The sequence below is a fragment of the Bidens hawaiensis genome, unplaced genomic scaffold (genome assembly GCF_021521415.1).
Source record: "Bidens hawaiensis isolate Kalapana, Puna unplaced genomic scaffold, B.hawaiensis_p1.1 tig00001206_1, whole genome shotgun sequence".
NCBI classification, from domain to species: domain Eukaryota; kingdom Viridiplantae; phylum Streptophyta; class Magnoliopsida; order Asterales; family Asteraceae; genus Bidens; species Bidens hawaiensis.
The window spans coordinates 330,766-402,854 of NW_027491069.1; the positions used below are offsets into that span (position 1 = coordinate 330,766).

General features: G+C 37.2%; 2 protein-coding genes and 1 non-coding gene across 3 annotated transcripts; 2 read left to right on the forward strand and 1 right to left on the reverse strand.

Moving 5' to 3' along the window:
• The first annotated feature begins 2,569 nt into the window (after window positions 1–2,569).
• Window positions 2,570–2,643, forward strand: TRNAI-UAU (transfer RNA isoleucine (anticodon UAU)). Its single transcript has one exon. It is a non-coding gene; the product is annotated as a tRNA-Ile (tRNA).
• A 22,671-nt stretch (window positions 2,644–25,314) lies between these two features.
• Window positions 25,315–25,862, forward strand: LOC143564324 (18.2 kDa class I heat shock protein-like). Its single transcript, XM_077051636.1, has one exon. It carries the CDS (start codon window positions 25,372–25,374, stop codon window positions 25,843–25,845), a length of 474 nt encoding a protein of 157 aa, XP_076907751.1. The 5' UTR covers window positions 25,315–25,371; the 3' UTR covers window positions 25,846–25,862.
• Window positions 25,863–27,376: 1,514 nt separating this feature from the next.
• On the reverse strand, window positions 27,377–28,971 carry LOC143564332 (uncharacterized). The gene is made up of 2 exons (XM_077051643.1): window positions 28,013–28,971; window positions 27,377–27,458 (listed from the first exon to the last, which is right to left on the reverse strand). The coding sequence occupies exons 1-2, from the start codon at window positions 28,805–28,807 to the stop codon at window positions 27,393–27,395; spliced, it is 861 nt and encodes a 286-aa protein (XP_076907758.1). The 5' UTR covers window positions 28,808–28,971; the 3' UTR covers window positions 27,377–27,392.
• Between the last annotated feature and the right edge of the window lie 43,118 nt (window positions 28,972–72,089).

Below are 72,089 nucleotides of genomic sequence, written 5' to 3' on the forward strand. Positions count from 1 at the left end.
CAGACATACAACTATAAAATCGGACAAAGGATGCTTCTGAAGAACAGAGGTCTGGAAGCAGAAGACAGTTAATCGGAATAGAATGAAAGAAAGAAAAGAGCTCTGAATAAACAACAAGGAAGATGAAGGATTCAAACTCTAAGGGCTTGCTTTTATAGGCCCAGGAGAGAGAAAATTTGGTACTGATCGGACTTCACGCGCCCCCACTCGCAGGTGTAAGCCAACGCGAGCGCGACACGTGTCCCTGACACTGTGTGAGGGGACACGAAAAGAAACGATACAGGTGCTGCCATAGTTCACGCGCCACCACTCGCAGGTACGGACCAACGCGAGCGCGACACGTGTTCCTGACACTATGTGAGGGGACATGAAAGGCAATTGTAGCACCTCGAGCACACGAAAGGTCTGACACGTCTCCATCATTGACGCATGTCAGCAACAACCAACCACGTACAGGGACGATTCGTTTTCAACCAAAAGGATAGAATTTCGCGCACCGATGAGTAACAAGAAGAAAAGACAAACCATATTAAAGGAGCAAACTATCAAGTCTAATATCTATCTTACCTCGCTCGCGCGAGACAAGACACACATTAGACTGGGGGGCTTGAAGAGGTATGTACCCGCCTCAACACCGAGCGAGGCGGGTCAACCCACAAGATATAGACAAGAGGCTTGAAATCAAGACATTATGAAGGCACAAAGCCAAAACCTATGCGCATGGCGCATATAACATATGCTCACGCATATCACATATGCTCATGCATCACATGCTCAGGCATCACATATGCTCACGCATCACATATGCTCACGCGTATCACATGCTCACGCATATCACATCTGCGCATGGCGCATCCGCGCGTGGCGCATATCACATGCTTGTGCATATCACATCTGCGCATGAAACATCTGCGCGTGAGAATAAAGAGAAGACCTCGCGCATCCTCAGGATAGGCGCGTATCACACATGCACATACTCAACCTCGTCCTTATCCAAATCAGGATTAGGGCAACCTTGATTGTGCACGTCAGACAACCTTCCAGAAGGTATCTTTTTAAGGAATAAGAATATGCTGATGTTGACAGCTGCCAATGAAAGGTGGACAACTCAGCAAAACCCATGTGCAACCACGTGATTATAACCAATGAAGAAGCACCAGGTGTCCCAAGGACACGTGGCGCAAAGCAATTGGAGGAGGCCAACAAGGCCCTAACTGGGTCTGAGCCCAATCAGTGGAAACCCTAGCACTATAAATACCACATCAACTCCACAAGGAGAGACACACTCAATTACAGAGTATTCAGCTATATCAAGCAATACACTTCAATTTCCTTACTCTCATATTATTATCTTCTCTTACAAATTCTTATTCTCACACCGGAGGGTTACCCCAAAGAGGACCCCTCTGTCCCTTTCTGAGGGGTAAGTTTACGGTGCTGTTCATTTTGTAGGTGGAAGAACCCAGATCCCAGAGAACCATCGGTGAAATAGCATAATCACACCCGAGGAAAGTAGATCGTCTACCAGTGAGTCGATCCACGTTTCTTCAAATGGTAAATGACACCATTTAGAGATCAATACCCAAGTTTATTCTGCAATGGTAAATGGTTTATGGATTCCAATACCACACGACAATTATACACCTGCACACCTGTTTTGCTAATGTTTTTCTTGTTGTAACTTTGATAACAGCCCGCCAAACGAAGAACTAATTATGATTGTATTACTTTAAAAAAAAAATATCAACAACTTATCATTGTATTACTACATTTCAAATGTTATATTGAAAAATCACCTAATGAAACAAATGATATGATTTTCGGGAGCTGCTTTGTTTTGTTATCTTCTTTCATGTTTTCTATGGGACAAGTGTGCTACATAAAAGTGCAATATTTTAAAACAACCGTCGTATGCAATACAAAAAAAAAATGATCGTATAACAATACATGGCAAAAACTTCTAAAAGCCGTTACATTAGGTTTCAATTACACCACTTACATCAAAATATTCATACCAATAAATTTCTCAACTTATTTTCAAAAGAAACAGAAAATAGCTTTTCTTGTATCTTGCCAAAGCTTGTGTAGTTGCCCACTATTTAAAACAGTTTCACTACTTCACCACCACTGCCATCGTCATCACCACCACCACCACCACCTTCCTCTGCTTTGAGCCGCCACCACAGGTGGTGGTCCTTATGCTGAACTCCGTTTGAGCTTCATGTATGCGACAATCATAAAACTAGAATATGTGAATAAAAAGAGTCTAAAAGTGACCATGAACTGTTTGGACATAAAAAATAAGCCTTTTGAGTTAATGGTAGAGCATATGTGAGGCATATTCTTTGAGCATTAACTTTTGAATATACTGCTTTTTAATATATTGTTATAATATATTCAATGTGTAAAGGCATAAATCATAATAGATATTGTTTCTGAAAAATTGTATAATTAAAAAAATGACATCATTGTGTAATCGTTTCATGATATTCAGGAAATTATTATACTTTTATCCTGGAAATATGGAGTTGGTTAATAATATTAAATTGACATTTTAAATGTTATCAATGGTCTCGTAGCTCAGTTGGTTAGAATGTTGGTCTTATGAGCCGAAGGTCGTGGGTTCGAGCCCCGCCGAGACCAAGCTTTCGATTTTCAAATAATTAATTTATTTTTACTTTAACATGAAATTATAGGTGTTTTAGAGTTAATTTATTGGAGAAGTCAATAAAAATGGACGTTTATATGCTACTATGTATAACGTTTATGTTTTTACATAACCGAGTTTAACTATCAAGTAAAAATATTGCTTAATGCAATATAGAGTTATTATGTCTAGAATAAAACTAACAAAAATCATAGTTTAAGTCTCAGGAGGAAGAGTAAGGAGTTTGTCGTTCGATCTAAGAAATCATGGATTTGTTCAGATGCTTAAAAGAATACAAAGTTATCCTTATGCATCCCTTCCTTTAACATCAACTTTAAATTTTTGCAATTGATTTATGAACATATGTAACATGTCTATAACTTTTGGGGATATCTAGCTTAATAAAGCCAAAAGATTAGAATTAAGTTCAGTGCCAAATGTAATGTCACCACAACCATTAATTAAGTCGTACTTGGTTAGACATGTTACAATACGGTCTAATAAAAAATGGCGTACGCCAACCGGTTTCACGACCAACATGAGGGAGGTAAATCACGTGTCTCATAGTAAAACAGATGGTGCCAGGATTTGATACCCAGACCTCCATAATAGATTTCCACCTCCTTACAGTAAGAAGGTCTAATAATGATGAAAATATTATCTTTTTGGGTGACATAACCTTTTTGGTTTCATGTGATATCCCTATGATTTCTATTAAAGCTTGTGATTCCACCACAGGCCCACAGCCGTCGTCTGAAACATGAGCTAATGTCACCTTGAATGGACTACATTGATTTATGCAAAACGCCCACCACCACTATTGTAATGTAACATTCTGAACAAAAACGTAGTTGGTAGAAGATAACTTTGCGGTTACTAAGAACGTAGTTGTGTGATATTGAACAAAAAAGAAAAAAAACGAAGAACTTCCGGGAGAATACAAATCTAATGTAATCGTCATTGGTCAACGTATTTGAAGTCAAGCATTAAGTTAGTGGCCACTTTAAAACTGTTAAGAAAAAAATAAATAAAAATTACATGTGTTATGTTCTCAAAGTGCTAAACAACAAATTGGTGGACAAGCATTAAAAGCATGACAAATTATCTAAAGTTTTAAAAATTTCATAATATAATATTAAATGGAGACATGAGTTGGTAATACCAGGCCAATTGATTTTAATAAAAAACAATCAAACCAAAAACCAATGCACCATAAACAATCTAGATTAATAAACCATAATAAGTAAGCAAAACACTAATCTTTATTACAAAATCTTTTAGTTTATTTCATTAACTTGTACATTTATTTTGGACTACGATTATAATCACACATCATTCATTATTCACATTCCATAATGCAACATAAAAACAATCATGTTATGGTTAAGCTCAAGCAGCAGCGTTGGTTGGTTTAATATCCTCACCAGCAGCAGCAGCAGAGGGCCCTTGGCCCATCATATGAATATCAATAATCTTGGATTGCTTCTTCACCTGAGCCAACTTGGGCACCTTGATCTTCAACACACCGTCTTCAAGGTGCGCCATTATCTTGCGTTCGCCGGCAGCCTGAACTGCCTCCAGAACTTGCCACTCGTCCTCTCCGCCCGGTGCCACTTAATGTCACCCCTCACCTTCACCTGCTTCCCCCGCTGACTCGCAACAGGCGGTTGTCTTCGACCTCGATCTTGATGTCCTCTCTCTTCATCCCGGGGACGTCCAGGGAGATGCCCCGAGGTCCTTTGCGATGCTGAGTGGGTTTTGTTCGAGGATCTTGAACGGGTCTTCGGTCATCATGTCCCATAGAGGCCTGTTAATGTAAGGGACTAGAGCGTCTGTTTTTGTGGGAGTTAACCCAATCATCATCAACGCCATCGTTGTTGTTAGCATTAAGAAAGTGGTTCTTTGTGGCTTCGATATCCCCATTTTTGCTGTTCGGAAATCGGTGAACAAGAGAATGCGTTTGTTTATGCAGGTAAAGGTAATTATTCGTGTATGAATTGAATGAATCTGGGGGTTATATGTATATATATAATATGTGAGTTGTGTGAAGCTAGGAAGCTAGAAATTTCTGGGGGTTCATTTTCACATTGAGATTAATCCATACATGCAAGTTTCTTAGATTCAATTCAACGGTTGAGCATTGCAGGATAGGTAGGTGTTACCCTTTGAACCTTCCTTTGTGAAGCATACTTAGTCTCCTAGCGGTGTGTAGACACGATGTCTTTGAACATACCCCCATTTATGTAGACGACAATACACTTCACACAACACTCTCCCTGGTCTGGCCAACCCCTCACTGTCGTGTCCTACTATGGTCCTGGAACACTTGCCTGGTTCTGCGAGAGCTCTAGGATTTTTGCCCCAAAATCTATTTGGGACCCTAGTTCTCTCTCACATAGGTGATTCTCGTTGGAATCATTAAAAGTAATGGGTTTGTTGATTTCCACAAATCATTAACCTTTATTATGCTTATCCTTACAACATGTGTCACTGATTGGAATGGACTAGGATGCGCGCGCACGCAACGCCCTTTAGTTTGGTTTGGGGTACTCCCCCACAGTGACCACCCTTGGTTTCATGATTAAGTTGTCCTATTGAACCTAGATCTTGGGATCTCCAGTCAACTAAGTTAGGTTTCCCTCATGTCCCCTTTTCCCATGGGCTTTAGTCCCATTCCTTTTGACGACTTGTTAACTAACTCTTTGCTTAAGCCTTTGGTTAACGGGTCTGCAATGTTATCTTTTGACTTCACATAGTCAATCCTGATAACGCCCGTTGTGAGTAGTTGTCATACCGTGTTATGTCTACGTTGAATATGCCTTGATTTGCCGTTGTACATCACGCTATGGGCTCTACCAATCGATGATTGACTGTCACAATGTATGCAAATAGCCGACAAAGGTTTTGGCCATATTGGAATATCTTCCATAAATTAACGTAGCCTGATGTGCTTGAAGTAGTTTAATATTTATTAACTAAATTAACTAAAAATAAACACTAAGTAATACTCTAGACTCTCTAAAACTCGACTAAACTACTAACCGGCAAGTGAACCGATCGACTCTAGTAAAGCTAAGTAAGTCCGGATATCAAATCAACGAGACTCTTTAAATTACGTTTATTAGCTAATTAGACTCGACTACACACAGCTTATTAATTTATATTTTGTTTGGGGGGTTTTATTTAAAATACTAATTTAATACTATAATTAAAAACTAGTTAAGAAAACAAGTAATTTAAATGAAAGCAAAAGTTTGTTATAAATAAGATGGTGATGAGAAAACTACCTAGGCTAGAATACCTAAATTTCAGTTATGACTTAACCCAGGAAAATATTTAGTTATGGACTGGGATCGTAAAATAGACACTTAAAAGAAAACCCGAACATGACCCCTGACCCTTCTCAAGAAGACACCTATGGGTGTTTCTAATAAATTTTAACGCATACCAGTATTAAAAATCAAGTTCCCTTACGGTCACCTAATTAATTATGATCTAGTTCCTTTATAATGAAATCCTACCTTACAGCGCGGAAATCAAAGGCAATTTAAAATATTTAATTGATTTAATAGACAATAATAAATAATCAACCCTAGATGGACTCCTTACGAAGAACTAAATCTAGCAAGATTAAATAATAAAGATCTATTAATAACCTATCACTTTACAGATTTTAGGTTAGCAGCACACTTAGGTTTATTTGACAATATTATTCCTATGATCTTATCATGAAATCAACCATAAAATAATCAAAACACGAAGTAATTGACCTAATAGCAATCCTATCATATGACAAATAATAATCAAGGAAAACTATGGAACAAAACTCATCAAACAATCCTAAGCATCCATATGCATCAATTTAATATAAATAAATCTTTTACTAAAACATAAAAACCATAACAATAAATAATCCCAAGTCAAATCAAAACATCAAAGTAGGTTTATCAAGCCTAGGCAGTCAAAGGGTTTAGCCAACAACCATACTCAAGACCAAAAGATAATAAATAGGTTCAAATAATAAATTCATGACGAAAATAATAAATTCAAACCGACTAATAAGAATCCTTGGATGAATAAGTGTTGAACCCGGACACTATTTGCTTGAACCACCAGGTGACTTGTTGATTTAGAATCTTTTATATACGAAATCCAATTTGCATCACCGTATCCTTCAATCACAGCTGGATCTCGATTATAATGGAGTCCATAGTCTCTTGTATATCTTAAGTATCTTAGAACCCGTGTTATACTTTTCCAATGTTCCACACTCGGATTACTAGTTAGCCTACTCACGGCATAAGCTAGATCGGGTCGTGTACATGTCATAAGATACATTAGACCACCAATAATTCTTGAGTACTCTAACTGAGCAACACCATCGCCTCTATTTTTAGATAGATGGGGGGTCGTATCAATTGGAGTTGGCACGAAACGCGTGTCATCCTTATTGAATTTCTTAAGAATTTTATCCACATAGTGAGATTGACTCAAGATAAGACCATTTTGGGTTCTAGTAATTTGAACCCCAAGAATCACGTCCGCGAGACCCAAGTCTATCATGTCAAACCTCGCTTTCAACATATCTTTTGTAGATTTAATCATAGTATCATTACTTCCAATGATAAGCATATCATCTACATAAAGACATAAAATCACATAACCTCCTGGCGTGTCCTTCACATAGACACATTTGGCACACTCATTTATTTTGAAACCATTGTCAAGCATGACATGATCAAACTTTAAGTGCCATTGTTTTGGAGCTTGCTTCAAACCATACAATGATTTGACTAGTTTACATACTTTGCCCTCTTTCCCTGGAGCGGAGAAACCCTCGGGTTGCTCCATGTAAATCTCTTCATCTAAATCGCCATTTAGAAATGAGGTTTTTACATCCATTTGGTAAATTTCCAAATTTCGTAAGGCCGCGATTGCAAGAACCAACCTTATTGAAGTTATTCGCGTGACCGGCGAGTAAGTATCAAAATAGTCTAGACCTTATTTTTGTCTATACCCTTTGATCACTAACCTGGCCTTGTATTTATCAATACTTTCATTGGCTTTCATCTTCCTTTTGAATATCCAATGATATCCAAGGGGTTTACAACCCGGCGGAAGATCTACTAACTCCCAAGTATGATTTTGTAATATAGAATCTATCTCGTTCTTAATTGCTTTTTTCCATTGAGGTGATTCCGCGGAGGTAACCGCCTTGCAGTAGGTATTGGGCTCGCCCTCAACCATGTAGCTCACGAAATCAGGACCGAAGGATTTTTCAATGCTTGGTCTTTTGCTTCGTCTAAGCTCACCTTCCTCAATTTCGGGTCATTCATGTCTCTCATCATGAACAGTATCATCAATCGCTCTTGATGTACTTGCTTCATCAACCGCTCTTGATGAAATCGCATGTGTAATCCTTAAACAGGGAAACGCATTTTCGAAAAAATCGTTGGTCCTCTACTCAACAATAGTGCCTTCATGTACATTGGGATTCTTGGACTTATGTACAAGAAACCTATGCACATTACTATGGTGTGCATATCCAATGAATATACAATCCACGGCTTTAGGTCCTATCGTTAGTGCCTTTGGTGGCGGAACCGTCACTTTGGCAAGGCACCCCCACACTCGAATGTATTTGTATGAAGGTTTTTTACCTTTCCATAACTCATACAGAGTCACGTCCGTTTTCTTGCGGGGTATCTTATTCAAGATATAATTGGCCGAGAGAATAGCCTCCCCCCCCCACAAGTCATAGCTCATGCCCGAGCTAATCAACATGGCATTCATCATCTCTTTTAATGTACGGTTCTTTCGTTCCGCAATGCCATTTGATTGTGGAGAATAAGGTGGGGTACACTCATGTATTATGCCACTTTTTGCGCATATTTCCGCAAATGGTGAAACATATTCACCACCCCTATCAATTTGCAAAGTTTTTATTCTCCGCTTTTGTTGATTTTCAACCTCATCTTTATACAAGATAAACTTGTCTATTGCTTCATCCTTACTTTTAAGTAAGTATACATAGCAATGCCGAGTACTATCATCAATGAACGTGATGAAATACTTATTTCCTCCTCTTGTGGGAGCGGCTTTTAAATCGCACACATCGGTGTGGATTAAATCAAGGGGTTCGGTTATTCGTTTAACCGATTTGAAAGGCTTTCTCGTTAGTTTGGATTCAACACATGTTTCGCATTTATATTTTGAATCGATTTTAAAACATGGAATGCTATTTAATTTAATTAAATGTCGAATTGAATTAAAATTTACATGTCCTAGTCTACCATGCCAAACACAAGAATTAGAATTTGAAGACTCAATCATGTAAATAGAAGTTGCAATTTTATTCATAGAATTTTTGACAACAATTACATTCAATGTGAACATAGCATTGTCGGCATAACCCTTGCCGACAAACATTCCATTTTTCGATAAAATAAATTTATCTGATTCAATCACCAAGCGAAATCCGTGCTTGTTGAGCATCCATCCCGAGACAAGATTCTTGCGAATCTCGGGAACATAGAGAACTTTGGTCAACGTGAGCTCCTTGCCAGAAGTCCACTTCAAGACCACATCGCCTTCCCCCATGATGTCCACAGTCGCTTTATTCCCCATGTAAAGCTTCTGGTCACCCGCCGCCTCTTTGAAATTCTTAAAGAGTTGTTTGTCGCCGCAAACATGGTGGGTTGTGCTTGTGTCAACGTACCACCCTTTGGGAGCGTCTCCCACAACGTTGACTTCCTTGATGAAAGCCACTTCCTCGGTAATAATCGCCACGAGAGGAGTGCCATCCTCGTCCACCAAATGCGCGTGCTCGCGCTTTGGTTTCTTGCACTGGTTCGCCCGGTGCCCCATCTCGTTACAGTTGTAACATGGTCCTTGGAAAGGTGGAGGCTTCTTTTTCACAGCCCCTTTCTTCACGCCAAGGTCCACTTTCGCTTTCCCTTTGTTACCTTTGCCTTTGCCCTTGTTTCCCCCTTTGGAGGATTGACCGTACTCGACTAAGTTAGCCTTGGCGGAAACATCCACTAGGCTACCTTTTTGAGCTCTCTTATTGTCTTCTTCTATCCGAAGTCGAACAATAAGATCATCAATGGTCATCTCCTTTCGCCTGTGTTTAAGATAATTCTTAAACTCAACCCAACTAGGAGGCAATTTTTCAATCATCGTTGCCACTTGAAATGTCTCACTAAGTGTCATTCCCTCAACAAAGATGTCGTGAAGTATAACTTGCAACTCTTGGACTTGACTAATTACAGTCTTAGAGTCAACCATTTTATAGTCCAAGAAACGGGCGACAACAAATTTCTTTGTTCCCGCATCCTCTGTTTTGTACTTTTTGTCTAAAGACTCCCATAATTCTTTGGCAGACTTTATTGAAGAGTACACGTTATACAACGCGTCAACTGAACCGTTTAACACATAGTTTCGACATAAGAATGCTGAATGCTTCCACGTATCTACCGCACTCAAAGTTTGAGCGTCGGTCTCCCCCTCCGCGTTAGTGGCTAGGGGAGCGGATTCTGCAAAGAACCTCGCAAGGTTTAAGGTGGTCAAATAGAAGAACATCTTCTGTTGCCACCGTTTAAAGTGCAAACCCGAGAAGCGTGATTAGCCATGGTAGTCGCTCCTACCATAACGGACAAAGGCGTACCGGTAACCTTGCTCGATGACGGTGATGCCATTTTTTATGAAAAATAAACTATGCTAAGTTAGTTTTTCGGAAATATTAATAGTGGTCGTTCCCACTAAATTAAAGTTACGCAAAACTTTTTAATCCGAACTCTCGAATTAACCCACCGAAGGTGTTCTAAGTCCAATTTTGAAGGGACCAAACAATGGGTTTTTCCAAGAGCTTAGCGTAAAAAAAATCCGAATTGTAACCGGTTTCCGTTTCTACAAAGTCGCTCCTTTGAATTCAAACGGAAAAAAATGTTTTTTAAAAACACAACCGCGTGAAATAAAAATAGTTTGAGTCACACGAGAATGTTTTGAATACACAAACGGTAATTTTTAAAAAAATTGTTTTAAGATTGTAGGAATTCGTTCGTGTATAAAAATAAAACACTTTAATAAAATGATTACAATACAATGAATCAAACCTATCTAGAAAAGTAAGTAAATTACAATACGAATTACACCGGAAAAATCAAAATTACAATACAATTGAAATAAAATAATGCAAGAAAGGTGTAGAAGAAGAATGGTGTCATGGTCTTTGTGGCGAGGATCGTGTTTTACGCGGGGCCCTTAAAACAAATTCCGGGTCTCTCCCCATTTTGTTTCCCAGGGTACAACGGCCTAAGCAATATGTACTGCCCGGGGAGGGCTCTAGCACCCGAATAGTACCTTAAAGAAAATGATGAAGATGATCAAGAATGTTGGAATTTTTTAGAGAGAAAGTTGGAGAAAACACAAGAGAGAATGTGTTATTTTTTGTTTTTTGTGTATCTACAACCAAGGAGCTCCCTTGTTATTTATACTAGTAGAAAGTTGAAACCATTCAACCATCATTAACCAAAACTTTAATTTTTTGACCAAATTAAAGGACATTTTAATGGCTTTGACTAATTGACTAACAACCTTGAATAAAATAATTCAAAGTTTAAACATATATATTTTTTTTTCACAAAAATTCTCCAACAAGAAATTAAATTGAGAGCTCGTTTAATTTTTAACGAACTTGTTTATTTTCTTTCATATTTCATTTCCAAAACCCTCAACTCCTGAAGTCATTTTACAAGGACCTGGACCTGAAGACCTCAACGGTTAACTGGGTTGTTATGAATTTGGACTTGGGTTTAACAATTGGGCTGGTAAATATTTATCCTAGACCTATAGATTCATGTGCTCTTATGACTTAAGATATGTGTAGTGGATGACCTACATTTAAATGTAATGGTTTGATTTGTAGCTCAATATTGTCACATCACATCATATATATATAACACATATTAATAAAATATTATTATTTCTAAATCAAAATCAGCGACAAGAATTTTTTGCATCCCTCCCCTCCAATTAGCTCGGGGGGGGGGGGGGGGTTCATGGTGACAAAGGGGCGATATTGCCCCCAATATCGCCACACTACACTTGGTCTTATGTATGAAGCTTGAAGTTAAATTATCTAAACTTCTAAAAAAAGCAATAAACATGTTTATTAAGGCAAAATTACCAAAAAAAAGCCATTTTCAAATTTAGCCGATACATATATGCTAACTAGGCAAAGTTTAGCCTGCAAATGCATTTCCTTAGTCGTGTGTCATATAGGCTAAGAAAAAACACACCAGCTTACCCGACTTTTCTCTCGTCTTTAGTGGCAGATTTTTTTTCCCTATGAGCTCACCTTTTTTCTTTGGTTGTAATATTTCTCATAAGCAAACGCTAAAATTTCTAGCTAGGTCAAATTTCTCATAACAAAACGTTAAAATTTTCAAAATAAAAATGGGGTTGCAACTTGCAAGGATTCGACCTTTTGACCTCTAGACCTACAAACGAAGGAATTTACCACTACAACATTATTAAACTTAATTCACAGTAACAACACTTAGGCATTCACTTACAAATGGATTCTTTGCCTCATTCTAAAATTTTCAAAATCAATAGGGTCCCATGAATTTGATCCATGCAAGATGGGTCCGCTCTTAGAGCATTCCCAACCCATCCTCTCAAATTATACGAGGAGAGTTTGTAAATTATAGGGTGGGGATGTGAGTGTAAATTATAGGGTTGAGAGAAAAAATGTAGTGGTTTTTTGTAAATTTAGGGAAAAGGTAGTGATTTTTTGTAAATTATAGGGTGGAGAGAGAAAACTGTAATAATAAATGTATAAAAAAGTAATATTTAATTGAACATGAGTGAGAAATGTAGTTTTTTAAGTGTAATTATAGATATGGGGATAAGACACGGGCTAGGAATGCTCTTATGATTAACCAAATTTGAAATTGTACTACGGTGTTATAGACTAACTAAAAGATCATGTATATTTTAAAAAAAAAGATAGTCAAATATGTCCAGGGCCATATCTGAGAATTTATATAACTCGGCTGAGCCAAAATTAAAAAGCTCATAGTCCCTAACGAGTGACGAAATAAATAAGCTTATCTTTTAACGGCATTAAATATATTAAAATATAGTAATAAATCAAATACGGTAATAACTAACAGCTAACCGATGATTCGTGAAACTCTCATAGCATTCTTCACCAAATGGATTATGAATAAAAAATTTTTTAGCCCGATAATTTTAAGATGATCAAATATTAGAAATAACTAGGATAGAGCCCGTGTAACACACGGGTGGTTAAAAAATAAAACAAAATGGAATGTTGTGAATCTATAACAATTAAGAAAAAGAAAAGGCTAACATCAATTCATCATTGTTTACTTGGTAAGCTACAAGCATTTTGATAGCAAAGTAATGAGTTCAATTCCTACCAACAACATATTTTTCATGTTGAGGAAATTGTAAAAGAGGAAATTTATACACTTGACAGCTTATGTGGAATGTTTAATTAAATGACATATGAAAACATTGTCTTGCTTTAATAATATAGGTAGAATAATTCAAATTATTTCAAATCCCAAATCTGTAACTTATGATCCTATTTTTGAATAGTTTTGAATAGGTTTATTCAGCCTTTAATGTAGCTGATTTGTAGCTTGTAACTGATTTTATTTTTGTGTATTTATACTCTTCTATTGTTAGTGTCAATGTCATCTTTGGTTGATCTTTTTATATGATATCAGCCAGGTCTTCCCTTCTCCACTTTTAATTCCAACAACATTATAATATGTCTGAAATATTATAATATCTCTAGCCAGTTTTTGCTTTTCTAGCCACCCTACTCCAGTTCTAAAGTTTTAATTTTCTGACCACCACAATACACCTTCAAAATGTCAGCACAAAGCAACAATGACTCATCCACCATTTCTCAACTCCCCCTCACCTTCCCCTCTCATCTTCCCACATACTTGAGAACACATTCGGCCTTTGTAGCTCACACTCAAAACTCCCCAAAACAATGGCATAACATAAACCCAACACCAGCTCGTCCTTTTATAGGGAAGTGTCAATTTTCTTTCAAACAAGGGCATTCCTTGACATCATATTATGTATTCAAGAAACAATTCCCTCTAAGTTACACTCCCACCACTTCCACGACATGGATCAACAAAAGCACAAAGAACTTCGCACAACCAGTAGTTAAATTATCTCCAATTAAGACCCAATAAGTAGGCATTACATTAGTAGTAGAAGGGAATCGAGAAGTCTTGATTCGACCATTAAAATAAAATTTTTCTTTTCATTTAGGATTCAAAGATTTTTGATTTCCAATCTTTTACAAAATCCCCATAACGAATGTTTAGAATCACCCAAGTATACAGTCCCCTTATTCTGTTATGGCTAGGTAAAATTAGGTAGAGTTATATCAGCATAACAGAATAAGAGATTCCGATTTGTTTGCTGATGAGGTAGCATCCGAATTTAAACTGGGAAAAAGGATTTGCAGTCCCCCGCCTTACCACTCGTCCATACTGCCAAAACGATACACAATAGGAGAAATTTTTACCTTTTCTGTTGGATTACTCAATTTTAGTTTATTGTACTTGCATCCCCTTTTGAATCCTTTTTCTTTTTGATTGTCCCTTCGATTTATTGTATAGTATCTCAAAACATACAATGCCAAAAAGTTTTCCCATTCACTTTTCTATTGAAAAATAAAATGTATATTTTCACTTAAAAAACCAAAATTTATGACAAACATGATATTAGTTGACTAAGAATTTGTCAATGATTCTTGGATTTGAATCTAAAATTTGGTTTGCCAAATGACATAAGAAAATACAAACTGATAGCTCACTTGATGGTAGCTTTAACAAGTTCATTCAACCATACTTGGCTTTTTGATAGTGGTGCATCTCACCACATCACTAACGACTTAAACACACTCTCACTTCATACACCTTACAACGGTACCGATGAACTTGTCATCGACAATGGTTCTTCCTTAACTGCCACTTAGGTCGGTTCTTTAAGGATTAATTTTCATAATACTTCTGTTATCTTAACCAACGTCCTTGCGTTCCTTCCATATCAAGAAACATTATCTCTATTTCACAATTATGTATTGATAATAACATATTATTTCAATTTTTTTCTTCCAGCTTTCTTATCGAGGACTCCCGCTCCAATAAAAATTTACTCCAGGGAATGACTACATGTGATATCTATGAACTTCGTTCTATATCACCACCATATGTTTTTCATATCTAACAAAATAAGTTCACTTCATGGCATCATCGTCTTGAACATCCACATTCTCAAGTTTTACAATTTTTAGCATCTACTGTCACACTCCGACTAGGGGGCTAGACGTGACGATTGAATACCAACCAAAACACAATGGAAATAACTTAACAAATGTATATTAAGACACTAGGTTAAGGTTACAATCAAATGTCAAATACAACTACAAAGCTAGAATTCAACTACAATCTAATTAGGTGATAAGCTCTATTATCCATCATGGCTTCTTCAAATTAATCTCTATAGTTTGACATAAGTCTTCTAAAAAGGGTCTTCTATATTCAAACAAGCTCATATCTAATTCTCTATATTTTCACATCTTGAGAAGAGGTACCTGAACACATGCTTAAAAATAATTGGGTCAACAAAAAAATTGGTGAGTTAATGAGTTTAAGTTATGAAAACATGTATTTAAGAATGATCTAAATAGTATGATGCACATTAAGCAAGTTGACAATCAAACCGGTATTCACGACCTGTGAACATCTAAAATATATAACCCCTACCCCTTATTGTTATGGGTCAACTTTACTTATGTCTGCCAACGTAAGATACACAGCCGTCCCGATATATGTCACAAGATAACCATTATATCATTCAGCGGGAGGTCGTCCATGATATGGGCCCATTGTATGCGGGGGTCTTCCCCAGAGAGTACTACACATATATCCCCTGGCTCCTAAGGGAATTAATGATTGTGCTAAAAAGTCGGAGATTGTTTTTTGCAGCTAAATTGGTTTTGATTAATAATACGCCAGTAATTTCAAAAACATATAGAAGCATGTATCCAGCCAAAAATTTAAGAAAAAGGGTAGTGCATGAACTCACCTGCGTCTGTTTGAAGATAAATATATAAATGAAATCTTGTATGCTATGTTGAAACGGCTCCAAATAATAGACATCCCTAAATCCATGTAGCATGTCACAAAAAGTGATACGTGTCATAGAAAATATGCATGTGACCTAAGTAGATTAAGGTTACGTATACTTTCGTTATTTGACGTTATTAGAGATTATGGCCGCATGTAGCGATATATGAATGGATAAATTTCTTTATTAAGTTATGGATTTTAATATATGAATGGATAAATTTCTTTATTAAGTTATGGATTTTAATGTTATAAGTTACAAGTTTACTTATGGATACTTACTAATATTCTATAGAAGTAAGCCGTATATATTTTACCTATATTCAATCGGCATTCCAAAAGTTTTGTTAAAAGATATAAAATTATAAAATCTTGGCTTTCATACACATTACAAAAATAATTTTAGCTATGTGATAACATTTATAGGTTAGATAAGTATTATCTTAATGAGTTGATCGAAAAAACTTTGGACTTTTTACTTGGTATGGTTACTTGATTATTTTAAACAACAACAACAACAATAATAATAATAATAATATTATTATTATTATTATGTATTGTTTACTTATAATAGGCATGAAACTAGTACAATCAAACAGTTCGTATCTAAATAATCTTTCTCTTTGTTCCATTAGTTTTGCTAGTAACATAATGGTATAGCATTTATAGTAATATCAGTTCCAAAAATTTGGTCGAAGTGTTAATTTATATCATCTAGTAAAAGTGTCAGAAGATAATAATAATAATAATATAACAAGCTAAAGGACATTATTTCATTATTTATATTCATGGAAGATCATTATCATCAACATAAATGATCTTAAATTATCTTGTATTAGAAAATATAGTATTGCTGATATTATAAGTTTAAACTACCTTGTGATGCAAACTAGGATTTCTAGTTATCTGTTTTATCGGTTTCTGTAAATAAGTAACGTTTAATATGTAAACACGTATTTAGTATTTTTAGTAAAATATGTATGGTTTTCACATTTAATGCTTTATATACGTACAAAATATCGGTTTTACGGGTTTAATGGTGGGTAAAACGGGTTTTCTAGCAAAGGACCATTATATACAAATTAGAGTGATTAGCTTACTGGAAATTCAGTGTTTATAATGTTTTGGTGGTTATGGATATCATCCATCCTATATGATGTGTACAATTCAATAATACACGTATTTAATGAATGCTTTCAGTTAGGATTCGTGTACCTTAGAGTTTGAGCTGAGACTGCATGATCTTTAGGAGCTTCAAATAGGTCAACAAAGGCTGTAAATTTCAGGGGTTTTGCAGAGACACGGATTAAGTGCAAAAGTTTACAGAAAACACAAAGATAGCATGTGAATTTAGATGATTGAGGTTGTGTTTTCGAGTTACCTTTGTTTGGAATCGATCAAAGGACTTAACGAGGGGCTAGAATATGATTATTCTTAGGTTTCAAAGGTTGTTATCTTCTGTGAAAACAGTTCACGAATGATCAGAACTTAAATCAAAGAAACAATCAAGAAAACTTGCAATACGTGACTAGGAATTGTGTTACCTAACGGTATGATGAAAGGATGATCTTGATGGGTCCAGATAGGGCTGTTGAAATAACCGAAAATAAATAATAATAATAATAAATATATATTGTTAATATATAAATCAATAACAATAATAATAGATTTATGCATATTAGAACTTATGTAGTATATGTATTAGTTTAAAATATCAGTAACAATAATAATTACTAAATAATAATAAAGCAATTTTATGTGTTAACTGAGCACACTTCACATCATATACGTAATGCAAGTCTATAGTTTCTAAAATACTACTACTAGCATTGCAGTGTAATAAGAAGAAATGATTAGGAAATTGAAATTAGTAAATAAGTATAAAAATAATGATAATAAATAAAACTATTTTATATTGATGCAAATAACAATATGCATTGGAAGTGTTCTATCCTTCACCACACATTTGACCAGATCAAGAATTTGATATTATCTCTTCCACAATTTAAATTATTATCTCTGTAGGAGTAAATTATTACATATATACATGACCATTTTTCACCGTTTTCTTCACGCAAACGTCTTTCAAAGCATAGACCATGATGATGATCATCATTCCTTGAGACCATGTTTCAAAAAAAAAAAAAAACTATTGCACCCTACTTCAGAAGATATTTTTGATTCCTCAAACATCATTTTAATAACCCACGTTGGCTCACCCTTAACCAAACAAAAGTCATCTAGACCCAACCATATCTATCATATTTCAGGCAACTTTTTAATCATCTCAGACCAACCTCTTAAATCACGCGTAATCCAAAACCAACACTACTAATCTTCTTCACTCCATGCACACCAATCTCTTGAAAGTCCACACGTTCCCTCCCTACCACTAAACAAGTTTTCTGAAGATTTAACAAGAGTTTTCTACGACATCCTTTATGGCGTAAAACCACCAGCCGCAAGTATAGTAGACCGAAAGGCACCCCGCCACAGCCATTCGTTTTCCGTTGACCGTAACCCACCGCCAAACCAGCTACTATGACCACCGACCATCTCCTACTCTTTCCCACGATGGAACATCATAACGGCCATCCTCACCGTCGCCGTCATGGTTCGTCACCCACCACCGTAGCTACCACCACCACCGCAATCGCACGTCACCTTCGTCAGCCGACTCCACTCCACTGCAAACCATTGGTTTTGCAGGTAACTTTCGTCAATTTGGATATGTAAATAACTTAGATGTATGTGTGCATGTATACTGGAAACAATGGGATCCTTAACTGATTCTTTAAACCTAATTTTAGTAAAAAGGAACTAGTATATTCCTATTTAACAAATGGGTTTAGTTAAGAAAATAAAACACAACTCTACTGGTATGACTTCGTTTTACAGTTAAAACTTAAAAGGGTCACGGGTTCCACCACCCGGTATTTATGCTTCTTGGTTTCACCTCTTATTAAAGCTTTATATTCAAATCATTTTATATTACGAAGACATGATATTAAACATGGATGTCACTAAATTACAACTATAAAACATATTAACGTCAACAACAATAATGCTAACTAGTTAAGCACTGCCGCACTTGTATAAGTATAAATATATCTACAATTTAGTTAACATACATAAGTAATGAAATCTATTAAGAAAAGATAATCGACATTTATACTCAAGACTTAAAATATGCTTACGAGTAAGATAAAATTCAAATCTAATTATTCGATTAATGGATATAAACACGTACAAGACCTTATGAGCTACATGACTACGATGTAGGTTGATTAAACGTAACACATACCACTTATCAGCATAAGACAAACTTAATCAGCATAAGACAAACTTAATCAGCAAACAAGGTACGGATTCCTTACCTCATCCTTTGTTATCTATGTCGATTGTTATAAATCCTTTTGACTAACACCTGGAACTCTTAACGTCTTTGACTCTCCGTTTGTTTCATGTTTCTTATGATTATTTGTTTCACTACAACAAGACCTTTGAAACCTATATGTTCACGGAAGGTAACATGAATTTCGAACATCCTAGGAAATGAAACTTTGATAATGTATTCGGGTGTGGTGGATACGCTGCGGTACATCCTATATATAAACACTCGGCTATATTATCAGGGTATCGTTAACCAGGATGTTCGGGTTTCATGCTACGCTTTGTTTTCAAATCTGTTATATGCCGAGCAGTAATATAATAACCGCCCGCTCATTCATATTCAGATTATATATCTTGTTATTGATATTTAATTTGCCCTTGTTAGCATGCGATATAATTATGACTATGTTGTACTCATTATCGCGTGTGCCGATATCAAGATATGATTATATGTTTGAATTGACGCTTTGAGAGCGTGCTTAAGATATGTTATTGAAGTATCATTTCAGTTGTATTCTGTTACTCGAGCATGTTCCTACTTGTGGGGGTGACCACTGGCACGACATTGTGGCATCAATGGCATGGCACCGGCCGTGACGGTGAGCCTAAATCACGGCGTCTCTTAAGGGCAGGTGTGGCCCATAGCTATTAGGATGCGTATGGATCGATTCTAGGTTACATGGATATGTATGGTATGTTAGTGAATGGTTGAGTGTATGCCAACACCGCCATCGCACTATTGGGTGCATAGTTCTGTAGTGCTATGTAGCCCCATTAGTAAGTTATATGTTTCGGCTTTGGGTAGCATCCACATGATACGATTTATTCTATTGGCTTTCTTTACCTTGTATCGTATCATTTTATGTTATGATATATCTTAATTTATTTGTACTTATTGTAACTTGATCCTTTTTTTTCCGTACTGGGCATTCGGCTTATTCCGTAAATTTTTCCCTCGCACAGGTTCACAGGTTACTTTGGGCGGGATGGAGAGAGTGAAACAAACTTAGGATGCTTATGAAGATTTCTATCTAGTGGAATTATGTCTTCTGTCTCTGTATACCTCTGTACATCGTGACTCGTCAACCCATTCCGGGTTGGGGTGTTACAGCTCTTGTAGCCTGTAGGTCGAAAATGGAAGCTTAAGGAGTTGTAATATCTTGTGAAATAAGTTAGGATGATTAGGAAACAATTGAACACATAGAGGAGTATAATAATCATACAAGAATGAAATGTAAATGATACCTGTTTGAAAATGTGTTTGGGAATCCTTCTTAGGGCTTGATTTGCAGGGAAAATAAAATGGTCAGGAGGTTCTTGAAATGAATTCAAGGCTTATTTAGAGTGATTATTTATTGAAAATTTAAACTGATGCTGACAGGAATGAAAGTTACACAAGAAAGGATCCTTATTGTTTCTACCACGTATGGGATGGATGAACACTATGTGACTCTTCCTGGAACTAATTGAGGGCTTCTAGTAATTGGTTGGGCGCTTCGATCGCTGGAAAAAAAAGAATATGGAGGTTTTTGTGAGGATGAAATAGAAAACTAGAAAGATGGTGTTTTTGTGAGGCCAAGTGCCATGTAAGCACTCAAAAACACTCATAAAAACACCATCTATTGGCGATGGTCTAAGTTGTAAGTCATATGCGCGTGTTCGTGTGCACATGTACCTAATTGATTATGTGATGATAAATTTATGGATCAACTAATGCTTATATACATACTTATATGTATTCATCATATAACTAGTAATTTATATGACATACTAGATTAGTGAATTATATTTTGTTAAATATATAGTCGAGTTTTTGAATGAATATATGTTTGATGGGTCTTGTTAGTTTGAGTCGAACCAGTATTCTGTAGGTTTGTCAAGCCCATTTGGCTTAGTCTAGAACCGGTTCGCAGCCCTTGATGGATCATGCTTTGTGTTTTATATTCTTTAGTGTACGTTGTGTATCTATATATGTATAGTATGCGAAATTGAATTTGAATAATAAAAAATGGCCTTAAAATTAGGGTTGTTACATCTACTGTTCCTTCTATTAAAAACTCAAAAAATAGTTGCAATAGTTGTTGCATTAATAGAAGTCGTAAACTTCCATTACATGTTTCATCTCTTTCATCTACCCAATCATTACAATTGATTTTTTTGGATGTTTGGACATCTTCCATAACATCTTTTGACGGCTACAAATAATATATTATATTTGTAGATCATTTTTCTAAATATATTTGGATTTATCCGTTAAAGCAAAAAATCCGACTCTCGCACCACTTTCATTAGATTTCAACGTCTTGTTGAAAACTACTTTCAATTAAAACTTAAACAACTATTCTCCGAAATGAAGGAGAATACATCAAATTCACTTCTCATCTTTCTTATTGTGGCATTTCTCACTTAGCATCTCCATCACACACACCCGAACATAATGGGTACGCCGAAATGCGCCATCGTCATATAGTCGAAACGGGATTTGCCTTACTCTCTCATGCCAAAATCCCATTAAATTTTTGGCCCTTTGCTTTCACTACCACCACCTATCTAATAAATTGTCTCCCCACCCCTACATGAAAAACTATCTCTCCTTATTATTGCCTATTTAAAAAAAATTCCCAACTATGACAAACTAACAAATTTTGATGTCTAGCCTACCCTTGGCTACGACCATATTCACCACACAAACTTAACACAGGATCCATTCTTTGCATCTTCATTGGCTACTCTTCCTCTCAAAGTGATTACCATCTCCTTAATCCCCTAACCAACAAAATCCATACTTGTCGACACGTACACTTTGTTGAAACCGAATTCCCATACACCACTCTAACTCACACCGACACACAACCAACTCCAATTCCTGATTCTTGGCTTCATATACAATTACTCCCCTCTTCTCAATCACCACCTCATTCTCCTTCAACCACTGACACCACAACTCCTCCCATCGAAACTTACACTCACAAATCCACCTAACATAATAATCCCACACAACCTGCCTTCTTTAAATACCAACGGGTCCAACCATCTAACACCAACTCTTCTACACAGCACCAAACCAACCTTTACCATCGACTAAACCCAACACCACTTAACATGATCAAGCCCAAATCAACCACTCCCAACCACACCACCACCCACCTCTACACGCACCACCACTCAAACAAACTCTCAAATTATAGACCACCTATCCCTTAAACCCACCACCAGAAAACAAGGAATCCAAACTCAAAATATCTTACTTGTTCTCTCTCAACCCTTTCCAAAACCTACTACCATCAGTCAAGCACTAAAACAACCTCAATGGCGCAAAGCCATAAAAGACGAACATAATGCCCTTCTTCGTAACAATACTTGGTCTCATGTTTCTCCAGATTCCATGCCTAATATAATTGGTTGCAAATGGGTTTACCGTACCAAATTCAAACCTAATGGGTCTGTTGATCTCCTTAAAGCACGTCTTGTTGCAAAAGGTTTTAATCAACATCTCGGCCTTGACTACAAAGAAACTTTTAGTCCGGTTGTTAAACCGCCTTCGCTCCGTTTTATACTTGCCCTTGCTGCTTCCATAGTTGGTGCCTATGCCAATTAGATATCAATAATGCCTTTCTACAAGGAAAACTCACCCATCCCTTCCATATGTCCCAACCTCCCGGATTTGTTAATCCATCATTTCTAAATCACGTTTGCAAACTACATAAATCCATTTATGGACTTCGACGTCATGCTTCTCATGCTTGGTATGATGAACTCAAATCCTTTCTTCTCTTGAATAAATTCAAACCTATCAAACCCGACCATTCTCTATTTATCAATCACTTATATACTAATCCAATCTATATTCTAGTCTATGTCAATGATATCATCATTACGTGGTCCAAATTCTTCCCTCATCAACTCCTTTATCTCAACTCTTGCTAATTGTTTCTCCTTAAAGGATTTAGGCAATCTATCTTACTTCCTTGGTGTTGAAGTTATTCACCAATCTAATGGTTTATTCTTTCCCAATCTAAATACATCCATGATATTCTCCTTAAGGATAGCATGAGTGATTACTGTTTAACCACCACCAACATCACCCCTCTAGCTACAACTACTGATTACCGCTCATTTATGTGGGCACTACAATATTTGGCATTAACCAGACCCAATGTTTCCTACACCGTAAACAAACTATCACAATATATGAATAACCCTACCGACATGCATTAGGCTGCCCTCAAACGGTTACTACGATATCTACATGGTACAATCCACCATGGCCTTCTTATCCAACGTGACTCCCAATTACAGCTTCACGCCTTCACCGACACTAATTTGGTTGGTGACAAACAAACTTATAGGAGTACCACAGGTTGTATTGTTTATCTTGGATCAAACCCGATAGCTTGGAGCTCAAAACAACAACCCACCTTAGCTCGTTCCTCCACCGAAGTCGAATTTAGAGCTGGTGCATCAACAATAGCCGGAGTTCAATAGATCATCAATCTATTGCATGAACTCGGCTTTAAATCCACAGCCACTCCTACCATTTATTATGATAATCTAAGTGTTACTCATTACTCCGCAAACCTAGTTTTTCATTCACGAATGAAACATTTAGCAATGGATTTCCACTTTGTTCGTGAAAAAGTACAAGGCTCTATACGGGTTACCCACACCAAAGGTGATGATCAACTAGCGGATGCTCTAACCAAGCCTTTACTAAAAGACCGCTCCTGAAATCTTCTATCCAAGATTGGACTTATTTCAAGATCATCCATCGTGCGAGGGCATATTAGCAATAGTAATATCCCTCCAAAGAAATAGTTCAATTTATTTCAAATCCCAAATCTATAACTTATGATCCTATATTTTGAATAGGTTTATGCAATCTTTAATGTAGCTGATTTGTAGCTTGTAACTAATTTCATTTTCTTGTATTTATACCCTTCTATTGTTAATATCAATATCATCTTTGGTATATATATATGTAAAAAAATTGTGGCCCCTAAAAAAAGTGCATCGGCCAAGGGTGCGGTCGCAACCTTAAGAGCCGACCCTGACTTGGTAATTTTTTCGTTTGTTGTAGCTCACGATCAACTTTTGTAAGCATTCAATTTCTTTAAAAATAAAAACTTTTTTTCATTTTTTCAAACAACCATTTACTTTGACATTCAAGTTTTTAATAATATGATTATTTTTCTAATAACTAATTTAGCTTGTAATACTCTTTAAATGAGTATAATACAAGCAAAAAAATAAAATAAAATATATTTAGTATTTTTAAAACATTATCTAATTTAAAAATTAAAAAACATGACTAAACATATTAAAATATTTAAATCTCATAAAAATTTTGTTTTTCTATAACTATTTTTCTATAATAATAATGCATTTATTTATAAGATTCTATAACTTTAAAATACGCACTCTTTAATATGTGTGCTAAGACTACGCATTTTTCGTCATTTCCTTTTTCCAACTGTTGAATTAGGGTTTTGTCAACTAAATATTGTATTAGGGTCTTGTATCTTAAGGTTAAACCCATCTTCAGGCAGTCACAAAACATGATTTAAACGTAATCTTAAATATGTTATGTTATGCTTACAGAACTAAGGGGTTGTTTGGTGTTTTCAAAATTAGTCAGAGGTAAAGTATGTTTGATTTATTAAAAAAGCAAGTATTAATGGTTAAGTTTTAAGAATATATTAAAAACGATCCACAAAACTTAACTGGTCAAGTCTTTTACTGATTCAACACAACATTATCAAATAATCTAACTTAATTATAAAATATTGTTTTAAATAAATATTTAAAAATCCATTATTATTGAAAGAGTTTCTATAAAGTAGAAGGATTGAGAAGGCGTGAGGACGTAAGAGTATAATAAATAACGAAGTTCAAAAGTCTAGAAGATTGCAACAAAGTAAAGTTAAAATAATATATAACAATATCTCTTCAACACAAAGGCCCACAATGTGCCAGAAACCTCTAGCATGAAGTGTCTCCACAACCCCAGAAGCATCTTCCTTCACCTATAAATAACAGCATCATCCAACACTTGCTTCCATCATCAAATCAACAAATCTCATTCATTCTAAGCTACATTTACAGTTATCAATCAAGCATCTTTACATAGACAAATAGACAATCATGTCGATCATTCCAAGCTTCTTCGGTGGCCGTCGAACAAACGTCTTTGATCCCTTCTCCTTGGACACATGGGATCCCTTCTTCAACACCTCCTTTTCCGATAATATTCCATCTTCCGCCCGCGAAACCTCGGCTTTCTCGAACGCACAGATCGACTGGAAAGAGACGCCAGAAGCTCATGTATTCAAGGCAGATCTTCCAGGGCTGAAGAAAGAAGAGGTGAAGGTGGAGTTGGAGGAGGATAGAGTATTGAAGATAAGTGGAGAGAGGAGCAGGGAGAAGGAGGAGAAGAATGACAGGTGGCACCGCGTGGAGAGGAGCTCCGGCAAGTTCCTCAGGCGGTTCAGGTTGCCGGAGAACGCAAAGGTTGAAGAGGTGAAAGCGAAGATGGAGAATGGAGTGCTGACTGTGACTGTGCCTAAGCATGAGGTTAAGAAGCCGGAAGTGAAGGCCATTGACATCTCAGCTAACTAGTCATCTCATATACTGGTTTTGGATAATAAAAAAAATGTATGTGATCGTGTGGAAGATCAAATATGTGTGTCGAAGAACCTGTGTTTTGAGAAAATGTAATTTCTTTTTCAAGTAATAAAAGTTGTGTGTATTGAGTTATTATTATTATTATTATTAAATGACCAGCTCATGCAACTTTTAAAATTACCCATACATCCAAATAAAAAGAAAGGCTTCATATACAAGTTAAGAAACTTCGTGTATAATCTTATAAATCAACTCAGCCACGTGTATAACCTAGAAAAGCATTAAACCTGAACCTGCCGACACAATTTGTTATAAACAAAGTAATTATAACAAAGTAAAACACAAAATTTCTTAAAGTTGTATGTCACTTGCACGTTTAAACTTTTCATGATCATGACTTTAGGTTCTTTCTAGGTTTCATATTCAGTTTCACTTATTTCTCGAAATGCTTCTTCAAATCATATTGGATCAACTTCAACAAATAGTGCGAATTTGGCTGCATCTTTATAGTCAAGCCTTTGTGCATTCTCTGGTTCTCATATAGTCACATACCTTTACCTTATCAAAGTTTCGAAGTCTCACTTTTATTAGAAGATGCAGAAGTAGAAGATGTATATGAAACTAATGAATCTCGGGTGGAGAACTGGAGATGTGTTGGAAAATAATCTAGGTTAATTTGGTCTTCTAGATCATTTCTTAAAATTAACCAAATGTAATGAAAAGCCCTTAAGCATGAGCTGAATTTATGCATGAGCTGAATTTATGACGTGGCATGGGCTGCAATTAGGTTGTCCTTTATGTAGGGTCAACGTTGCCTCTTCACGCCATCAGCACATAGGAAACAGGTTTCAAAACTCCTTTTCATAACGCCCCACTACAATATATATATATATATATATATATATGAGAGAGAAAAAAGATGTAGCCCAACCTCATCCTCAATGTTGCCCCTTCTTCACAACACCACCCCCTCCAAATCGCCGCCACCGTCACAGGTGTTCCCCAAATCGTCCCCCACAAAGCTTAAGTGGATGGTCTTATTATTTATTATGGCATAAATTCAAGTCAAAGTCTACTCTGCATGGATTTTTTTAGTATCAGGTGGCCCGCTAATTAATCTAACATTCAGCCCATAAAGTGATACAAAGTCTACTTAATTTTGCATGGATTTTTTCAGTATAACATGAATTAAAAGATCACATTAAATTAACACCAACAGGGGATGAGAATTTTTCGGTTTTGGGACGGGTTTAGATAAATAATCCCAACCTCAAACCTGACTGTAAAAGCTTGTCCCAAACCTAGCCTAAAGCCTGTCGGAGATATATCAGGCAACTACCCGTTAGTTATCGGGCATACCCGTCGGTATATCATGTGATTTATATACTTGAAATAAATCATTTATATTAAATACAGTATATACTAAAAATAGATCGGGTTGGTAGGAACTAGTTGCATAAAACCTGTGTGTTGCAAATATTCGAATATTAATACATATATCGCCAAATTAAATCCTTAAAGTATGTAATCGCCGATCGGCCTCATGACATAATCTTCCCGATGTTGAAGCAACACATGAACTTTGGCAAGCTTGAACTCGGTCTCCTCTGGAAACACCGAAATAAGTAAATGCTAGTTTAATTATTTTATATAATTACAGAAAGATATTGTATTATCATGTGATATTTAAACATGTTAATACTTGGTACTTTATAAAAAGTCTAAAATAAAATTTCCAATCGCAGAACAAACCGCACCAAACGGTCAGATCGTGAACCAAACTTATAACTGGTCCAGTTGTGTGCGCTTGAACTCGCCAATTAAATATCAAGACCGGAAATAGGACCGGGTGGTCTGACCCGATTTAAAAGAAACTAATCTTTTTTTCTTATAAAATATTAGTTAATAATTTATTTACTACTTTAAGTATTTAAGGTTTCATACTTTATTAATATGGACACAAAAGAGTGATGATATATCATATTTTAAATTTGTGTACTTATATGTTTAATTTTTATGATATTTGTGACACCATTCGGTTTTTTAATCTAGTTTGGCTCATTTTGACCGGTATGAACCAGTGAACTGTTAGAGACTTAAAGCAGCCAGTTCAAGGACCGGTCCAAAAACAATTGTGTTGGTTGCTAATATCATGACTTACTGTTTCCATTTCATCTCGTCTATCTCCAGCCTTTGAATTCCTTTTCTCGGTAGCTTGCTCCAGCTCCGACCAAATATGAGACCCGATCACACTCGAAGACACCGACGTCGACTTCCGACTATAACTCGAACCTCTACCCTTCTCCAACCTCTTAGACTCCTCTTCAAAACCTTCACTATCATCCACACCTCCATACATCCTCTTCTCTTCCGGAATCCCAACAATATCCCCCGAACCCGCCTGCATCTTGCCACCACCGTTCCCGATCAACGAGTTCTGAAAATCTATCGAGAAACACGCTTCGCTAAGCTGAAAACTTTGCATGGATAGATCTTGATTGTGTGGTAGATTAGAACTCCTTGTTAGCAACTCCATCAACTCATCTTGTCGCTGATTGCCCCTCGTAGAACCCGCCACTGGAACCGCATGATCATCAGTCGGTTGAGCTGATCCTTTATTAGTAAGAACACATGAAAGATGAGCATCAAATTCACATAAATTACAATGGTACACCCATCCACTGTAACTAGGCTTATCACACAAATCACACTGGAAATCGTAAACTGGTACGAATTCGATGTTAAGCGAGTGTCGATGCAAAGGGCTTTTCATCGACAAAGGTGCGGCTAAACATAGAGTATGGTAATAATCTATACATTTGGAACAACGGTAGTAAAAACCCTTGATAGGGTTTTCACAACTTTTGCATGTAATGGGAACTTTGGAAGGTGTAGGGAATGTTTCAAGGGTGAGGTTGTGGTTCGGGTCGGATGGATGAGTGACATTTTCGGGCATACTAAAGCATACTTGATGAAGGTAAAAGCCGCATAATTTGCACCGGTAGTAGAACTTTCCCGAGGCAATGGGATGTCGGCAGCCGGAGCAAACGGCATCATGGTGAGGTTGTAATTTGGTGTAGTCTAGGGAATGGTTGTGGCTGAAATGATGGCACCTGAGCTCGTCTTTGGACTGCATTTTCATGGTTTTGTTGAACTTGTTGTGATGCAATTTATTATTGATTTGTGGCGTTTGGAGATAGGTTTGTTGGGGTTTGAAAATGATGGGACGATGAGTTTATTTCAATGTGTTAGGCGGCCATTTTGGCTGAGTTTTTGATGCAAGGTCAGCCTTCTGTTCTTGGTGTGAAAAGTATATTCTTTGTTCATTTGTGCTTGGACGGCTTTTGGATGGTTTTTGTGTGTTGTCTTTTCCTTTCAAATTTGGCGATTACGGTAGCTTGGAGTTGGTGAGGTGGAGTTGATTAATAATTTCTTTTTCTTTTAATGGTAATAACTAGGATAATAACCCGTGTTACACACGGGTAGAAACATGTCAACAAACAATATAAAATATGAACTACGCATTCGGTCAATACAAATATTTGATATAAGTTTTTTACCCTCAGATGTTACAAAAGATATTAAACTATGTTTATAAAATAAAAACAAAATACTTTATAAATAAACAATGCAATGAATAAGAAATATCAATCAATCAATCAATTAATCATGCCTAGTAAAATCCTACCGACAGCAAAGCTATAAGTAGGGTCTGGGGAGGGTGGGATGTAGGCACACCGTACCTCTATCCAAAGGAATAAAGAGCTGGCTTCCAGAGAGACCCTCGGCTCTAGGTACATGTGTATGAAGCAAAATAAAGGAAATTAAAGTTTAACAGTTATATAAAAACTACTACTAATTATAATAATATTAATAATAAGATCACAGTTTAACAGCTATATAAAAGCTAATAATAATTATAAAAATAATAATAATATATGTAAGGGAAATAATATAAAAAACAAATAATATAACATAAATGAACCATTAGATCTGAAAAAAATAAAAAACAAATATTAGTAAAAGATTTTGTAATTTTAATTGAAAACTAAGTTTACAAATACGTACATACCAGCTTTAAACTGTATCACATTAAGTTTCTGAAAATCTTTTTGTAAACAGCTTTATTTATTTTTTTTAAATGTTCCTAATTGTTCTAAAAAACGTTTTTTTTTCTTTTTTCTTTTAGAGTGTTTTTTATAAATAATTTTCAGAGATGTCTATATTTTTATAGCATTTTTCATGTCATTTCTTAATAAATAAATAAATAAAACTTAAAGAACATTCGATTTGATCACCATTCACCGGCTCTTCTTCTTTCGTCAAGAGTAAATTAAATCATTGACACGGTGGTTATTAATTAGATTAAATAGACTTAATCATGGAGTTAATTGTATTAATTTGAATAAATAGATTTAAATGAAACAGAAACTTAAAAAGAAAGACATACATTTGACAAAGTGGTTACTAATTGGAATAAATAAACTTAATCATGGAGTTAATTGCATTAATTTGAATAAATAGATTTAACTGTAGAATTAATTGAATTTAATTGGAATGCTGATTTTAATTTAGTGGATTAAAAATAATTATGAATATGTGGAAATTATTGATATGGAAATGTGATTACATGGAATCTTATGTGGATATGTTAGAATAAGGACATGTGAAGAGAATCATCTTGCTTTAATATATTAGTAAGATTAAAACTATCTTACAAAAACTAACAAGATGAATAAGGTTCAAAAGATAGATAAGGTTCAAATGACAGTTAAAACATAGAAACAAGCGAGACTAAACGATACCATGAAGAATGAATAAGGTACCCACCTTAGTTCGTTATACTACAATGCTATGGATAGGATAATTACTCCATTGATAGAAGGGCGCATTTGTTTCACATTAATTCAAAGGAATTCAATATTGGAATTGGAATATAGATTCCAACTCTCAAATTGTTTGGTTCACAGACTTTGTTGGAATTGGAATCTTAATCCCATTGTTGATTCGTTTGGTTGGTAAATGCATTGGAATTGGACATGTGAAGGAAATCAAAATCCTTTCAACATGTGAAGGAATTCAAGTAAAACAATTGGAATCTTCGACTGGGCACCAATGTCGCAACCGAACAGTAACTTGTTGACCATTCTTTGACTAAAAAAACAAATCGCTTTGCTTCTTGATTTAAACAAAGAGGTGGTGGATGAGTTAGAGAATCAGGAGGATATAGAAGTTGAGGATACAGAAGAAGTTCGTTTTGATCAGAATGTTTCGTCGGGAAATACTGATTTTAATTATGAGGACGTTGAGATGGAGGACGTGACAGCTGAGGAATACCCGAACTTATATACTCAAGCTAACTCTGATGAAGGGATTCCATTTTTCACTATAGAACATTTCGATGTAGCTGAAGAATGTTTGAGGAAAGAAAAAGAGAAAGAAAAGGGAAAGGATAAAGTATCATAAACCAAGTCACCATAAGCTTCTGATGATATGTTCAAGCATAACATGAAAAAAATGAACAAGATGATCGAGGCTTTGAGATATGCTGAAAGGGAAATTATTTACAATCAAAGGCTCGAGAATCGGCATATCAGAAGAAGAAGTTCGTTGCGGTCAAGACAGTGAAAGGGGACATTATATTGTGGATGTACGAGCCGACGCTTAAAGTATGCATTGTGAAATGGGAGCACGGTTTACATTACTTTCAACGTATTACCGATGTGCTTACCGTGTCGCATTGGGACGCTCGTACATTGGCGTAAAAACCGTTCATGAATCATGGAGAAAATCAAATGGCGGATTGGTTTTATCGTCATTTGCTTCACGAGGTAAAGTATGGGTTTATGTTTTTCAAACCACAAGTGCCGATACGTAAATATGTTGATGAAATTGATCAACGCACCGGTTGGAGAAAATCCGCGCAAATGATTAAGAAAGTTCCTTTAAAGACTTTCCCCAAAGTCTATAAGAAATTTAATCGGTGGTATTATGACAACAAGACCGGTGAGGCGGTTATTGTCTTAGGATTAGGGCTAAAGACATAGTTTATATGAGTGATTGATCCCATGTGGCTAGTCATTCTATTTGAGTCTGATAATGAAGTGTTATATAAGAATTGGATGAGATGGGCGAGCGTTAAAGACAACCAGCAGGCTTTGCAATTCCAAAGAGTTGCTCGCGTATGTTATGCTTTTGGAATTCATAGTTGTGCTGACTGGAAGACTAGCAGATTTAAAGCCTGAAGGATTGAAGACACAAAGAGCTCAAAACAAGAGGGAGTTTGTTAAGATATTGTTTTGGTGTCTCGGTCTTTGTATTAATGTATTTGGGAATAGAATAATGTATAAGGTTATTTTGGTAAATAATATAAAGGCTCATTCGTTAGTTCTATAATAACGAATGAGTCCGTTGTTTTGGTCTCATTCATTAAGGATGTTTAACGAATGAGTTAACGTATGATAGATAACGTGCGTAAGTCATTCGTGATGGTTTGTATAACGAATGGCATAGCGAATGGAACACTCACTCGTTAGGCATGTCTAACGAATGAGTCGTCTCCTATATATACCCTGTAACCTATTTCCTAATTAATGAAGTTCATATTCTAAAGTAAACTTACTGTTGCTCTACCCGATTGTTCTCTCAACTCTCATATAACATAATCCTTCGTTCAATTAAAGTAATCCTTCAATCCATAACTTAATCATTGATCTAATCGTATTCATATCACAAGACTAGATCCGTACATGCTCAATCAAATTGAATCGCAATTCCTTCCTTTAATTGGGCTCGACTAACTGTTATTAAACAAGTAACAGTTATTTACCTAGCTAACATAACATAACCGGACTGACCGAACCCTAGCCCGCGTTTTGGATTAGACATGACCTGAAATTGGTTGAAATTAAGATGGCTTTGACTGAACCCTCATAAGTGAACCCTATCTCAATTGGAGTCCATTCGCAAGCCTGAAAATCACATAGGCGTATACTATTGCAAAAGGGTATACCCTCGCAAAAAGGGTCAACTATCGCAAAAAGGTCAAATATCGCAAAAGGGCCCACTGTCGTAAAAAGGTATACCCTTACAAAAGGGTCTACTATTGCAAAATTTGGCCCGAATCGAATATCTGGGTTGTTTTGAAACTAAGGACGAACTGTTCTAATTCAAGGTCATAACCACTCGTTCTAATCTTGTTACTTACAGTTATCATTACAAATCTAAGCCATAACGGGAGATTCAGTGCTATGGTTCGTATTAAGATCAAAATCTCAATTTTCAAGAACTCTTTAAAGGAGTTCTTACCTTTTTGGACCCAAAACGATGTTGTTGATAATAAAGATTTCACGTTTTCCTTTTTCTAGCCTGCATCTATGCTTTGGCAAAGTCGGATCTATGATACCACGGCCTTTTTGGATTACGTATGTGAAATTTAGGTGAAATGGCGAACGTGTTGGGGTTTATTGTCACACCCCAACCTAAGGCGGAAATGCCGGGGCGTGAGCATGATTGCTCATAGCTCGAGGTAACTATCATGCAATAATTGTGACAATATCTAATAATTTATTTTATTCCAAATAAAAACAATAATATCCAAACATAGCAAATCAAACAAGAATTCATAACAATAAAAGAAATAATCCATCCTTCTTCTTCACAAATAAAACTGGTGCGCCCCAAGGAGACGAACTCGGGCGAATGAAACCCTTATCGGAGAGTTCTTGGATTTGACTCGAAAGCTCTTGCATTTCGGACGGTGCAAGACGGTAGGGTGCTTTAACAACGGGATTAGCTCCGGGTACGAGATCAATGCGAAACTCGACTTGACGAATAGGAGGAAGTCCAACAACATCTTCGGGAAAGACGTCGGGAAATCACGCACAATAGGAATATCTTGAATCTTCTTTTTCTCCTTCTCTTTCTCCACCACAAGCGCCAAAAAGGCAACATACTTCTTACGCAAATAACGTTGAGTTTGAAAGCACGACATGAGATTAAGCTTAGAAGCAGGCGTACTACCGAATACTTTAAGAATACGGCCATCTTGATGAGGTATACGAAGGAACTTATCAAAACAAACGACCTAAGTCAACCAATCCATCCCAACTATGACATCAAAACTACCCATTTGCATAGGAATAAGATCTATGCGAAACTTGACCTTATTAAGAACTATGACACAATCACGTATAACTGAATCAATAGTAATTGAATTCCCATTAGCTACTTCTACGGTAAAAGGCTTAGACAACCTATCCCGAGGCTTGTCAATAATGTATGCAAAGTCTAACGAAATAAAGCTCTTATCAGCACCAGTATCGAATAACACGGAAGCAGAATGGTTATTAATAGAGAACGTATCATTCACCACGTCACTTGAGCTTTGGGCTTGATTCACATTCATCATGAAGGCACGACCATTCGAACCTTGGGGAGTTGGTGCAGCTTGATTAGTCGAAGGGGCTTGAATAGCAGGGACTTGAGCAGTAGCAGTTGGCGGAGCTATAAGTTGCGGAACTTGAGGATCATAGGTATGAGGTGCAAAGCTTTGATGGATCGGGGGTTGGTATGTTTGGACTTGGTAGGCTTGGCTAGTGTAGTACGGTGCGGGAACAACTTGGGCTTAGTGAGCATAATATGGTGGAGGCATCACATGGGCTTGATTGGCATGGGCTATCAATGGGCACATATTGCGGAGATGGCTAGGATCTCCACAATGGTAGCAAGCACCGGTATTTGGAACACCGGCTTGAGCTTGAAGGTTATTAGCAGCTCGAGGAGCAGACGGTGCGGGTTGTTGAGGAGCGGCACGTGCATTTGGAGGTACACAGCAAGTATTAGCAAGATGCCCATAACGGTTGCACGAGGTGCAAAGGCGGCAAGTGGTTGATGCGGGATGATGACGGTTACAGATTGAGCACAAAGGGTGCGGTCCACTATACGGCTTCTTATTGGATGCATTTTGGTTAGGGGCTTGGTTGTTGGGTTGGTTCACAGCATAGTTTTGATGAGTCTTGCGCTTTTGGCCATTGTTGTTGTTCTTGTGGTAACGGTTAGAGTTGTTGTTTTGGGCAGGCTTAGGGTCGGCTTTAGCATCAGCAGAGGATTCGGCTTTACTCTTTTCAGCAGCAGGCTTGGAGTCCTTTCAGGACAGTGTACCATCTCGAACGTGATCATCAGTCAAAGAAGCAGCAAGGGTTATGGCTTCCTCAATCGTGAGAGGGTCTCGACTGACAACCGCGTCACGAAAAATAGTAGGTAGTCCACGGATATACTTGCGGATACCGCGGGACAATGGGGTTATGAGATGAGGTACCACTCTACTTAGTTCCTTGAATTGGCTTGAGTAGGTAGAGTTATCGCCACCAATTTGCTTTAACTCCCAAAACTCCGCCTCGAGCCTTTGCAGTTCATGCTCGGGACAAAAATCTCTCTTCATAGCTTCCTTAAGCTCCTCCCAAGGCATGGATAATGCTTCATCAACACCTTGGAGGTCCTTGAATGTGGTCCACCAAGTAAGAGCACGTTCCTCGAAAACGCTTGTGGCAAAACGAGTCCGTTTGTCATCCGGACACTCACTATGGATGAAGATGTTTTCCATCCTCTCAAACCAGCGGAGGAGTTTAGTAGCATTCTCCTCGCCAGGGTAAAGAGGAGGTTTAACACTCGTGAAATTCTTATAGTGGTAGTTATGGGTGGGTGCAGCCAAAGTAGCAGATCCATTCGAGTTGATATTTTTTAGTTGAGCCACCACCTTGGGCAAAGCAGCGGTGAACTCTTTCGTGATGCGAGCAGCCAAACGGCGATCATGAGCAGCCGATGGACGGCGGTTGCTACGGCGACGAAGTAGTGAAGACATTTTGCGGGGACCAAACGAGAAATATGATAAGAATTGGGTAAGTTGTGTAAACGAGTCAATGAAAGGCAACGAGTAAATGTGACTAACACGTGCTAGTGATTTTCATGACTTGAGGCCAAGTCGTGATATAAAATAATGTGATTAACTTTAAGATAGTTAATTAATTAAAATGTTTATTTCAAGTTTAAAGTGTAAATTATTATTGGGTTGGGCTTTCCATGGGCTTCCCGTGGCAGCTCAAAACTCAAAATAAATAACGAATTAAATCAAATGAGTTGGCCTCCCATGAGCTTTCCATGGCAATTTGAATGGCCCAACTAAATCATAAAATTAAGCTTCGGGAATTGGTCCTCCCATGAGCGTTCCATGGTAGTTTAAATGACCCCAATTACATAACGGGACTTATATATTGAGAATTGGGCTTCCCATGAGCGTTCAATAGCATTTTATTGGCCCAATTAAATAACAATTAATAAACAATTTGAGTTGGTCGGCCCATGAGCGTTACATGGCATTTTAACTAACCTAACTAATTAACGAATTAACAATTCAATGGAATGGGTCGGCCCATGAGCGTTACATGGCATTTTAACTGAGCCCACTAATTATCGAATACACGAATCAAAATGAGTAGTCGGAGAATCTCGTGAATCACCACGGTGATATCTCCAACAAAATATCGAATCAAAACTGGTTGTGAAATGAATAGTTGGAGTGCCCATGGGTTGTCATGGATTTTCCACCCAACTAAACATTTAAAAATAATTAAAACGCAATTTTGGAAAGTTTTCGAATTTAGCCACGAACCACCGTGAATTCGGTTTTTATTAAAGGAATGCAACCGGTTGATCGGTCACGTTTGATTCACTTAAGGTCCGGTTGTATAACATATTGTCCAGCTTGGGCCTAGGGACTCGAATACTGTGGTCGGGTTATCCTCCAGGTAAGGAATAGCGTCTTACCTTTGGTTCTCGGAACCGTTTTGCCAAGGCCCAACTCACAGTTCCCTAGTCCCCTATGGCTACTAACCAAACATGTCATACTCCCATGCCCTAAGGAGAGGGAGTAAAAACAAATCTTGGGAATTCTTAAGGAATTTCCCAAAAGTAGAAAGTAAATCTACTAAAGTTTTTAAAAGATTTTAAAGGATTTTTAAAATTTTTTAAAGATTTGTAAAGATTTGGAAAATATTTTTGAAAGTGAGGCATGGCCTCAGATTTGGTGTGTGCAATACTTACTAAGAATAAAAGATTATTTCCTAAAATAGAATATATAATTAACTACTTTGCTAATATAAAAGATTTAATAAATATTTACCAAGAAATGAAAGATATCCTAACATATGAAATAAATAATTACCTAACATAAAAGATATCATGAATAATTACCTAAATAAGCTATAAAGAATTAGGGAGCAAATAACAAGTTCAGATAGGCACGTATAGGGTTCCTAACATATGACTAGGACAATTTCTAACCACCTATCTTAAACCTTTGGCTCTGATACCAATCTGTCACACCCCAACCTAAGGCGGAAATGCCGGGGTGTGAGCATGATTGCTTATAGCTCGAGGTAACTATCATGCAATAATTGTGATAATATCTAATAATTTATTTTATTCCAAATAAAAACAATAATATCCAAACATAGCAAATCAAACAAGAATTCATAACAATAAAAGAAATAATTCATAACTTAAATTAAAATAAAATAGTTCTTGATAAGTCCTATGATTTCATCTAGCAATCCAAAACTCCAAGTCTTCAATTCATACGATAACCTGCACATACATAGAAAATACAATAAGTTTTGTCAACAATATGTTGAGTGAGCAAGTCATTAGTTTTGCAATGATACATATAGTATAAAAAGATAGCAAAACGTATATAAAGTGGTAAACAAATCAAACTAATGAGCAAATAAGTGTCAAGTGAACCATTGCCAAGCAAATCGGGCGCCGGTTACAACTAAATGGTCGTATGATCATACTATAATGAGAACATGGTGGACCTCTCCGAATGCACAAATTAAACAAGTAATCAATTAGCAATTAAGTCTAGCAATTCACACACAATACAACGTTTGTTAATGATTAAGATATGTATAATATGAAATACTATAAGTACGTATACGCCCCCAAAACATTTGAAAATATGTGAAAACGGGGGACTGACAAAACTCACCTTAAGATAAGTGCGTTAGTTAAATAATAAGAATAAACAAAGAGATCTTCCGATTAACGTGCCGAACGAAGATAATCAACAGAACTTGAAACTTAATGGTATGAAAGTATAAGTAAAAACTAATCTAATGCCGCTGGAATCAATCCAAACGGATAATTATAACTCGAGTTATGTCGATTTTAATGTTTAAACGAGTTGAGTCTGACCAGAATCCGAACTTCGAGTCGGGAGTCGGGTTTTGGTCAGAACCCTTATAATTTAATTTCAAGAAGAAAAGTCTTCTGGGCCGAACTTTGAATCCGACCATAAATATGAGAAAACGAGAAGTCAAAGATGTTGACTGTTTTACCCTTTATCGGGCTTTAAAGCAATTGACCAGTCAATAACCGTCAATCTCAGAAATTGATTGAGATTTATCAACTAGGGAATGTTTATGAACAAAATCTCAGTTTACAACTTACCCGGAATACGAACGAACAACGAGTTATCACGAGTCAAAGGTCCTTGTACTAGCAAAGTCAACCGTTTAATGAACGGTTCTTCAACGAAAACACCAAAAACCGAGAGAATCGAGAGAGGCAAAGAGGGTGACGGTAAAGTTTTGTGGTAGATAAATGAGGTTAGTTTATATAAGAAAAGCCTAAACGAATTAATTAAGGTTGTTTTGGCCCGTTTAAGCAAGAATCATGTTTTAATGAAAGAATCACTGAATATCTTCATAAAGATCTGATCTTGGTGAATAAGAAACGAGGTAATACATAAATTCAGTTATATTAAGTTTTCTTGGTCCTTAAGTCTTGCGATTCATGCCGAAAATACAAGATTTTATGCCAAAACGAGTTAACGAACCAAAATAAACGATCTGACTATGCAGATATCTCCCCACGCCGCGCGACGGAAAGCCTAGGGCTGGCCGTGTGGCGCTCCGGCATTCCATGGTGAGCAAGTTTCATAATTGACACATTTAGTCCCTACAGTTTGGTAAGTTGATCATTTGGTGAACTAATTAAGTCATATTCAGGAATTAGATATTAAGTAAAACATGGAGGACTTAACTTGAACATTGAGAAACCAGATAACTCATAATGCAAGGTTTTTATTAAAGATTAGATCCGAAAGATGTTCGTACAACGATTAAAATGAAACAAACGAATTCGGTAAAAACCCGAAATGTTACATTTATGGAGGGTATAAGGGTATTTATACCCTTAGCTCAACCCTAGCTTATCCTTAGCCTAAGCCTACCATTATCATTTAAGCCTAATTTCATTTAAATGTTTACATAAATATTAAACCAAGGAAAATTAAAAAATAAATCTTTATTTATTATTTTCTTAAAACACTGATGTTATAGTTGACCATTACTAACAAAAATAGTATTCGAGGATAAATAAAAGGGAGAAGTTAATTTACCCACATCTGAGGTAATATGAGACGAGTTTCACCTGTCCATATACCAGCTTGGATCATTATAGTTTAGGTTCATCCTGCTAAGGGTTGTTCCAATGTCATTTTGGTTCATTCTGTTAAACGCTTATAGCTGAAGACTGGTGTAGTCAGACTAAGGAAAGGGGAAGCGGCTGGACCGGCAAAGTGGGCTTGATGTTGTGGAACTTGCTGCTGAAATTGGGTCGGGGCTAGCTTGAACTTGATTGGATTAGGACACTGTTGGAGTTAGGGAAGATGCCCACTATTGACCGAACTGGGCTTGTGGCCCAGATTGTTGATATTGATCAAATTGGGCCTATCTAATAGGAGAACCGTCCCCGGTTTTCGCAAATAACCTACCCCGTCGGCCACGGATTCGTCCTCCATGTTTTGCCACAACAACGATTATAATTTGGATCATAATTGTTCCTATGACACTTTCTACAAGGATACGTCTAATAGGTTGGTCATTCGGTCATGGAGTCATTGTGATCTAGACAATTTGAGTTCTGACTGCATCCGGATTGGTTCATGAATTGTATAAAGTATCGATTCACGAGTCGTACCTGTTATGATCAATTGTCTTTGTAGCTCAAGTTGAATTATTCCTCTTGCAGTGTCATAAGTAGGGCACCCTTGTAACATCTCGGACTTTCCAAACCCGTATTCGTGTACGATTAACCCAATCCAGAGATATTTTAGATATTTATTATTAATCAAAAATCAAATATTTATAAGTATTTAAGTTAAAATGTTCATTTTATACCCTTTACAATTCACAAGACGTTCATTTCTTATTTTATGCGTAAAAAGTTCAATATTTAACCAATTCTCAAACTACATGGACCAAAACTGTCAAATTATGAAACTCGACCCTTAGAAGGCCGGAGCGCCACGTGATGGGAGGCAGCTAGCCCACCACGCGGTGCCATGGACATGCTGATCAGATTTCATGCTCGATCTTGTTTCCTAGTTCGCTTTTGGCATTAAAATCGCTTATTTTTGGTATAAATCGAGTGAATTAAGTCCCAAGAAAATGATTATAACTAAAATACAAGTCCATATTCATAAATTACTGATCATGCACGAAATCTACAACTTATTTCATTGATTTAATCGTTAAATACATATTCGGTTTCCTAAACGAGTGAATTTACTAAATATGGTTCGTTTAGTGTTTCTATATAAACATTCCTCATAATCTCTGTTATAAACTTTCGTCATACCCTAATATACTAATCCCAGCTGTCACATGCCTCTGCTCATCATAAATCCTTTGGTTTTCGCATTATTGTTGAAAATACACGCTTAATCGGTTGACTTTGCTTATGCATGAACCTTTGACTAATTGTTTCTATTGATCCTTTCACTTTTCGAGTAAGTTTTTAAACATAGGAATCGTTCATATATATTCTCTAGTCAATAACCTTCAATAAATTTTGGTGGTTGAAGGATGTTGACTTGTCAATTTGTTTAAAACTCGTTAAAGGGCAAATCAGTCAACAAGTTTGACTTTACATATTCTCATACTTCTGGTCAGATTCAACGTTCGGTCCAGAAGACTTTTATTCTCGTAACGTAATTTTAAGGCTACTAACCAAAACCTGACTTCCGACTCGTTGTTCGGATTCTGGTCAGTACCATCTCGCTTAAATCGTAAAACAAACATAACTCAAATTCTAAACATCCGTTTGGGTTGATTCCAGCGGCAATGAGTTCGTTTTTACTTATATTATCATATCTAAAAGTTCCAGATTCTGAATTGTTTATATCGTTTGACATGTAGTGGACGAATTGTTATTCATTAGTTCGCTTATTCATATTATATTCGTTTGTCATTAATCTAAGGTGAGTTTATCATTCCCCTATTTTACTAAATTTTCTAAACGTTTTGGGGACATATGCGTACCTATCCGTATTTCATACTATATATATATCAAACAAATGCATACGTGTAATTGTGAGTGACTTAATCAAATATATGTGTTACATGTTTGCTTGTGTTAATATTCATTCATTCATTCGTATATTCGGAGGGTCCAACGTATACCCATGTATTAGGTGCTCATGATATTGACCAGCGCCCAATTCGCTCGGCAGTGGTCTACATACTTGTTTATGGTTTGATTATATTTACCGCTTTTATCATGTTATGCTTATTTATATTGCAAGCAAAACTGGTGATATTCTCACTCAACTTTACATTTACAAACTCTGTTTTCTACGCATATGCAGGTTGCTTGAATTGAAGTATGTTTATTTAGTCAAGACCATAGGTTATAATGAAGACAATCGTTAAATCATGTTTATAATCATTTATTTGAATTGTCTTGTAATGTTTGTAAACTTGTGTGTATATTTGAAAAAAAATAATTAAATAGATATTGTCACTTTTATATTATGACAGTATCTTCGAACTGTGAGCAATTGGATCAAGCCCCGGCATTTCCGCCTTAGGTTGGGGTGTGACAACCCTTAATTAATGAGGGTGCTGATTGTATCCAGTTCGATTGGGATACCCCAGACCAATTGTAAAGCGAGACGTGACTTATTGACTGGGTGGTTAAGATCGAAAGATCTTATAACTTTTGGAAATACACATCCATAGATGCATACTCCTTGATGGGGTATTTGTTAACTTGTGTTCAAACACAGCGACACGAGCCTTTTTGTTGATGAGGAACACTTCTTGAACTTTTATCCATGTGTCATGTGTCAAGATAGCATTCTCAAGTATGTGAGCCAAGATATAAGATGATAGGGTGTGATGCAGTTTCGACTAGCAATCAAATGGCTCAAGAACACAATGATTTCACTCAAACGAGTCGAACTGAATGATTCGGTTAACAAAGCTTAAAGCTTACAAATTCTTTATTAAAATCAATCAACTGACTAAACAAAAGACCTAACACCCTATTTATAAATAAAAATTAACATTGGGTCGGGCCTGGTTAATGGGCTGGATGCTCCAGCATCATACTCCCCATCTTCAAAATAACTCGTCTTTGAGTTTTGTCTTCGAAACAAAGCCGTGTGGATCAAATGGAACATCCAACTGATTACTATTCATCACCACCATAATTCGTTGAAATTGTTCAACTTCACGGGCTTCCAAATCATCCAAATTCATATTCATGGACTCCACGCAATCCCTCCCTTTATATATATTCAACAAATTTCCCCTTTTAGTTATTTTTATTTTCATTTGAACTTTCGATAAAAGAGCGTTGCTAGTCAAACCCATCATAATCTTCTTGGCATTCTGATTGGACCCCATCATTAGAGTTTTCGAAATTAATGGCTCTTTACATGTATAGCTATTGAATTTATGGGAAATTTTATTATTAGCAATGGAGTTTTATAATCCATAAATTGAATTCCCATATTCGTAGGAGAATATTTTATGCAATCTATAATATTAAAGTTATTAGCATTATTATCCGCAATTGTACCCATATTTTTAGCAAACTCCATCTTCTCATCAATTTGAAAATTTGACTTCATGCGAGATCCCATATTGTAACATCTAGGAAAAACCCATATTTATTTAGACTAAAGTTGTCAACTTTGAAAGTCGAAGGACTAAAAAAAATATTCTCAAGATAAGTCATGACAAAAATGAAATAAGAAAAATAAGCATTTTATGTTAAGAAAGTAAGAAAATCCATCCCAGATGGAAAGATGAAAGAAAAGAAAAGCATTTCTCATGAATATAAATAAGGAATGGAACTTTCATCCCACATGAAAATAAGAAAAGAAATGGAAGCTCTTTATAAAGAAGCAAGTTTCCATAGAAATGTTTTAATATGGCTAACAACTCTCCATAGTCCTAGCGGAGGATGCAAAGCACCCGACGCGCACGCATACGGACACGGACTCGGGCGATAGGCGTCATGTGGCATTTTGATGGCGCACTTTGCACTTTGCATGCTCGCATCGCTGCATAAGGGCCGCTTTAGTATTTTTGGATAATAAAAGGACTGAAAATGAAAATCTGAAATTTTGCATCTTCGCGCGTCACGAAGGATCAGGCTTCAACATCTTCGCGATGCGCAAAAGACAAAAGAATTTGAACCGACTTATAAGCATCTTCGCGCGTCGCGAAGTTGCAGATCAAGCATCTTCGCGATACGCGAAGTTGCAACTCTGCATGCGTGACATGTGGGGACACGTGGCAGCACCTGGTGACACGTGGCAACCCTACTGATGACTCAGCAAACCTAGAGCATCTTCGCGATACACAAACCGACATGGCTTGCATCTTCGCGATAAGCAAAGTTGTAGAATTTCAGCTATAAATAGAGGGGTGTTCGGCATATCACAACTCACACCAACCACTTCACTTTTCACACGTTTTGCAACATTTTGAGTGCCGATCTCGAGAAGCGTACCAATCTCGTAGTACGTGCCAAGCCCCGAAGCTCTTACGGTGAAAGTGCTGTCACACGATATAGAGTAGAAGTGCCACTCGATCAGTCATAGGAATTTAACTCCAAATACCCATGAGAGGTAGGGGTTCGTTATTATTTTATTATTATAATAGCTTAGACCATAGTCAGGGGTATAACCGAACCTTGATTACTGTTAAACATAATATAGCTTTTCATAAGCACAGATTATAATCTAATTATAGTTTCTTCATGATTAAGAAACGTAATCATTTATAAACAAAGGGTATAGTTAAAAATAGTATTTCTTAATGATTAAGAAACATACTATTCATTCACACAGGTTTAAGTTAAAGTAATGTTTCTTCTTGAAGAAGAAAATCTGGTATAAATGTTTCTTTCTGAAAAAAGAAACCTGATATATAATCAATAAATAAACAAATGGACTAAATGTCCACATGTTTTGTACAAACAAATATATTATCAAGGTTACAACTATACAAAACAGACTACAAGGTCTGAAGCTAGATCGTAGATCTAGATATTTATACGAATGTTATTCTCGTACTATAGGTCCGAGATAACAATCAATCAATCAATCTGAAATTTGAAAACAAAAACAGGAATCAATAACAGAAACTGATTTACAGAAAGGGGTCAGTAACCGAAACTGATCAATATACAGGAATCAGTGTCAGAACCTGATTACAATCATAAAAGGTGAATACACCCTAAACTTTTATAACTCTTTTAAAGTCTGAACTGTTTACATAGGATTTACGAATCCTTAAAACTTTGTGTTACAATAATAAGAAACAGGCATACTCAAATTAAGAGTATACATGTGTCAGGATCCATACATACATGGTGACTCGGATATCCCCGAGGCCATGCATATCATCAAACACGCCTCTGGAAGTCTCCGGGACTGTTCAGAGAAATGACATTGTGTATATGATTATTTGTACATGTACTTAGGGTAATTTTAACCCAATTGAGTTGGGTGCCTAATGAGTATTGTCACAAAGGTATTATTATTGTTTATACAATGGTATTATTGAGTCAGCGTAATTCACCGGCTGTGTGCTGACGTATTTTCCCCCCACATTTCAGGAAAACTGTAAAGAATAGAACTGACATGCAAGACTGATAGAAGATTGGAGACATAGTCATTAGAGGTGATCTGATGACTCAAAAATTTTATTCAAAATATTATAAAGGATTATATTTTTAAATGACAAGTATTTGAAATATCAAAACGGGTGTTCAACTCCCGAGTTTTTAATATATTATATCTGAAAAGACTTCCGCTCACATTTTATCAAACAATATCCAACGGGTATTCTAACCCGACATTTTATAAATGAATATTATAAAGACTTCCGCTAAAACAAACCCGCAACTCTGATATATTTTCAAAACAGGTACCAACTAACGGGTGTCGCACCCAGGCCCTAAGTCGGGGTGTGACACATATTTTGTGAAAAATTGATTGGACATTCCAAAACCGACTCCCATCCCCTATTAATCACCGGATCACCACAATGAATAATATCACCACCAAGAACCACCGTAGGTTCGTCTTCATCTTCTCGATAGGTAACTCCATTTATAGCCCGTTGCACCCACAAGTACTCATCTTCTTCATGGTGCATCCCGTCTTCATCAAATTTGGGATCGCCTTCCGATGCATACTCATGATAGATTGGTTCATAGAACCGAGGTGGGTGATAGTAAAACGGATGCTCCTCTCTGTCATCACCTTCGTCCCAGATGATGGGGCTCAACTCGGTTTCCGCCTTATGCATCTCCCGTTGCAACTTGAGATCGCGGACTCGTTTTCGAAGCCGTTTGATCTTCTCAAGATCGCGGACTCGTTGCCGGAGTCGTTTGATCTCCTCAAGATCGCGGACTCGTTGCCGGAGTCGTTTGATCTCCTCAAGATCGCGGACTCGTTGTAGTCATTTGATCTCTTCAAGATCCCGTAGGTCGGGACAGACTCCATCGCTGCCTCAGGCGGCGAATCTTCGAGTAGGTAGTCGATCTTCTCAACGGGCACGTGAACCACCGATGTTCTTATCGATTCCTCGGTCGGCGACTCTTCGAACAAGAAAACACTCTCCTTCACGTAGAGTCATTTGAACAACCAAAGCTTTGATACCAACTGATGCAGTTTCGACTAGCAATCAAATGGCTCAAGAACACAACGATTTCATTCAAACGATTCGAACCGAATGATTCGGTTAACAAAGCTTACAAATTCTTTATTAAAATCAATCAACTGACTAAACAAAAGACCTAACACCCTATTTATAAATAAAAATAAACATTGGGCCGGGCCTGGTTAATGGGCCGGATGCTCCTGCATCAGGGTGTTTTAAATCCATTGAAAAATAAGTGCATCGATCTATGACCATAGCCCGTAGCGTAGATCAGTTTTGTTGTCAAACAACTTTGTATCGTCATTATGATAAAGGACTTTGACGGCTTTAACATGTTGTTTTAATAGTTTAACCTATGATGAGTAGGTAACATTTACACCATCTAGGCTCCAGATTGTATTTTGTATATTTGTGATGGTGTAAACGAGGTGACGTTTTTTTTGTTGATGGTGTCATCGGGTTTGCCACCTCCAATATCATTCTCTGGCCATGATTGGTGGAAAGAAGAAAGAGAAAGAGACGAGAGGTGATGGTTATAGATCCAGGGTTCCCCAAGTTCTGGTATTATGAAAGGTTCGTTGGTATATTAGTATTACTATTGAACGGATATTATTGAGTAACAAATGTCCCATACATAATATTGTTATCATAACTAACTTACACTACTTATGCTAAGATCAAATACAATCAATTATAATTATTATTAGATGATAAACAGCCTGCATTTAAATAAATCACCCCACGAACAAAGATATTGAAAACTTGGTGTCCATGAGTGACTATAGCAGAGGCGGAGCTACCCATAAGGGTACAGATTCATCCAAACCCGGTCTATTTTTTATCTTACTTAGATCGTATAGCTAGTTTTAACGACCGAACCCATTCCTTTTTGGCAACCAAACGCATTAAAATTTTGAACCCACTGAAATGAAGTGTAAATGAAGTGTGTTGGTTTGTTTGTTCACCTAAAATGCTCATTGCTTGAAAAATTGTAGAAACAGAGTCGAAAAGCTTTGAGAAATGTTGATGAAAAGATTCGAAGAATATAGACAAAAACTAATGATGGGAAAGAAAAGTTCCTGAAAAATGGAAAAGTCAACTATTATTAAGTTCAAACCCTATTTTTTTTGTCTTTTCTAATTTTCATTGTTATTAGCAATTAGTGTTAGAAACTTAGAATCATAAAATATTTGTTAAATCTCTACAGTTTCTATTTTCTCCAATAATAAATACAAATAAAATGTTTACCATTCGTAGTTGTTACCAACTGGTATTTTGACCTTGCCGCAGCCATAGATAGAGTGTACTAAGACGATGTAGCGTCAGGGGCTGAAAACCATAAAAAGAAAGTTTCTTTAACCCAATTAGGTTTAACCCACTCGAGTAATCAGAAATAGGAACACGAGAGGCTTTGACAACATCATCGCCTATAAACTTGTATATCTAGAGAGGTTGTGTTAGATTGATCCCGCATTCAACTATTTAACCCAATTGCCAATTTCTTTCATTGAAATATAAAGTCATAGAAGTCTATTTTTCTACGGATTCTTTCGACTCAATTGCAGATTCAAGTATTCAACCTGTGACATTAAATCAAAGCTTGTGTGACATAAGTGGCAATTTAGAGGCAATTAAGAGAAACATAAAGAATGGTAAGAAAGTTGCTTGCTATTCCCCTAGGAGAATCACCATAGTAGCTAATGATAGGATGAAATACTACCATGACTGGTTCCAATGCTCATTTCCCTTCCATTTTTCTTGCATTTTTCAACCAACGGGACGAAGACCTGGTGTAACAGAATTACATAAAACACATGCATCATAAAGAATTTGTTAACTTACAAGTTGATGCTTGAGCAAAGATTAATCTCGAGTGTGAAGCGTACCTTCTTGATACACTCAAGTTCCTTTTGATAATCATCATCTTTATACCTCAATTGCTTAAACTCGTCGATCAGCTGCAATTATAAAGATGGTTAATCACCTTCAATATAAATTTGTGACTGCATCTTTTGTCATGAGTCACCAACCAAATTTCACACTACACCTTCTGATTACTAAAAAGACAATAATGGTCCTTCGTGTTATTTTTTTTTTATAGTATTTTAGCTACAAACTTTATTCAATACTTTTAAGCTTTAACCATAAAGTGATCTATTAATGACAACTTTGTTAAATTTATGTCTAGACTGTATATGTCTAGACTGTATGTATTAGTATAGTTGTGAAATTGTAATATGTTTGTTCTCTTTACCAACTCCATTAATCCAGTAAAATATTCAATTTGATTTTACAAAATGACTAAGTTGTCATTTTAAACCTGACACAATTTTTTCCTTTTAAAATTTAGTGTTATATGTTTCAAGTTAGATAATTATAGTGTAACGTGTAAATAGAAAAATAAATAAATAAATAAAAGTTTCGAGTTTTATTTTAAGTTATCGTGCCGTGTGAAGTCGTTAAATTAATTAGATTATATATTGAATATGGATAATATTAATAGAAGGTTATTGGACTTAAGAGTGATTTGGGCCTAAAAGCCTTTGGGCTTTATCTATTTAAACCCCTAAACCCTAGTTTTTATCCTTATCCTCCTCATTCCACATCATATCCCAATCATTATCACACTCATTAACACACAAAATCTCATGTACACCAAACATTCCACAATCCATCTTTCCATATATATTCAAGATCTAATCAAATCCATAAGATAAATATTATGTTTATTTTCATTTCGTTCTACTTTCATTAAGATCTAATAAATGAACAAACGAGCCCATGGAACCGACATAAACGAACCCAGCCGTCATAAACGAGCAACGATTGAGCCAATTGAAAACGAGATCTTGGTTAAACGAGCATAAGATGAAATATATAAAATGTATACAAATATGAACAGATTGATACATCAAAGATCAAAATATACAACAGACATGTGAAAAAAAAACCCAACTCGAAACTGAATCTGAGTTCCGGCGATGGCGATGGCGATGTCCGTCTCCAACGATCAGACCAAGGACACGAAGCCCGAGGTGCAGCCCTTGTAACCCAGATCCGAACCCTTAGGAACCAGACCCAAAACCCACCAAACCTGGTACAGCCGTTAAACCCAATCGCGCGACCGAAACCCGAGCGAATTCTTTTCAAGATCTGGTTCGCATTCCGTGCGAAAACGTAGATTTCGCCTCACGTGCGAAATTCCGGCGTGCGACAAACCCACTTCGCGCGAAACCCAGTGAGAAGCGAAATCCGTCATGCGAAGCGAAGTTCCGGTGTGCGAAAATCCCAAGCGAAAACCTTATGCGAAAATCCTTGTCGCGCGAATGGTTTGGGGCAGGCGAAGCAAACTCATGCGATTTGAGAACCTCCATGCGACTTGAGTGGCCTGCCATGGTAGTTTGATGCACGGCCATGGTGGCCGGAATTGGGCGGCGGCGGCCGTCGGGTTCAAAGAGGAAGAAGAAAGAAGAAAAATGAGGAAGAAGGTGTGTGTGTGGGGGGGGGGGGGGGGGTGTTTAGTGGACTTATAATAATAATACTACTTTAATAATATATTAATAATAATAAGAATAGAATATTAATAAAGGTTTATTTGGATGTGAGGACCTGAACGAAACCCGAGATCCGACTCGTCTAGAAACTGTAACCCGTCTCATGCCACACCAATGGTTTATGGGACCCGTTTGGAAACACTTAAACATAAGAGTTCGTGGTAAATGGAGGAAGTAAAAGGAGTTTACGAGCGACGGATGACTTACGAAAATAAGTAATTATGTAATAATAATAATAAGAGCGAATAGTAAAGAACTAATATAATAATAGATATAAATACAATAAATGTCATCAAGAATGTAAATTAATAAGGACGGTTCAATAATAAGATGATGCCAAGTATATTAAATTAATACGAACGGATACAATAAATGTCGGTTTGGTTAACTTGGAAGTTAACCCCGCTAACTTTAGAAATGAATAAAAAGGAATTATAGAGGATTAATACGTGTACGTTATTAGCAGTTAGTCGAGCTCAGTTGAAGAAGGCATTACAATTAACTCCGAGCGGAACCGACTACAGGTGAGTTCTAGCCCCCTTTTTCCTTTAAACGTTTTTGGGGCTGTATGCATACTCCTATGTGAAAGAATAGATATATAGTTAATGGCATATATCTTGTAAGAACGTGTTTATATATATTAATTTATTAATATATATATATATTTGGATGTTTGAATGATAGTTAGAATAGAAAGAGTTAAGGAATATTTCCTACTAATGCTTGTGTAGAATGTTATATGAATATCAATGAGTATGAATGCTATGTAAAGAAGAATGTGTATGTGTTCATACGTAGAGCCTTCAGGCCTCATGCATGCACAATAAGTTAGGATGGCAAATCCCTCTAACTTTAGAAGGCCCGGTTATGGGCAAGGATGGGAGGCTCGGTTAGGAGCAAGGAAGGCTCGGTTATGAGCACGGATAGGAGGCTCGGTTATGAGCACGGATAGGAGGCTCGGTTATGATCAAGCGTATATGAATGTAGTTAGGAAATGATTGGCAGGCAGACATAGAGAAATGTAAACATAAACGTTATGCTATATATAAATGTATGAAAGATGTGATTTGCTTATAAATCGTACGTTGTGAAAAGTAAAGAACGTTAGAACTCACTCAGCGTATAGCTGACTTTTAGTTTGCATGCAAGTATTGTGATAACGTGGCAAGCTTGAAGTGCGTACGAGGCTATCCATATTGAATATTAGTTAAAGAAGTTATTTACGTAAACATTTTTAGTTTCCACTGCAAATTGTTTATGCTTCCGCTGTATCAAACTGAGTTTATGAGTAAATCCAACACCGAATGTAAAATTACCGGGATCGGCGCCTTACATATAGATACCAAATATATTATCATCCAAAATTAGAGCACTAAACTGATAATCCGAGGTTTTTCTTAGGCTTTTGAGCATTAATCTGTAAATGATTTTAAAAAATATAAACTGTCAATGGAAAGAAAACCAATGTAACTCATTTAACAACAAAACCAAAATGTGAAAGACACACCCTGTAATTCTTGATTAAAACACGAATACACACAAACCCTCACAATGTCCGCCACTGCCAAAGTAGAAGTCCACCGTGCCTAGAGTTTCTAGTTGGAACCTGGCAATTGTAACATCCCGGGTTTAAGCGGAAGACGCTCGGGGTGGTACGTACAGATTGCTCATAAGCTCGTAACACTATTAAAGTGGCAATAATTATAATTATTTTATTTCATAACATAACAAGTACACAATTGTTTATAACTAAAAGGAAACAATGAACACTTCATATAATAATAGGGATGAGCAAAAATCGGTATGGTACCGATTGGTACCGGTACCGTCGCTACCGAATCGGTACCAAGGTTTTGAGTTTTCGGTACGGTACGGTACCAGTATTTCCCGGATTTTACCTTAAATACCAGCACCACACCGGTACCGAACCGAACATTTCGGTACCGGTACTGGTACCAAAAATTTGCGATTTCCAGGATCGGGATTTTCGGTACCGAGCTCATCCCTATATAATAACAAGTTCTTTATTTAAATATCTTAAGGTATACTAATGATCTTCATCTTTGGGCACGTTATTGGTTCAACCTATAGCATGTTGCAAATAATATATTTTGTCAACATTTAATTTGGTGAGAGTTCATAAGTATAATATAAATATATATATATATAGGAGAAGTATAAAATGAAAACTCACTTGAGTTGTGAAAACCCTATGTAACATCGTTTTTTTTTTTGTTTTTTCTATACACGTAATATATGTTGTAACATTTAATACAAAACATCGAAAACTAAAAAAAAATGTTTCGCTATTTTTTAACATTTTTTTACTAATTTTTATATATGTTTTCAGGAGAGAGAAAAAGTTATATTTATATTTATATTTTTTATTCACTTTAATTGTGGACCACAAAATTTAAACTTTAATTAAAAACATGTGGTTGTGAATGAATTTCTAGAGTTTTCGCAACTCAAGTGGTTTTTTATTTTAACCTTACCCTAATATATATATATATATATATAATATGAAACTGTTCATAACGTGTCCCATGTAATAAAATACCCCTCTCCCGACCAAAGTCGCGGAACCAGGGAATGATAACCATCGATTAGTCCAAGCGAGACATTTTATGGGCGGCGCAAGTACGTCCCGTAGGACCTCCCACTTTAATGTTTGATGCTTGATGTTTGATGTACCAACCATAAAGCAATAAACACGTTGCACAAAATACAAGTATGATAATCATAAAAGATATGGAAATATAATATCAACATGTCCGACACCAGGTAGTATTGGTTTGAAACTTGATAACATAACTATCGATGAAAAACTAATAACATGCTACATCCCAAAAATATAATAAAAATTTAAAATGGGGTTATGAAAACTCATATAATGGAGTTAAGTGAGTGAAGACGAATTAAACACGTAAGCGAGCTGAACCAGACAAATAGTGTCTCCAAGTTTTCAACGAGAATACAACAGCACCGAGTTCGAGGTCGTGTTTCATATAATTCTTTTAATGAACCTTAAGTTGTCGTGACACGTAAGCGATAACCTTGCTTGTTGCATAAGAACGCACCCGTGACCTTGGTTTGAAGTATCACAATAGACAATAAAATCCTCGTTTCCCTCGGGGAGGGCCAGGATAAAAGCATCGCAAAGCATATGCTTCAAGGTTTGAAAAGCTTCTACTTGCTTAGCACCCCCCAACACTCAAAAGGTTTACCATTATTAGTTAAGGCGGTGAGAGGCAAAACAATCTTAGAAAAGTCTAAGATGAAGTGACAATAATTACCCGCGAGACCAAGAAAAGATCGAATATCGATGAGTGAAGTCAGGGTTTGCCAGATTTTAGCAGCTTCGATTCTGATAGGGTCACATGGATTCCCTTTTCGTTAATGATGTGTCCTAGGTATTGAACCTTGTTTAGCCAAAATTCAAAATTTGAGAATTCTTGTTCCTTTCGTAATAGGTCAAGAATAGCATGTAAATGCTTTTCATGCTCGGCTTTGGATTTCGAATAGATGTGAATGTCGCCAATGAGCACGATCATGAATTTATCTAAATATGGTGTGCATGCGCGATTCATGAGGTCCATGAAAACCGTAGGTGAACTGGTTAAGCTAAAAGGCATCACCATAAATTCCTAATGATTGTAGCGGGTTCGTCAATCCTAGGCAAAGGCTAACGGTTTTTGATTGTGAGTTTGTTGAGCTCACGATAGTCTATACATGTAAAGCCCCACACCCGGGCGCCCCACTTTGGCATTGGATTCACACATAAACATAATTATAAAATCAAAGTTAATTAAAAACGTGCGCGTAATAATAAAACCTCAACCATTCACTTGTACAAAACATTCAATTCTCTTTCAGAGAACCATTAATACTTGTCTTAAATTCAAAACATAATTAAAACATGATACATCTCTTCCTTTTTCTGATGTCAACCTTTATTCTTGAATACCATGTGTGCTCCTCAATCTTGCCGCCTCATTCTATGTGCCTGCGTGCATGCTAAAAGTCAGCTACGCTGAGTGATTTTAGTTTAACAAGTCACCCGTTATTCTTACACATTCGTATCCAAAGATATCATTCTTACATACAACATGTACTTACTTTCTTACTTCTTAATTTTTCATACATTTATTCTTGCATTCTTGCACAAATAATAGAAAGGTATGCCACCCTAACTCTTGCAACGATATCATAGAGTCAACTACTCTAACTCTTGCACAGATATTAGAAGGATCTGCCGCCCCTACTCTTGCGCATATATTATAAGGGTCTGCCGCTCTAACTCTTGCACAGATATTATAAGGGCCTGCCACCATATCTCTTTCATTCTACTCTTTATAAAACTCTTGCAATCATATATGTATAAGCACAATAAACACAAACGACATATTCTTACAATATACAGTTATGTTCAAATCACACATACAACTTATCTTTCAAGCATGCACACAGCCCCAAAACATTAAAAGGAAAGGGGCTAGAAACTCCCCTGGATCGTTAAGCATTCTGAATTAACTATAATCCCCTTATTTAACTGAGCACAAATAACTGTTTAACAACTAGTCGTTAATTAATGATTCTACAACATAAATGTACTTAATTAAATTATCTAAGCTAACGGGTTCAAACCCCGTTAACTTAACTTATCTTACTAACACTTATTAACTTAAGTAACTGGTCTATAATAGTTACATATCTAGCACTGAGTATTCCCAAAGTTCATATGCAAAGTGTATTCCATTTGCAAATTAGTATTCCCATTCTTTACGCTCCCATGCTCCATTCTCATGGGCTTCAAACGCATGGACCCACACTCGCACGGGTGGTTACGCATTCGCATGCTAAACTGGTACTTGTTGGTTTATTTTTTGCCCATGAGAAAGCCCAACAAATTATCCTACATGCATTTTGTTATTATTATTATTATTATTATTATTATTATTATTATTGTTTATAATAATAATAGAAGAGAAAAATAATATATATGATTTTCTCACCACTTCATTCGTATGAAGTGGGTTTTAGTGGAGTTTTTTCATTAGGCCCACATATACAAATGTACATTAGGGGTAATATTTGTAGGCTTTACGTAGAGAACAAGAAACAAAACATATAAACAGTTTTTTGTTTGTGTTTATTCCCATTCTTCCGTTATGCCCGTTACGCATACAAAAAAGAATTGAGTTTTTTTTGTTCCTCTTCTACTGTCGACTAAAAGGTTAAGAAGAGATGAAAACTGGTGTTCCAATTCTTTGGCATTTTGTGAAGATGAGAGAAGTTTCAGAGACCGGTAGTCTCTCATTGGTGATACCTCTATTCCTTTACTCTTTAGTGTTTGATTCCATGTACTTGATGCTAGTTTGTGCCAAGTATATGATGATTTGTGTATGCCTCTAACTTTACCTAGAGAAGACTTTGTATTGTTATTATTGGTGATAGTGGATTTGAAGCGGCTCTAGTAGTCCCGTGGTTTTTACTCTTGCCTTGAGAGGTTTTTCATGCTAAAATTTTGTATCCCTTGTTACATTTAAAATACCCTATTTGTTTGAATCCTCATTGGTTCATTCGGGTCGGGAAAAAGTTTAGCAAAACAAAGATTAATTCAGCACTATTTGTATACCGTTTGTGGCTAGGTGGTCGTTTTCTTTCAAGAGAGTGGTATTTGAGCTTCAGCTCTTGTTATTGGGTTAACACTTGTTTGAACGATGGAAGCTAATACAAGTAGGATGGTTAACTTGAATTATTCTAATTATCATGTTTGGAAAGACAAGATGAAAGACCTTCTTTATGTGAAAGATTATTATTTGCCTGTGTTCACTACCGGTAACCCTGAAGATAAAACCGATGAAGAGTGGAATATTGTACGTAGAAAGGTTTGCGGGTACATTTGGAAATTGGTTGATGATTATGCTTTGAACCATATTAGCGGGGAGTTTCATGCTCGTACTTTATGGACCAAACTTGAAGAGTTGTATGCTTGGAAGATCGGGAACAACAAATTGTTCTTGATTAAACAATTGATAAACATGAAATACCATGATGGAACTATGTTAATTGATCATTTAAATGTTTTTCAGGGTGTTATTAATTAGCTTTCAGGTATGGGTATTAAGTTTTAAGACTAGATACACGGTTTGTGGCTTCTTGGTTCTTTACCGGATTCTTGTGAGACTTTTAGGACATCATTGTCCAACTTCGCAATGAACAATATTATTACTATGGAATTGGCTAATGGTAGTATTTAAATGAAGAGATGACAAGAAAATCACAAGGTTCTTCTTCACATTCAGATGCCTTAGTTACCGAAAGTAGGTGAGAAGCCATAGTAAAGGCCCGAGTAGTAGAGCAAAGCACCGTAGTAAGTCCAAAGGGAAGTGTGAAGATTTTGAGTGCTATCATGTGGTAGAAAAAGGCACACAATAAAATATTGTAGACAATTGAAAAAGGAGAACATGAAGGCTAATTACAACAATAAAAAGAACAACCACAAAAAAGATGGAGGTGATGAAGGTACTTCTAAAACTAATACTGCCACCGAAGAATTTCACATTTGTTGTGATTATGATAGGGTGAACACTGAACTTGATGATTTGAGTTGGGTTGTTGACAATGGTGCTACTTGTCATGTGGCATCACAAAGGGATTTTTATTCATCTTATACTCCTGGTGATTTTGGGAATGTCAAGATAGGTAATAATGGGCTATCAATGATCATTGGTGTTGCGGTATTTGCTTGAAGTTTGTTTTACACAAATGTAAAACATGTTTCAGATATTAGACTTAATTTGATCTCCGCATGCACATTAGATGATGATGGTTTCCATAGTACCTTTGGCGGTGGAATTTGAAAACTCACTCGTGGTTCGTTGATCGTGGCAAGAGGTAAAGAACATCAAAGTTATACATACATGACACATCCAAAGATATCCAGAGACTCGGTTCATTCATTGACAAATTCTGATGTGACTGATCTATGACATAAGAGACTTGCTCACATGAGTGATAAAGGTGTGTCCATATTTTTTTAAGAAAGATCCCTTGTCCGGTGTGAAAGATGTTCATTTAAAAAAGTGTCATTGTACCAATAGTAAGCAAAAGAGAGTTTCTTTCATAGTCATCCACCTCACAGAAAAGAAAGTATGCTCGACTTGGTGCATTCAGACGTATGTGGTCCTATGAAACTAGAACACTTAGAGGCTACTTATACTTGTCACATTTATAGACGATCATTCGAGGAAGGTATGGATTTATACCTTGAAGTCTAAAGATCAGGTATTTGATGTGTTTCAGCAGTTTCATGCCTTAGTTGAGAGACAAACTGGGAAGAAGCTCAAGTGCATTCGAACAAACAATAGAGGTGCATATATTGGTCCTTTCAATGCTTATTGTAGAGAGAAAGGTATTCGACACCAAAGAAAACCTCCTAAGACACCACAGTTGAATGGTTTAGCAGAACGAATGAATAGAACGTTGGTTGAAAGGTTTAAATGTTTTCTCTCACATGCAAGGTTTCCTAATTATTTTTGGGGTGAAGCTTTAAATACGACGGTACATGTTATTAATCTTACTCCTTGTATTCCTTTGCATAATGATGTTCCTGACAGGGTTTAGAGTGGCAAAGATGTTTCATATCGTCATTTGCGGGTCTTTGGATGCAAAACATTTGTGCATACTCCCAAAGATGAAAGATTAAAGCTTGATGTGAAGTCAAAACAATGTATATTCCTTGGTTATGGGCAAGACGAGTTTGGATACAGGCTATATGATCTGGTTTCAAAGAAGCTTGTAAGAAGTCTTAATGTTGTGTTTGTGGAAGATCAGGGTTTGAAAGATATTGAGAATACAAAGGTAGTTCCTCAATACAATGATGATTTCTTTGATTTGGATCGTACTTCTACTTAGCATTATGAGTCACATCACGAAGATGATATTCAAAATGACGAACAACACGGTACCAATAATATTAATAATCAAGAGCAGGTAGAGTTGGATGAGCATATTCATCCCGAGTTACTAGTAGATATCCATGCATTTTTCCCACTCATGTGGTCTATGAGAGGCCGCCAACCTTCTCCGATATTCTACTGGTGAGTATTTCTTACCCACTGATGGGGGAGAGACCAAGTGTTATAAAAAGACCATGGAAGATAAGCATAAAAGAGAGTGGGTTGAAGCCATGCTAGATGAGATGAATTCCTCGTGTGAGAACAATATCTTTGAGTTGGTGAAGTTGCCAAAGGGCAAAAGAGCTTTGAAGAACAAGTGGGTCTATAATTGAAGACTGAAGAACATACCTCACGGCCTAGGTACAAGGCAAGATGGTAGTCAAAGGGTTCAGTCAAAGAAAGGGTATTGATTTTGATGAAAGTTTTTCTCCAGTTGTGAAGATGAGTTACATCAGGGTGATCCTTGGTTAGCTGCTAGTCTTGATCTTAAGGTTGAGCAAATGGATGCCAAGACAGCATTTCTTTATAGTGATCTAGATAAAGAAATCTATATGGAGCAACATGTAGGTTTTCAGGTTAAAGGCAAAAAAAGGTTATGTTTGTAAACTTTATAAAAGTCTTTGACATTGGTACAAGAAATTTGTGTCAGTTATGGGAAAGCAAGGCTACCGAAAGACTGGGTCTGACCAATGTGTTTTCTTTGGTGATGATGATTTCATCATTTTATGTCTTTATGTTGATGATATGTTGATTGTTGGCAAGAATGCAGAAAGAATTGTCCAGCTGAAGAAGAGTTAAGCAAGTCGTTTTCTAGAAAGACTTGGGTCCAGCTTAGAATATTGTTGGCATTCGGATTACTAGAGATAGGGATTCAAAGAATTTGTACATGTCAAGCAATACATTGAAAAGATTCTTAGCAGATTCAAGATGTCTAAGGTTAACGTTGTTAGTACGCCTCTTACTCACAACTTTAATTAACTGAGAAAGATTGCCCTGCTTCTGAGAAGGAGATTGAAGAAATGGATGGTGTTCCATATGCATTAGCAATTGGAAGCTTGATGTATGCAATGGTATGTACATGACCTGATGTTGCTAATGCAGTAGGTGTTGTTAGTCGGTTCTTGTCAAATCCGGGTAAGAAGCATTGGGAAGCAGTTAAGTGGATCCTTAGATAAGGATAACATGAAATCTACTTCTGGATATTTGATGTTATTTGCAGAGGGGCGTCATGGCAGTCAAGACTGCAAAAGTATGTTGCTTTGTCTACTACCGAGGAAGAGTATATGATAGCAACAGAAGCATGCAAAGAATTATTGTTGTTGAAAAGATTTATGCAAGAGCTTGGCTTTATGCAACAACACTACATGGTTCTTTTTGATAATCATAGTGCTATTAACCTTGTTAAGAACTCTATGTTTCATAAGAGAACAAAACATATTGATGTGAGGTATCATTGGATAAGAGATGCAATTGAAGGCGAGTTGTTTGAGCTTGATAAAGTTCACACCGATGATAATTATTCCGATATGTTGACCAAAGCTTTGGCAAGGAAGAAACTAAAGGTATGTTGCTCGCTCGTCGGGTGGTGAGCTCTTACTCATATACAAAAAGGGGGAGATTTGTTGGGTTATTTTTTGCCCATGAGAAAGCCCGACAAATTATCCTACATGGGTTTTATTATTATTATTGTTGTTGTTGTTGTTGTTTTTAATAATTACAGAAGAGAAAAATAATATATATGAATTTCTCACCACTTAATCCGTATGAAGTGGGTTAGACGTGCACAAATCGGGTTTTTTTAAAACTCGGAACCGGGTAGGAACCGGTTTTTTAAGAACTGGATACAAAATGGAACCGGTTCCTATCAAGAACCGGGTAGGAACTAGACCTGACCCGGTAAGCAAATATCAGGAACTAGTGGAACCGGGTCCGGTTTATACCCGAAAATCGGTTCCAGCAGGTTTTCCTTATTTAAACCATTTTTGACCATTGGAAACCGGTTCAAACGGCTATATTACCGTTTTTGGACCATTGGAACCGGTTTTGAATGTTTATACCCACCCCCACTTCCTATATATAGACGTCCTAGGTTTAGAACTTCTTAACCAACTCCCCTAACTTGTTAAACACTTCAATTACTTGTTAAACCACTAACCATTACCAATGGCAACCAACGGAGAAGTTGTTGTGATTATCGACACCCCGAGATGCCCTAAGGTTTGGGTTCACTATGACCTGTGTGTCATGACTGACACACAAGAGATGGCGCGTGCAAATACTGTGGCAAGTTTTTGAAGTCGGCATTGAATTCCACCCTTCGAAAGCATACCAATAAGTATTGCAAGGAAAAAAAGCATTTGGATGCCAAAAAAGGAGAAGCCGGGGAGTCGTCCGGCTTTACAAGTCAAGCCCCCGCCGCCGGTAACAAAGCTTGATGGTCGTAGATGGCGGGACGAAAATAACGAACAATGTTTGTTATTTTTAGTTTTATGTTTAATAATGTTTGTACTTAATCGTTTTGCAATAATTTTCGTTGTGTAATGTTTTATAATTATATATATATATATATGTTTAAAAGTTAGTTTAAGTGTTTAAGACAAGTTTTTTATTTAACGCAAACAGATAACACTTTAAAAATACATATATTAATTGATTCGTATTACATAATACATAAATGATTAGAACAAATACAAAAATGATTACAATAAATACAAAAAATACAAATTAAAATTAGTCGAGTTCTACGACTTCGTCTTCTTCACCCGAAGATTCTTCTTCCATCTCTTGAATTGGACGTTCAAGTGGTATTTCGTCTTCAAAGTTCGCCTTGTCTTGTATACGATCCACCGCGTCCAAATGATCCTTTAGGCAAATGCACATCTCTAAGGACTCGGAAGTGAGTTTGGTTCTTCGCATCGATAATATCCTTCCACTAAGTGAAAAAACCAATTCCAAAGCAACCGTTGAAGCTTTGACGCTTAGCAAGTCACGAGACATGGCGGAAAGAATAGGAAATTCGTTTTGCTTTTCTTTCCACCATGCCAAAATGTCAAGGTTGCGAACATCCTCGACCGTTGCACCTTCTCCATAGTTTGCTCCACTATATCGACCAAGTTCACTAGTTGGTGTGTTGCCCCTTTGTCCCTTTGCCGCCGACTCACGAACCGCATTCATCATGTTTATAAGCTTGTCTTTGCATGGCTTATTTGATGTTGCTTGCCTCACAAAAGTCGACTTTGAGCTTGGACCATAAATTTTGAAGTAATGGTCATAGATTTCCTGAAGGGATTTGTTTAAAGAATCCTTTGCTTCCGTCGACGCCATCGGATCGATCTCGTGCGCACCCATGTTGTCATATATTTCCTCGATCAACGCCTCAACCTCGGCAACATTTATGTAGGGGTTTGAAGCGGCGGCACAAGTAAACACGGGTGGTATTCCTTCAAAATATTTTAGGAACTTCTTCTTCATTGGGTCAACAATATGCTCGAAAAGATCATTTTTGTTTTCAAACTCTTTGAAATTCAAGGAGATGTTGTATAATTCTTGCAACACCCAACAACTAGTAGGATAGTAAACCCCCGACAATTTAGTTGTTGCGGTTTTGAAAACATCAAGATACTCCAAGAAGTAACCGATATTATCCCAAGCATCGTTTGGAAACATATCGGCTTCGCAACAATCCACTAGCGTTCTATGAAACGCTTGTATAGTTTGTTTTTGGGAAAAAGCACAAGCGAGCATATTACAAGTCGAGTTCCAACGGGTTGGAACGTATCAATTCGGCCCCAAATATTTTCTATCAACCGACTTGCAATAGTTTTTGTATTCAAGATGTCTTCTTTTTTCACTTTTGAAAATATCTTGTAACATCAACCTAAATAATCTCAAACCGCCCTCCATGGTTTCGTTGTCAAGACCATCTTGAACAACCAAGTTGATAATGTGGGCAACACATCGAGTATGAAAAAACTTTACGTAGCAAAGTGGTGTCTATTTTACATATAACTTGTCTACCGCTTTTGTATTGTTAGAAGCGTTATCAAACGACATTGAATAAATTTTTTTCCTCAAGTTAAAAGGGGTTATTACCTCATCCAAAATTTCAAACAATTTTTCGGCGGTATGTGAAAACGGAAAGTTTTCAAACGCGATGGTGCGTTTCATCATTTGCCAAGATACCGGATCTATCCAATGCGCGATCACACAAAGGTACGATTCCGGTAACCCATGGGGTGCCGACCAAACATCGCTAGTTAAGTTGGCACCCGTTTGTAAAGTGTCAAAAAAATCAATTAAATCTTTTTTAGCACATTCCCACAACTTTAGACAATGACGTCGAAGAGTGGTACGACTTACATGGGTGTAGCGCGGTTGAAGAGTCTCTCTAATCAAGGTCGTCAATTGAGGGTTGTCGAAGTGGTTAAACGGCAAACCTTGTTGAATCACGAACTTCGCCATCCTATCGTGAACCGCTTTCACGTTGTAACGAAATATTGCCCCATCTTTACCCAATTCGGCTTGGACCGTGGCGGGAACTTCTTTCAACGCCTTGCCAAATTTCTTCTCGATGTGCTTTTTTAAAGTAGAGTTTGAATCATGCTTTAAATAAGTGCCACAAAATTTGCAACAGCCTTAACGTCTCCATTAAGCAACCCAACCAAATCCCAATTCCACCATACTTCTTCTTTGCGGTTATGAGGGAGGATCTTTGCAACTCCGGGGTCATTTTCAGCTTGAACCGGGTCAATAAAAACGGAATCGGTAGCCGCCGCCTTTCTTTTGCCCTTGTTTTGGCTTGCCATAATAACTAGTTATCAAGTGGTGGTGGAATGGAATTGAAAAAAATTGGTGTAACGTGCAAACCGATAAGTTTTCTTAATGTTTTTGAGTTGAAGTGGTAAAACAAGTGAATGATCAAGCCTTTATATAGTTTTTTAAGCTCAAAAACCGGTTCCAACGGTAATATAGCCGTTGGTAGCCGTTGGAACCGGTTACAACAGCTATATTACCTTTGGAACCGGTTACAATGGCTGTTTTTCAAAAAAAAAAACCCAGGGGAACCGGTTATTTTGGGTAGGAACCCGCACCGGGTTGGAACCGGTTCCGGGTAGGAACCGATTTTTGGGAAAATATATGGGTCCGGGTAGGGTTTTCTAGGTATAATAATACCCTAACCGGGTATGGGGTACATCGGGTACGAACCAGAACCGGTTCCGGGTCGGTTCCACCGGTTCGGGTATGTAACCGGTTTTTTTGTGCACGTCTTAAGTGGGTTTTGGTGGAGTTTTTGCATTGGGCCCACATATACAAATATATAATGGGGTTATTATTTGTGGGCTTTACGTAGAGGACAAGAAACAAAACATATAAATGGATTTTTGTTTGTGTAGATTCCTATTCTGTCGTTACGCCCATTACGCATACGAAAGGAATTGAGGTTTTTTTTTTGTTCCTCTTCTGCCGTCGACTAAAATGTTAAGAAGAGAAGAAAATTGGTGTTTCAATTCTTTGGTGTTTTATGAAGATAAGAGACGTTTCAGAGACCGGTAGTCTCTCGTTGGTGATACCTCTTATACGTTTTCTCTTTTGTATTTGATTCCATGTACTTGATATTAGTTTGTGCCAAGTATATGATGATTTGTGTATGCCTTAGCTTTACTTAGAGAAGACTTTGTATTGTTATTATTGGTGATAGTAGATTTGAGACGGCTCTAGTAGTCCCGTGGTTTTTACTCTTGTATTGAGAAGTTTTCCACGCTAAAATTTTGTGTCCTTTGTTCCATTTAAAATACCCTATTTGTTTGCATTCTCATTGGTTCATTCAAGTTGGGAAAAATTTAGCCAAACGAAGATTAATGCCGCACTATTTGTATACCGTTTGTGGCTAGGTGGTCGTTTTTTCCAACAGTACTCGCAAATGACTTGAACTTAATTACAAATTTGACTTTTCATGGGCTAAGGCCCACTTACTGCTTCTAAAACCGTAGTGGACTTAGTTCCACTTCTGAGTTTGACCTGGACCTATCCACAATAAAGAGCCCGTTAGGCCCATCCGGTTCATTTTCCTAGCGAGTACCCCACTGTCATTCGCATCCGGCTTCTTACGAGTACAACTGTTCAGCTCACCGTTTGGACTTTGGACTATATGAGCTTTGGCCCACTTGTCAGACGGACCGTTATTTCCTTGCGGTGTCCCCTACAGGTCCACCATGGTGGGTTTTAAATCCCTTTTCTTTATCTTTTTCCATTTACTAATATTTTAATTTTACATATGAATTTAGTCAAATGTTGCGGATGCCCTATCTGACAAATCTTTTCTTTTGCTCCACTGATTGCTTTAATATTCTCCTAAGGTCCTTATTAAATATTAATAATGACTTGTATGTATTTTTAAACATGAAGCACCCTAAGGTCCTTTTTAGTAATGACTTAAATGTATTTTTAAACATGAAGCACAATCTGCTTATATAACCGATTACCAAACTTGGCCAACCAGTGAATGCATATTCTATAGTTTGTTTAGGTCCAAGATTACAACTTTATTACTCCATTTCACTGGATCTAGTAACATGCCAATTTTCATGCCAATCCAAAAATAAATAATCAATCTTTAATCGTAAATCTTACCTCAAAGAGGAACTGGTTTGAGCTTGTTCTTGAACCTTTGATTCTTGGAGTTTCATATTGCTCGATGTTAAAGAATACTAAATTTAAGCTTGAATCTTGGTTCCTTGTCTTAAAATCCGAGAGGCTTCAAAGCGTGTAGGGATGAGCAAATTCGGTACCGGTACCGATTGGTACCACTACCGGTACCGGTACCGAAATCGGTACCGATTTGATAGCGTCGGTACCAAATTAGTACTAAAGTTTTGAGTTTCGGGGTCGGTACGGTACCAGTATTTTTCGAATTTTTACCTTCAATACCAGTAACGTACCGGTACCGAACCGAATATTTTGGTACTGGTACCAGTACCAAGATTTTGTGATTTTCGGAATCGGTATTTTCTGTACCAGTACCGGTCGATACCGAGCTCATCCCTATGTGTGTGTCTTGAGTTGTAGGTGAAAATGGAAAGCATATGGGCGTTAGGGTTTTAGGAGTTTAAAGGCTATATATACAATAAGCCCATGGTCTCCAAGCACATCTTTCTTCTATAAATCCATATTCATTTTAAAGCCCACGTGTTAATTATATAACTAAATAAATAATTAACCCTTTTATAATAAAATTCCATTTTATTATTTACTCAAAGATTGGGTCGTTACAATACATATCCGAAAAGAATCATCTTTCTTCTTAACAAAGAGAACGGGTGCGACCCAAGGTGACAGACTTGGGTGGATGAAACCTTTGCTAAGAGTTCTTGGAGTTGGCTGGCCAACTCTTTCATCTCCGACGGTGCGAGACGATCATGGGCTTTGGCTACCGGATAGCACCAGGCACAAGATCGATTCGAAAGTCATCAAGAAAAACTTCACTCGCAAATCACCATAATGTCTTTTATTGTCTTTTCCTCCCATTTCTTTTCCAAGACGTTGGCTAGAAAGGCCACATACTTTTTGCGCAAATATTTATGGGCTTGAGTACACGACTGTAACATCCCGAAATTTCATAGGTAATATTAATTATATTACTTATAAATAGATGGAAAGTTTACTCGGGTTATCAGGAAATAAATAACAGAATAGGAGTTGGTATGGGTCGGGCTAGTGTCGGGTAATGGACGTTGGTTATGGATTTGGATTAATTGAGATGGGTTAAATAAGAATGGGATTTAAGGGATATAAATATCCCCTAAACCCAAAATATCTTCATTCTCACCCTACACCCTAAAACTCCTAACACACATACACACACATTCTAACCGATCAAGATTCGAAGCCGAGACCCGAGATTTTGTTGGTAGATCTGAGTTGGTAAGGTAAGAACAAATCCAACAAAGCTTATATTACTGTAAATGGTTAGGATTGGATGGGTTAACCGGACCCGAAACCCAAACTGCCCAAATCGGACCCCTAAAACGTCGATTTTAGGCCGATTTGATGGTTGGGATATGTAGGCGCCGATCATACGATTCCATGGGTACCAAAATCGAGTTATTTGGCTAAGAAACGAAGGAGTTATGGGCAAACAGATCTGCAGCGCGATAACTTCGCCTGCAAGATTAAGTTCGCCTGATGAACTTCGCCTTCAAGCGTAACTTCGCCTTCAAGCGTAACTTCGCCTATGGCCAAGTTCGCCTAAGGATAACTTCGCCTGAAGCCAAGTTCGCCTAAGGTTTAACTTCGCCTGAAGCCAAGTTCGCCCGAGGTTTAACTTCGCCTGAAGCCAAGTTCGCCTAAGGTTTAACTTCGCCTGAAGCCAAGTTCGCCTAAGGTTAACTTCGCCTAGAGCTAAGTTCGCCCGAGGGTTAACTTCGCCTAAAGCCAAGTTTGGTTAGAAAATAAATTATAAAGCGATAAGTTAAAGTGAGCTAATACTAGGCCACCAGATTAGATCAGACGAGTATTGATACGTGTAACTTGTACAGTCAGCCGAGCTCAGTTAGAGAAGGGATTTACAGATATCAGAAAAAGAAGCAGAATTCAGGTGAGTTTCTAGCCCCATTCCTTGTTATGTTTTCGGGGCTGTGTGCATACTTGATGTGTTGTTAATACATTTATCCTAAGTGATAAGTGTATGCCATATGTGATATATGTGATATGTATGAATGATTGCTTGATGGTACGTGAACGATCTTCGGATATTGCACGTACTGTCAGGTTGTAATGTTATAAATATGGTAAGTATGATATGTACGTTTATGTGTATGAACGTAATAAAGCTAATAAAAGAAGGAAATGACGGTTGTATGGTTACGAAAAGGGTACCGAGCCCTAATAATACTCGAGGTATGATGTATGGTTGTATGGTAACGAAGAGGGAATCGAACCCTACTAATATTCGAAAACAAGGGACCAGACCCTTATAATATCTGTGATGTTAGGGACCAGACCCTCATAATATCTGTGACGTTAGGGACCAGACCCTTATAATATCTGTGATGTTAGGGACCAGACCCTTATAATATCTGTGATGTTTGGGACCAGACCCTTACAATATCTGTGAGGATAGGGACCAGACCCTCATAATATCTGTGATGTTAGGGACCAGACCCTTACAATATCTGTGAGGATAGGGACCAGAACCTCATAATATCTGTGATGTTAGGGACCAGACCCTTACAATATCTGTGAGGATAGGGACCAGACCCTCATAATATCTGTGATGTTAGGGACCAGACCCTTACAATATCTGTGAGGATAGGGACCAGACCCTCATAATATCTGTGATGTTAGGGACCAGACCCTTATAATATCTGTGATGTTAGGGACCAGACCCTTATAATATCTGTGAGGTTATAGGGCGAAAGGCTCTTTAAAACGTATGATTATGAATGTAAAGAAAGTATGTAAGTAAGAAAGAAAGTATGTAAGTAAGAATGAAGGTATGAGTACTTATGTGTGTATGAAAGAAAGTTATGAGGTTAAGTACGTATGTATGTAATAAGGTATTGTATGGTATTGTATGATTAACTAGAACTCACTCAGCGTAGCTGACTTTTGGTATGCACGCAGGTGAGTAGGATGAGACAGCTGGCTTGAGTGGAGGACACATGGCAGAAGACTAAAGCCTGGCATCTGAAGATCTGATATGTTTTATAAGTTATGTTTTGATTTTGAAAGACAAGAGGAATGTTTTAAGACATGATTATGAATTGATATGTAATGTTTTATGAAAGTTTTATATTCCGCGTAAAGTTTTTAATAAACTCTGATTTGAAGAACTGTGTTTATGAGTAAATCCGACGCTAAAGTAGGGTGCCCGGGTTCGGGGCCTTACAAGTTGGTATCAGAGCATAAGTTCGAGAGATTTAAGCATCCTACATGCTTAGACTCGAACAGAAAATGGGATTTATGTAAGAAAGGAAAGAATATGCCGGTTCAAGAATGCCATGTGTCGCTCAAGCAAGATCAGTAAAGGGAAAGTGTATGATTAAATGATATATGTTAATGAGAAAGAAAAGATATGTGAACGATAGGGATAGGAATAATTGATTGTTTGATTTGACTAACTGCTTAAGTAGAACCAGCACAAATAGAATCAAAAAGGGAAGTGTATAGGACACGGAAAGCAACGTGATCAGCTAGTCACAACTGGCCACTGTTATTACCTGTTAGCCTTGCTATCCTTGTACTATATAGTTCCTTGAGTGAGGATGTTTGTGTTTTCCCTTTTAGAATACTAATGGCTGGAGCAAAAAGGTTTGTTGGTAAGGGAGGTCACACTGGACGTCCTCTTGGAATACGCGTTGTCCGAGAACCTTCTGAAGAACTAGTTACCACCACGAAAAAGGATAAAAGTGAAACTTTGCAAGGACCAAGCAGCAATGAAGGGTATCAGCTGGATCCTGTTACTCAATTTGCCATTTCTTACGATGTAGCTGCTGCAGAGAAGAAATTTCGTACTGACAAGTCTGCCGAAAACCATGCAAGGGCCACTGAGAAGGCAGGAGGAGACGGGAAGAAGGGTGATGATGATAAGGGAGGAGCGAAAGGAACCAAAGGATCTGTAGATGTCGTGGAGTATGCGGGGAGAAAGATACCCAAGGTCGCGGGAAGGGAAACATGCAAAGTGTGCGGGAAGATGCACCTAGGAGAATGCAAGGCAGGTCCAAATCAGTGCTACCGATGTGGGAAAAAGGGACACATAACTCGTGATTGCACCGAGGACCAGAAATGTTATAAGTGTGGTAAGTCGGGTCACTTAGCTAGGGATTGTGGGGGAGCAAGAACGGTGGGAGAAAAGAAGGAAAAGAAATGGGCTACCTCTGCTAAGCGGTCTGGCGAGATGGTGACAACAACTGATGAGAGGAAGGCCAAGGTTGGGAACAAGGATGCGTGTAAGACATGTGGGCGAGTGCACCAGGGAGAATGTAAGACTGGGACAGACAGGTGCTATCGGTGTGGAAAGAGTGGGCATTATTCTCGAGAATGCCCTGATCGTCCAAAGTGCTTCAAATGCGGAAAAGCTGACCACATGGCTAGGGATTGCAAGGAATCAGGGGCGGAAGGTGCGAAAGGATGAAGACTTGGGGAAACTGCAGAGAGGAACACCTGATGAAGGAATAATTGCTCATGCAATGGTTTTATTAAGTTACTTTTGCTTAAGGACTTGTTTTGTGTTAGGGTTTAAAACTTATGATTATCTGTGGCGTGTAATATATTGAGTTGGGTTATGAACGATTATTATGCTATGATGAAAGGTTGTTTTAGACAATAGTGTTAAAAGTACTAATCGAAGCCCTGGAGGTATGAGAGGAGTTGTGGTACATCGAGGGTCTCATGGACAAGCTACCTTAAATAGCTAAAACACATGACCACCATTCGATGACTGCAAAGCCGGAAGTAAGAAGGGTAACTCAGAAAGCGAAGGCGATTCAATAAACCGTGTAAATGTAAGAAGTTTTCATTTTATAGGGAATAAGTTAGGTTTCGGGGACGAAACCTCTTTAAGGAGGGAAGACTTGTAACATCCCGAAATTTCATAGGTAATATTAATTATATTACTTATAAATAGATGGAAAGTTTACTCGGGTTATCAGGAAATAAATAACAGAATAGGAGTTGGTATGGGTCGGGCTAGTGTCGGGTAATGGACGTTGGTTATGGATTTGGATTAATTGAGATGTGTTAAATAAGAATGGGATTTAAGGGATATAAATATCCCCTAAACCCAAAATATCTTCATTCTCACCCTACACCCTAAAACTCCTAACACACATACACACACATTCTAACCGATCAAGATTCGAAGCCGAGACCCGAGATTTTGTTGGTAGATCTGAGTTGGTAAGGTAAGAACAAATCCAACAAAGCTTATATTACTGTAAATGGTTAGGATTGGATGGGTTAACCGGACCCGAAACCCAAACTGCCCAAATCGGACCCCTAAAACGTCGATTTTAGGCCGATTTGATGGTTGGGATTTGTAGGCGCCGATCATACGATTCCGTGGGTACCAAAATCGAGTTATTTGGCTAAGAAACGAAGGAGTTATGGGCAAACAGATCTGCAGCGCGATAACTTCGCCTGCAAGATTAAGTTCGCCTGATGAACTTCGCCTTCAAGCGTAACTTCGCCTATGGCCAAGTTCGCCTAAGGATAACTTCGCCTGAAGCCAAGTTCGCCTAAGGTTTAACTTCGCCTGAAGCCAAGTTCGCCCGAGGTTTAACTTCGCCTGAAGCCAAGTTCGCCTAAGGTTTAACTTCGCCTGAAGCCAAGTTCGCCTAAGGTTAACTTCGCCTAGAGCTAAGTTCGCCCGAGGGTTAACTTCGCCTAAAGCCAAGTTTGGTTAGAAAATAAATTATAAAGCGATAAGTTAAAGTAAGCTAATACTAGGCCACCAGATTAGATCAGACGAGTATTGATACGTGTAACTTGTACAGTCAGCCGAGCTCAGTTAGAGAAGGGATTTACAGCTATCAGAAAAAGAAGCAGAATTCAGGTGAGTTTCTAGCCCCATTCCTTGTTATGTTTTCGGGGCTGTGTGCATACTTGATGTGTTGTTAATACATTTATCCTAAGTGATAAGTGTATGCCATATGTGATATATGTGATATGTATGAATGATTGCTTGATGGTACGTGAACGATCTTCGGATATTGCACGTACTGTCAGGTTGTAATGTTATAAATATGGTAAGTATGATATGTACGTTTATGTGTATGAACGTAATAAAGCTAATAAAAGAAGGAAATGACGGTTGTATGGTTACGAAAAGGGTACCGAGCCCTAATAATACTCGAGGTATGATGTATGGTTGTATGGTAACGAAGAGGGAATCGAACCCTACTAATATTCGAAAACAAGGGACCAGACCCTTATAATATCTGTGATGTTAGGGACCAGACCCTCATAATATCTGTGATGTTAGGGACCAGACCCTTATAATATCTGTGATGTTAGGGACCAGACCCTTATAATATCTGTGATGTTAGGGACCAGACCCTTACAATATCTGTGAGGATAGGGACCAGACCCTCATAATATCTGTGATGTTAGGGACCAGACCCTTACAATATCTGTGAGGATAGGGACCAGACCCTCATAATATCTGTGATGTTAGGGACCAGACCCTTACAATATCTGTGAGGATAGGGACCAGACCCTCATAATATCTGTGATGTTAGGGACCAGACCCTTATAATATCTGTGATGTTAGGGACCAGACCCTTATAATATCTGTGAGGTTATAGGGCGAAAGGCTCTTTAAAACGTATGATTATGAATGTAAAGAAAGTATGTAAGTAAGAAAGAAAGTATGTAAGTAAGAATGAAGGTATGAGTACTTATGTGTGTATGAAAGAAAGTTATGAGGTTAAGTACGTATGTATGTAATAAGGTATTGTATGGTATTGTATGATTAACTAGAACTCACTCAGCGTAGCTGACTTTTAGTATGCACGCAGGTGAGTATGATGAGACAGCTGGTTTGAGTGGAGGACACATGGCAGAAGACTAAAGCCTGGCATCTGAAGATCTGATATGTTTTATAAGTTATGTTTTGATTTTGAAAGACAAGAGGAATGTTTTAAGACATGATTATGAATTGATATGTAATGTTTTATGAAAGTTTTATATTCCGCGTAAAGTTTTTAATAAACTCTGATTTGAAGAACTGTGTTTATGAGTAAATCCGACGCTAAAGTAGGGTGCCCGGGTTCGGGGCCTTACAACGACATCAGCTTAGGTCCGCTGGAGGTCTTTTTGCCGAATATACACAGAATCTGACCGTTTTCAAGCGGAATCTGAATATATTTTTCAAAACACACGATTTTGGAACGGTGTTGGGTTAGACAATTCATACCTACTATGTTGTCGAATCTACCGACTTGCATAGGATTGAGATCGACAGAAAAATCATGTTCCGGCATAGTATTGTAAATGCAATCAGTAATGATGGTCAACTTCATCAAGCCCATCTGGAAGCCCACCACCTCCAACTGCAAAACAATCAAGTACGTGTCAAAAACGTACATTCAGTGGTGGTCAAAACTTCATTAAGATGTGCTAAGCGAATAAATATTGCTAGGATCTGGCCATTCATGTGGTTTGCTCTTCTTTAGCCGAAACCAAACGACATCATGTTCATCATCTGCATGACAAAAAGGAAACAATATTGTAAATAAGTTATTAAACATACATACACTCCTAACATATAAAAGGTCAAAGAGTACATTCTAAATAAATACAAAAAGGAAAAAAAAAAGGTAAGCTTGTAAGTGACCAAACTAACTCAACATATCATGTTCATACTAGTGTAGTGGCGGATCTAAACATAAATCTCAGAGGTAACGTTCAAAATTATTTTTACCGTATACGAAACAAAAATAGAAACATGACACTTGGGGTGCAAATTTCTCCTATTCGGTTTTTAAAAGCTTGAAATCGAGCCATTACACCCCGTTCTTTTACTTTATCAAGCGTTTCTCTTTCGATTGCACAAACTAAATCATTGTTCAAATACTTATCACCCATTCGGTTACGCAAACCCGTATTGATAAGCGTCATTTTAGAAAAACATATTTTAATGGTTGCTATTGCAACCGGTAAAACCAACGTTAGCTTCAATATTCGATAAACCAAAGGAA

What these genes read in the sequence shown, in the direction of transcription:
- LOC143564324 (XM_077051636.1), top strand. Translation starts at nt 25,372, where the DNA reads ATGTCGATCATTCCAAGCTTCTTCGGTGGCCGTCGAACAAACGTCTTT.
- LOC143564332 (XM_077051643.1), bottom strand. Translation starts at nt 28,807, where the DNA reads ATGCCCGAAAATGTCACTCATCCATCCGACCCGAACCACAACCTCACC. An exon ending in GACGAGATGAAATGGAAACA is followed by an intron (nt 27,459 to 28,012) that starts GTAAGTCATGAT and finishes CGGTGTTTCCAG; the next exon opens with AGGAGACCGAGTTCAAGCTT.